This window comes from Pinus tabuliformis, chromosome 4_1, assembly GCF_031772625.1.
Source record: "Pinus tabuliformis cultivar Carrire ecotype Pingquan chromosome 4_1, CPIR1, whole genome shotgun sequence".
Lineage (NCBI taxonomy): Eukaryota > Viridiplantae > Streptophyta > Pinopsida > Pinales > Pinaceae > Pinus > Pinus tabuliformis.
Genome location: NC_142303.1, coordinates 820669309 through 820741397, shown reverse-complemented (window position 1 = coordinate 820741397; position 72089 = coordinate 820669309).

The following is a 72089-nucleotide window of genomic DNA, read 5'->3' as shown; positions in this document are numbered from 1 at the left end:
CTTATTTCCATTCTGTTTGTAAGCATAGTTCAATATTTTTCTATTAATGAAATGATTTTTTTTTTTTTGTGTTGCATCTCTATGTTTATGACTATATTTGTAAGTTGTCGCATTCCTATTTAAGTTCGGATCATAATCGACCTACATGGCATCTACCACCTCACCCTGGTTCATGGGTCCCACTGGGTCTTGGTCCTTCATGCAAAACAACAATTTCGCATTATAATGGATTTGTGGTCGAACTCTGATCTTCCACATAATACAATGCTCCACATTTCTATCTCCTCAAAATATACATATCTTTATCTAGTAAGAAAAATATATATTTGTTCTGTGAGCTCTATTATTAGTGGCCATATCCAAGCATCCAACATGTAATGCTTGATAATGGGGGTGTAGCGAAATGTGAATTATCACGATAGGTAATGGGAATGGCTTCTAACTTGTCCCTTTCATCTACTCTATGCTTTTCATCAATATCATGCCCCTCTACAAAGAGGCATTACAAACATCATCAGGGAACAAAGGTTCGTGGTGATGTCGTCTCATTCATGTAGACTCCACACTAGTGCCACATATCACTTTCGGGCCACATGGAGCAATATACCAATTCCCACCTGTCATGTGGATTTGGCTAACTCAGCAACCTTACCATTTCCCACTGCCACATATCACCACTATAGATGTGTCATATCAACATCCTATCCACATCACCTATTTGCATAGCCTATCGACTCTTATGGTATTTACAACCTCATCTTGGTCTATGGGTTCCATTGGGCCTGACCCCTTCATGTAATTCATCAAATACCATTGTATCAGGCTTTTAAGGAATATCCAAGTGCATACAAAATTTGGACTTTGGAAAGCTTCCCGAACTGCCATGTTCCTGGGCTACTACAACTTAACAACTGCATTCAACCTTGGCCCACCATCCAGATCTCTCCATAATTTATGAATTCCATCTTTAACCCAATCTTGCTCACAAACACTTTGCATTGAGTGCAACCTCTCAAATTTACCTAGATCCCAAATACATCCTCCATTTTCAAGGTTATATGGCCTCACACCAAATTATCGCCAAATGGGCTCCACTTCAAATATCACCTTTTCATATGAATCCACCATGATTTGCTATCTAGAATTTCTCTAAATTAGAAAAAGCACAAATAGCCTAGATGTTCATATATCTAGTTTCATCCCCTAGATGACCATACATTTGGCTCTCCACATCCTAGATACAGATTAGTGTTGGGACATTAAAATGGTATCCGACCTAGATTATGCAGATTAGGAATAAGTGAATTTAGGCTTCTTTGATCCATATCATATGTGTTAAGAAATATTTCGGTGATAATCACATCAGAGATAATTTGTCGACGCGTTTCAAACCATCCAGTGTGGTTCATCGTCGGGACTAGATGGAGAATCAGATCATGGCATCAGATTAAATAAGTAGGGCGATGTAGAGATAATTACTTCTAACGACTAGAATCTAACGACTAATTTTGAATAAGGAAAATTTATTTATTAATAAAGAACATTATAATAAACATAAAACAAAAAAGAATTAAAAATATGTTTATAAAGATTAAAAGTAAATAAAGGAAAGAAAAGGGACCAACCTATTATATGTCAAACAAAAGTTGGTCAAAATTAAATAATAAAGAGTCAAAGGAATCAATGAGGTAGGAATTAACAACTAATCAACGGGGGAGTAAATCAATGTCTATTAAAAAGAAAATTCCAAAAAAAATACAAGATTCATAATAGGGGATGAGACTAAATCAATGGAATAAAATGAACAAAAGTCTTAATATATATATATATATATATATATATATATATAAAAAGGAATAAATAAAGGATATAAAGAACATAAATAAAACGATTAACCAATTTATATATTTATTATTTAATTTAATTTATTTATTTATTTTGAAATATAAAAGATAAATAAATTTATGAACTTCTCTTATATATAAACCCTCTCTTTAAATATAAAATAAATTAGTGAACACACACACACAAGTAATAAAACTAAATGACTAAAACCAAGCCAATTAGAGAGGAAAAAGGAACACAATAGAAGGTTATAAAGGAAGGAAGTTCAAAGAAAATAAGAAATAATAGTAATTAGATAAGAAGAATAAAATAAATAAATAAATTTTAAAATTAAATATATATATATAAGAAGTAAGGGCAGGGACCCGACAATTATTAATATTCCAGCCACTGTCCCTATTTAGATTATTAGGTTTCCTTTTTATCTCAATGGTCTCCCTAAGCTTTAGATGATAGAAATGATCAACCCTTGCAATGACTCGAGCCTCTTCAATGAAAATGTGATGTTTGTCTTTTCTGCATGTTTAGCCAAAGATGAGGAGTAGGTCCTACCATGTCGTATGTCGGTTGTGCGCTCATGGATCCTTTAATTTATCAAGTGACCAATTTCACCAAGGTAGGGTGTCCCACAAGAACATGGGATTATATAAACACCTTTCATATTCGTAGGGTCCATAGGGTCTTTAATAGATCTTAAGGAGCTTAAGATGGTGTTAAGGGGCCTAAATGTAGAGGGGACCTTATGTTTCCTTAGGATCCTAGAAATTGTGCTCGTGATTGCTTGGATAAAAGGAAGATGAACCCCTGAAATTCGATATTTGGGTTATTTCTTAATCAACATAACTTTTATAGCTCTAAGGAAATATTTTATTCCCTGACACTTACTATATCCATTATTATTGAAAACATTAAGGGATTCTTCCATAAATCCTCCAAACTTGGCATTGCTCGAAGCACTAAACGTTCACGAATAGAGTCTAAATCTAAAGATAGATCTTGCTAAAGGACTCTATCATACTAAAGAAAGGTAATTTTTTCCCACAAATCTATCATAAAAGGATCATAAACAAGTTTTAGCAAAAACTCTCATAAATAGCTTTCTTGAGGAAATATCATAGAGCATGCATGCATCCTCTAAGCAACTCTATATAATATAGAATAGTTGTAATGCTTCATTAATTCCTCCTCAGAAGAGAAAGATTATAACCTTAAACAAGACTAATATCCATGCCATTTGTTGTCACCTACTACACCTTGTTCAAATTTTTCCAAATGATGTCAAATGAGTGCAAAAAGGTCAAAAGGAGAGAAAACATCAAAGGTTGAAAATTCGAGGAGGATGCAAAACCAACACTTAAGTTTCAAAGCCAAGAGAAGAAGCCCAGATCTAAAGAGAAACATATCAAAGAAGGAAGGAATATCAGAGGGAAGTTCTTCAGAGGGTTGAAAACCTCGTAACTTCAACTTATCCTTTCCTAAAAATTTTCGATGAGGAGGAGCTTCGAAATTAGGTTGGCCCTTGGTCGCAAGGACTTCACAGGACCAAGGGTGCAGGTCAAGGGGCTGAGCATTGAGTGCTTAGAGCCCATCATAAGTAGAGCATATCTTAAATCCTTATTAATTCCACTTTGATAAAGTTTCGATGAAAAGGGGGCTTCTGATATAGTTTGACACTTGGTTTTCAGCAATCCACAAGACTTGAAGGTAAGGGGAGATTTAACACCCTAGAGCTAGGAGCTCATTGGAGGCATAGATTATCATAACTCTGTTTTAATTCCCCTTTGGAAAAGTTCTGATGGAGGGGGTTTTCGATATGCATTGGCACCTAGTCATAGACATTCCAAAGGACCAAGGGCACAGGGAAAGGGGCTGAGCATTGAGAGCTTGGAGCCCATCAGAAGAAGAGCATATTTTAACTCCTTCTTAATTCCACTTTGATAAATTTATGATGAAAAGGGGCATTTTGATACAGTTCGTCACTTGGTCTTGAGCAATCCACAAGACTTGGATCGAAGGGGAGATTTAGCACCCGAAATCTAGGAGCTCATCAGAGGCAGAGAATATCATAACACTTTTTTAATTCCCCTTTGGAAAATTTCTGTTGAAGGGGGATTCAATATGTGGAGGTGCTTGGTCATGAACATCTAAAGGACCGAGGGTGAAGTAAGAATTATAAATTGAGATGGACCATTGACGGAAGCCAAAAGCCTCAAGTATCCAAGAACCAAGCCTTTGGTCACCACCCTTGATCCCATGGAGAAAAGATATAAAGGGGCTAAACAAAAGGAGCTTGGATGTATCAGGATCTTATGATTTCGGAAGGATATTTCAAATGATGTTATAATGGAGAAAATATCCTATATGTCAGATCCTATGCCTTAATATTTCGGTCATAGGCAGTGGTTCTATGGTGTATAAGAAATGAGGAGGTAAGCGTAAAAGGGCCAAGGACATCAAAACTCTACGTTTTCATAATGTCTTTAGAAATAAGCTACGATGAGTTGCAACTCCAAAGTGGCACTATGGTAATGCTACGAGGTATATTGGGATCTAATAATATAACAAAAAAGTGTTAAAATAAGGATGGGTCATTAGTATTGATTCTGGAACACCACTAAGGCCACCATAGTTGATCGCTCCCAGCTCCATAAAGTGGGAAATTCAAGCATCTAAGGCAAAAATGACTAGTGAACTAGTTGAGTAACTGAAGAGGAACACCATGGCAGAGACATTGCCTAATCAAAGGCCATCACAGGAATGGCATGGAGATATTTTTCTTGACCATCATTCAGTTTTTTCCATTTCTGTTATTCTGTAATTTTCTATATTTTAAAGAAAGGAATCAAATCCATTATAATGATTTGGTCAGTAGAACCTTTGCACTCCTCGATAGTTGGAGCCGAATGAGATATTTTGTAACTTTTTTCAAGCTTCCCCTCTCCTTATAAAAAGAGTGAAGAAATAATTTATAAATGTTCCCAATTTCTGCATTCAAGGGCCCGAATTCTGTTTGGAAAATGTTGAGTTCTAATGCAGAGAACACAGTTCCACTTTGGTTCACTTTTCTTGTTCATGAAGTGTTTAGGCTTATACAGTTATTAAATGTGATGGATTGGTGATTTGAACTCCATCTTCGAAGATCAATGAAGAAATTATGTTGATTCCAATTAGATTAATGTGCAATATGTTTTCCCTTTTGTATATCATTTCATATGTGTTTTCCTCCTCTGTAATTGTGTAATGAAGATGTTGGTTTCACTCTCACTGATGGTTGTATGCATGCTGCTAAGTAGTAAAAATTACCTATGTAAATGAAAAATTTACTTATGTTAGTTTATAGCCTGCAGTACCAGGGTGAGCACATATTTACTAATTGTTGTTTGGTGAGAAATATGTCCATGAGGCATAGAGCATGAGACCTTAATTCAGGCTCCGCTCTTTCTGCATTTTCATCTCCTCACTCTTACATATTTCTACTGGAACTCATTGCCAGGATTCTTTATTTTATCCAACCCTCTGCATTGAATTATTTCCTTCCTTTACTTCTCTTCATTTATACTACAAAAACAATATTAAGCTGCATAGTGTTGTGTGTCCGCCACCAGACTCATGTGTCCGCTACCAGACTCATGACATTCCCCTTTGAGATAAGCCATATATACTAGTTCATATTTAGAACTGCGTGTCTTTTTGAATTTACTTTGGTAAAGGCCATTGAACCAATCTCTAAATTATCTTATTTGAGTTTATGTGACATATGGAGTCCAGTAGAAAGCCCTCAGATAATATTCAAAAGAACTCGTATGGATGCCCTAGACACTGACCCTTTCCTTCAACTTGGGGGTTGTCTCTAGGAGGCTTCTACATCTTCTGTAGCAATTTGTTATGGGAGATAGAAAAATCTACAACATCTTCTGGTGTCATTTCCAAGGATGAATTTGAAAAACTTTCCCTGGATAATGACTATTTTTCATTGGTTTTAATAGGTGAGAAAATGAAGTGCAAGGTTGTATCCGTCACCTTGTTGAATCCACATAAAGAAAATTTTTATTGACTCCACTAGGGATCCCTTACCCTCTTCGATATTAGCCAACAGAAGACCCCTCCTTTATTTGACCCAGAAACAATAATATCAAGGAGGGCCTAGAAGGAGAAAACACCAGTCACTCAAAGTGCCGGTATCTTTTTCCCAGAGATACCATCAACCAGCTCGCAGAAGGCCATAATAAACCATCATGAACCCTCTTCCAAAGTCCTAAAATATACAAAAGAGCATTATTCATTTTTTGGCCCATTTTTCTCAAGAGATCAAGACAAAGAAGCTCCTCCTAGTCCTCCCTCATCCACCTCTCTCATTTTTCCAGAACCTGAAGAGGTTAAAGATATACTTGAAGATAGCCCAACACCCAGTGTTAATAGCTTTCCAGTTTGGCCTCAAAAAACCACAACTCAACCAGTTCTTCTGCGGAGGCCTGTGATAAATCTCTTACCACCCCCTTCTTTGCTAAATATGGTCGTCCCTGGTTTTCTTCTTAATAGGTATTCTCCTCTTGGTTTACCTTAACCCATGAATTTCATGCCTCAAGATTATCTCAAAAACCTACCGAGATTTACCAGGGAGGATGAAATCTCAACCCAAAAACATATAGACACTTTCTACCTCTTTGCAAAAAATCAAAATGTGGAGCACCTAGATGTGATTTTGATGCTCTTTCTCTAATCACTAGATGGGAGGCCATAAAGTGGTTCAAATGATTACCCAATGCTTCAATTACTACATGGGGGAAAATGGAGAATCTGTGCATGCAGAAATGGGGCGAGAGAAGAGACTATTGATACATCCTCATAAAGTTTAATGAAATGAAGAAGAAACATAATGAGGATGTTTATGAATTCATCAAAAGTTTTAACAAAATATATAATAGTTTTCTTGCTGAAATAAAACCCACACAAGTTGCTGCTAAGGTGGTTTTTGCTGGGTTTTTGAGTTTGAACTTGGTTTTACTCTCAGGGAGAGAAAATCCTGCAACCTTGATCTAATTCAAATTGATGCACTTGAAGTGGAAGCTAACTTCACCTCCACTGGTGAATTGTTGGGCATGGAATCCCCCCACAACATGTTTTGGGGCTCAAAGCCCAAGTTTTGAGTGATATTATTGTAAAGCTCCGCGAATTGTGGGTGAGAAATGTATGATAGAGTCATAGGGTTTTCTGCCCTAAGTTTGAATGTAATGTCAGCCTACCCATGGTCTGCGAACCATGGGATTGTATAAATAGAGTGAGGCTCTAAAGTTGTAGAGGAATAATCATCAGATCAGAATCTAATGGATAGAATGAGATAGTGGAGCATAGAAGAAGAGTCTAAGTGTGGTTTAGGTCATAGTCATAGGAAGAGGATCTGCAGCTAAGTGCGCAGAGGCCTAGTAGAGTCCGCAGCTGAGTGCGCGGACCCCTGTAGCTAAGTGCGCAGGGTAGAGTTGATTCTGTAACCGAAGAAGAGATTAATAAAGAAAGGTTTTGTTACCAATCCTGTGCATCTATTATGAGTTATTACATGTTTGATCTCAATTGCAATTATACTGTTTATTTATTGTGCACACTTGTATGAATCGTGAATATTGTTAAGTATAAGTGAAAGCATACAAATAAGCTAAGGTAATCAACTAATATTGGATGATTAGTAAGGACTTGGGTAATAACATTGTTCAGCCCCCGAGTAGGGCTACACGAAGGCAGTATCACAGGTTGCGAGGTATGGGTAAGTGCGCGTAGAAATGTGTGCAACCGCGGACCACTTGAACTCCTCAGACATCCCCAGGGTGCGGAAACCTGGTTCTAGCACCCTCCCATACTACTTCGGGTGAGACCTCATTCCACGCTCCACGGACTATTGTTGAGAGGGCTAGTAGTACCAGGATTTGTTTGGCTAAATCACCTTCAAACCTGGGTCAGGCCCCAACAATCCAACAAATGGTTTTGTTGTCGAGATCGGGATCTGCATAAGGGATGTCTGATGTCGTGTTACTGGAATCTGACGAAGAAATAAATTGAAGGGTGGTTAGAAAGAAAAATTCACGAGCTCACGGCACAGGAAAATAGGAATCTGTGAGTATCGAGGAACAATGGTTAGAGTGCTACTTATATATGGAAATCCATGAAATTTTCTTTGCATCCTTCCCGTCTAAGTTGTATGAGTGGATCACGAAGTTAGCAGACAGTCAAGGAAGGTGTAGGCTCGACAAACTGATTGTGTGGACTACAGAATTAGTGTGCATACTAGAAGCATCGGAAGATAAGATCACACGTGTTGTGGACCATTGGCTCGATCAAATCATAGGAGGGTTTATCATCAAGTTCACAGTAGACATGATAGTCAGCTACAGTGAGGCAGAACAATGCTTCCTCAAAGGACCGTGAGGTAAGTACATTAAATCTTTGAACACTTGGATTAAAATGCTATTGTGTGAAAAGAGGGTTATGTGAATAAATTGATGTTTGGGGCTACGCGAAGTGGGAGGATCTATAAAAACGAAGGTAGCGCAGAGATAGAAAATAACCCCTTGATTTCACCTCGGCGGGAAAGTGAGGAAGAGCTTGCGAAAGTTTCTCCGAGGAGCACGATCAGTCTGATAAGGAAGTGAATTCCACGCATACCACCTCCACCTATACCACCACCTCTCGCCATCTTCACTTCCATCTCCGCCCACACCACCTCCACCACCACCACAGTTCAATATGGTGAGTGCGATAAAATTGTTGGTATTCAGAGGAGTACAGAACGAAGATCCGGACCAATTTTGGTTCGTGGTAAAGGCCGTATTGGAAGCACAAGGAGTCACGGATGACAATATAAAGAAGGCAATGCTAGTAAGTGTGTTGCAGGATCGTGCACTAACATGGTACATTAAGCATTCTAATGACCAACCAAACATGGGGATCACAGATATCCACGTTGTGCTGAATAGGGAGTTTAGAAGGCCAAAGTCAAAGACACAATCAATTATCAGGTTTAAGGAAATCGCGATGCTTCCAGGCAAGACCCCATGGGATCTGGATTAGAGACTAAAGAGTATGATTCGCGAAGCCAACATGACCTTGACGGATGGACAACACTGCGCATGGTTTGTAGCATCACTAACGCCATATTTAAGGATGATGCAGTCACAGCAGAAGTTATCCACCCAGGCCGAAGCTTTGGAAATCGCAATGAGACTGCATGAGACCCCAATACAAGTTCCTGTCCTGGGAGTCCAAAAAATCCACGCGCAATTGCAAAATTTGTGTCTGGAAATGCAGAGTTTGAAACAGGACAAGACAACTCACCCAGAAGCGCGCGAGGAAGTATGGTGCATAAAACGCAAAGGCCAGGGGCATGACGAGGAGCATTGTCCAGTCTTCGCAAACTACTTAGCGGCAGGAGGGCCAATGATATTGAGACCAGAGGCATAAGCAGGGCCGAGCGCGGTGCCTACATTATGGCGTGTGATTTTTCAAATAGGAGAAAGCACGCTAGAGATAATTATCACCTATTACAGAAGTATATGCAGACGTCCTAACAATTGTTTTGTAATTTCTGCAGGTCGGTAGGCCATGATGAGCGCACCTATAGAAGTTACGAGCTGATGATGGACCAGACTCCTGCCTACAAAGTGCAGACCGAAATGAGAGCCCTCGATCCAAATCCAGGAATGGCGTGTGTTGGATTTCAGGGGCGCGGACAAGGTCGAGGTGGAATGGGACCAGGGAGGGGTCGCAAACAGTTGATTTGTTACAATTGCGAAGGGCTAGGTCATTATGCTCGTGATTGTACAAATCTGATGAGAGCATCATGTTTATATTGTACTCAGTTTGATCATGAGATGGAGGACTCCCCTACACTGATAGTGAGGCTACGCGATAAAGGGATACTCCAGCCACCCCTGACTCAGCATTTGCAAATGACGAGTTCTGAGCCATGCGAAGAGGACCCAAATGTAAACATCGTGCTTCGAAGTGGTATCACGACAGGAGATGACAAAGGTAAGTAGCCTGAAGAAAGTGTGTGGGTTCGCAAGGCTCCTACAAAAGAACCTAAATTTGATTTGGAGCGCGCGAAGGAGACATTCATGGAAGTTAAGAAGAGCTTCACGGAGGCCTCCACTTCAGGTTGTAAGGATCAACTAGAGCCGGAGATGGATCCTTCAATTCTCACTACCTTTCTGGAGGTATGCATGAAGCTGTTGCAAGACAGCAAGGCAGTGAAGGGACTGCAGGAGCTTATCACTAGGTGCGCTGGGTTGGGAGAACCGTGCATAGTCTGGAGGCTCGGAAAGCACACATTGTGAACATGAAGGGAAATGAGATTGACTGCGCAAATCAGGGAGTATGAAATGGATCAAGTAATTCTGGATCTAGGATTGGACGTGAATGTGCTGCTAAAGTAGACATGGGAGCGCATGGGTAGGCTTGCGTTGCAACAGTCCCCTATTCAATTGCGAATGGCGAACCAGCAGAAGATCCTACCGATGGGAAGATTGCAGAGAATAATGGTAGACATCGAAGGTGTGTGTGCGCTTGCAGATTTCGAAGTGATAGCTATTGTCGATGACAGCAATCCCTATCGTGCACTACTAGGAATAGAATGGGCTACTGATATGAACAGAGTGATAAACCTAAAGAAGCACAAAATGATTTTTGAGAAAAAGGCAATGTGCATAGTGGTACCTTTAGACCCTGTGGAACGAGTGTGCTACATAGAGCCAGTGCACGACGACGAGAGTGACGATGAGCTAGACTATATCTACAAGATAACCACTTGGTAACATGATTGTGTTAATCCTACAGCGGATGGCTAGATTTCGTGGGAGCGCGAAAGCTCTTGCACATCAAATTCGGATGAGGAAACAAAATGATGGTAGAACCAGTTGCATGAGGTAACCATGCTCAATTGCAACATGATGGTAAGATCACTCCACTGCATGACAACAAAGTTAAGGGATCTGCCTATGTATGACATATTGACAGCGGTGGATGAATTCCTGAACAAATTTGAAAGCGCAGTACTAGAACAGTAGTGGTTCGATGCTCTGAAATGGGCACTACGCACTACACCCGCAAGGTGGTGGGGTACGCATCAGAGCAGCTTTGAGGACTGGCACGAATGCAGAAAGATGATGCACTTACAATTTGGGAAGCCTCGATGTGGATGGAAGCTAAGCATGATGGATGAAACAGCCTGCGCACCCACCTTTTTAGATGGGTATAGGTGTATGGTACGTAGCCGGCACGAACACACACTGCTATCACGATAGGAAATAGGAACAACAAGCAGAAGCAGGTAAGGCAAGTGCGTGAATGATGAAGTATGATAAGACCTATCATGCCAAAAATCATACATGGGGAAGCCTTTGATAAGGTGTGTGAAGTGTTGAACAGGGTCCACCATGTGAGACGCACTGACTGGGACCTGCGTGTACCAGCGGTTGTGTGGGCTTATAGGACTATGTGCAAAACTCTGACCACGCAAGCACTTCCGAAGCAGAAGTATGAAGCAGCAACTCTAATCCCTGTGGAGCATGCGAAGCTGAGTCTGCCCATAACAACACTCGTAGATACGATGGTTTGCGCAAATTGGAACAAAGAAATCACACAACTATGAGAAACAGAACATATAATACTTGAGGAAGAAATTTAATGGGGAAACTTTAGACTCATGAACTTGAAAAAGACCGGGTACGGCTAAGGGAGAAAAGCGCTTCAATGGACGCGGGGGTCAAAAAGCTGGAAAATGAAATAAAGGATACATTTCTCGTCGAAAAAACGAGCATGGTAAGGCAAGGTGCATACGATCGTAATGACAAATTGGAAAACTATCATCGTGAACTGGTTAGTCCGCTGCCTTAGCTTGGACCACATATCACCAAACATAGTGACCAGGGTAGCACATTGCAAATAGTAGAGTGCGCGATGTCGATCACCACAATGAATGATGAGAAGTCTCCACGAACCATGGTGGAGGACAAGATGGAGTCCCGCACGAGTGGTACGACCACCTGACTAGCCATAGGGAGAACAGTCTTAGCGCTCCAGGCAGCTGAAAGGGAGTGCGGGACTATAAAATATTCTACTTGGGAGTTGTGTGATATTGGAAATGTGCGCAGAATCAAAACATCATAGGGTTTGCGACTACGCATGGAGGGTTGCGCTGCCGTGCAGGTTGGCTGGGAAGTGATTGTTGGTGTCATTATTCATGATGGGATGTTCGATTCGAGGCCAAATGGAGCGGTCGGCGGGCATTTAAAACGCAAGTTATGGGCGAGATTTGGACAATCTGCTGCCAAGAAAGAATTAATGGCCCGAAATTGGGGGGAATGGTCGAATTCAAATTCGAAAGACACTATAAAACTTAAAGGGTTGGCTAGCGAACAACACTTGGTCATTTGAGAACTGAGCACTTGAGCAGAGCATAGAGAATTGAGAACCAAGTGATAATTGAGCCCCTAAGTTCGCGAGAGATAGAATACAGCCTAGAGATGATGATGGCCATTAAGGATGGGTTGGGAATTGAAGAAGTACCTGCTGGCAAGGCCACGCAGACCCAAATGGTGGAGGATGTTCCAGAAGGTGTTGGGGTGGTGATAGAAATCCCCAAATCACCGCGAACACTGTGTCCCAAGAAGGATAAATAGACAATAGGTCTAGTATGCATGTCCCCGAGGAATCTGCGGCACTGCAAACTGTCCATGGTAGAGAAGGGGAAAGCGGTCACAATAGAAACAGATGAGAAAGAAGAAGGATTTCAGGCTCTGGTCGCCGCAACAGAAGAAGAAGAAGACGTGGAGGAGGATATCGAACCGTTGCACTCTATAACAAAACTACCTGTGTATGTCCCTCCGCAGAAAGGGAAAACCAAAGTACCGAAGGATCTGGACGAAACGAAGAGGTTACTCTAGACCCCGCTCCTCTTCAATGGCATTGTATTTGAGGGCATGCACCTAGGCCGCGTACCAACCATGAAATTTGAAGATTGGGACCTTGCTAATTGTGAGAAGTTCCCGCACCTAGAGACCACAAATCTGATGAAGTATAATATTGAGGGGGTAGTGATAACATTAGAGCCGCAAAAATGGATGCGCGGTGTGGAAAAGGTTGGGTTACTGCACTTATTATGGATACCATATTTCCACTGTGCGCCCATCACCATTTTTGTCATTAGGCAGTTTCTTTGCCTGGTTGATGATGGGTATCTATGGCTGGAGGAGCCTATTCCCGTCATGGCAGACCTCATTCATCGGATTTCTCAGCTCCCCTGTAAAGGAAAGGACCCCATGACTATAGTAAAAAAAGGTAGCAATTTGGCTCTTGCAGAAGCCATGAAGGCGAAATATACACTAGAGAAGAAGTAGAGGGGCTATGTCATCTCCAGCATTAAGGACAAAGGGGTGTGCGTAGCGACCCAACTCCTGGCTGAAAAAATTATGAGAAAGTGTTGCGCTGATGAGGTACCAGCACCGGTGGTCACGCTGGCTGAGCAATGCGCGAAGGGGTTCCAATTCAACCAGTCTGAATTCCCATGCGAGGAGTTCTTGACAAACTGTCGCGAAGCCCAGGAGTAGGGTAAAACCTTCCACTACGTGTGCTTTCTATTATCCATATTGCTAGTAGTGGGAGAACTACTGGAGGACAGTCAATTCCCCAAAATTAATAGAGAATTACCAGAGGCTGTGAAGTATTCTTCGCTCTGGGCCACCAAGGACGCAAAATAGATTCTCGACACCAAAATTTGTTGGGTGCTCATGGAGGCAAGCATCCGGATGTGGATCAATTGGAGGTCGTGCCTGTCACCTACAGTGCACAATAGCCTGTAGAGTTTTGCAAACTTCAAAGCTGATATGCACAACATATATACCAAGGCGTGAAAGGATCCGATGAATTAGTGGACAAAGCTACCATTTTTAGCCATTGACGACGTGATTTTTATTGTCTTGGAGACATGGCCTCCAGAATGGTGTGCCCTAGACCTAGCAGAACTAGAAAAGGCAGTAGCACAGAAGAAAAAGGTTGATGCCAAGCTGCCGATTGGCAGAGAAAAGGTGGAAAGAAAAAGTAATAGTTGAGGGTAGGGCAGTGCAAGAAGTGACACAGAAAGTCGCAGAGTAGAAAAACACTGCAGAAGAAGAAGCAGGAGTGCAGACAGCAGAGGAAGCAACAACACAGGTAGACAAGGGCCAAGCAATGTCTTCAGGGTAGGAGGCAGAGGAAACAAAAACAACAAAAGGGAGCGTGGACCCAGGGGCTGCGTCCACACAGTTAAAGCGCTAGCGCATCACAGAGAGATCAGGCCAAAGGAAGAAGGTCAAGGCCTCGAAGTTGGCCATTGACCTAATCACCTTAACCGAAGGTGATCTTCATGACATCGGTGAAACAGTCCGCGATGTCAGAAGTGAAGCACTTCAGGAGTTCATGCAAGAGCATCAAACTATGTTGGGGGCCCTCAGGGTGCAGCTGTAGGAGTTACAGGTGCGGCCCCCTCAGGAAGGTACCCTGTCAACACACGTCACAGCAGGAACTTCAGCAACAGAACAGATGTTGTGCACAAGGATGGCAAATACAATAGTGTTGCCAGAGGGAGATCTAGTGTCATCCAATGCGATGGATCGGTTGTCGATTAGCATGATGAAAGGCCTTGGCCTTAATATGGCTGCCCTTCAACAGGAAACGATGTATCAATTACAGGATGGGATAACAATAGAGCTGCAGGCCAGAGAGAGCTGTGTGATCCAAGTTCTTAGCGAGAAGAAAATAAACATAGAACAACTCATCTTGCAGCGCGACGAATTGGTGTCGCAGAATCAATAGTTGGTGCATATGGTAGATGATGCTTGCCGACGCATCTGAGAGATGGCCAACATAGCAGATCTACTGGTAGAAGTGCAGATCCATAGTTTGGCAACTAGAGTCTGTGAGGCTAGAGAAGAGACGACAAAGGTTCAGCTGGCACTGAATCTTCAAATTGCCGAGCTGTGGCTGAAGGTGCAACCTTCCACTCCCTTGAAAGTCTGAGAACAGCACGCCAGCACTTTCAAAGCAGGGTTGGAAGAAATTGGAGGTGCAGTTCGTGACTGTACCAACATGTTGGAAAAGGCACTTGAGATCATCACGACTTTGTAGGAGGACCCCAACATCCAGCACCTGGAGATAGAGGCATGCAAACTCCAGCAACAATATGATAGTATCAGAGGAACTGCATAAACAGTAGTCCTCACTCAGTGACTTGCGAGGATGCAACAAGCCAAGGAATTAAAGGAGAAGGTGGACACCACGCACCATAAGGAAGCAGTTCTCAAAACGTGCATTTAGCCATGGATCAACGGGGCCTTCACAATCACAATGAATATTGAAAGGAAGCTCGAGCACATTCAGGGGATGCATGCGCAGATACAGGGTAGCACGTAGGACACAGAGGTCTCAGAAGAACAGATGCAGCAGGTTCAACAAGAAGTAGCTCAGTGCACTGCAGACATCAGGACTGTTTGAGACCAATTGGAGGGACTCCGTGCCAAGATCGTCGCGCCAACAGAGTGACTCGAGGGTGAGTCACGATGTTTGTGTTGGGGGCCTGTTGGGCATGGAATCCCCCCACAGCATGTTTTGGGGCTCAAAGCCCAAGTTTTGAGTGATATTATTGTAAAGCTCCATGAATTGCAGGTGCGAAATGTATGTTAGAGTCATAGGGTTGTCTGCCCTAAGTTTGAATGTAATGTCAACCTACCCATGCTCCGAAGACTATGGGATTGTATAAATAGAGCGAGGCTCTAAAGTTGTAGAGGAATAATTATTAGATCAGAATCTAATGGATAGAATGAGATAGCGAATAATAGAAGAAGTGTCTAAGTGTGGTTTGGGTCATAGTCATAGGAAGAGGCTCTGCAGCTGAGTGCCCAGAGCCCTAGTAGAGTCCATAGCTGAGTGTGCGGACCCCTGTAGTTGAGTCCACAGGGTAGAGTTGAGTCTGTAACTGGAGAAGAGATTAATAAAGAAAGGTTTTGTTACCAATCCTGTGCATCTATTCTGAGTTATTACATGTTTGATCTCAATTGCAATTATACTGTTTATTTATTGTGCACACTTGTATGAATCGTGAATATTGTTAAGTATAACTGAAAGCATACAAATAAGCTAAGTTAATCAACTAATATTGGATGATTAGTAAGGACTTTGGTAATAACATTTTTCGGCCCCTGAGTAGGGCTGTGTGAAGGCAATATCACAGGCTGCGAGGTATGGGTAAGTGCGTGTAGTGACATAGGCAACTGCAAACCACTTGAACTCCTTAGACATCCGGAGGGTGCAGAAACCTGGTTCTAGCACCCTCCCATACTACTTCAGGTGAGACCTCAGTTCGTGCTCCGTAGATTGTTTCCAAAAGGGCCAGTAGTACCAGGATTTGTTTGGCTAAATCACCTCCGAACTTGGGTCAAGCCTCAACAAGCCAACATAAATCAAGAGGAAAAATTAACTATGTTGACAGGAGGGGAGGAAAAGAGGAAGTTAGCTCCTCAAATCAGGGGAAGGAAAACCAAGAGTAGAAGCTAGAGGAAATGAATAAATTAATAAATTAATAACAAACATGTCTAATAATATTGTGAAGTTGGAGCTAGAAAATAAGAATCCTCCCAAACAAAATCCACAAGCTCTTAACCAAGGATTCAATCCTTAGTAAAGGAGACCCCCCTTGCAAATTCTGTAGAGGGAGAGAAAAGAGAAACAAGACCACATTCATCCCCCATTATACCTAGAGGATGAACCAAAAGAACAGATACAAGAAACGAGTGAGGTTCAAGAAAAATCTATTCTCTTCTTTTTTAAATGAGGAATGCGAAGGTGAAATACATGAGAAAGAAGGGGATGATTTAGATGCCTCACTGGATGATGGTGACATTGATGATTATTGTAGGAATTCTGAGGACTTCATGAAACTGTATATACACATGAAATATGATATCAAGTATTTGAGAAAGAGATCTAGGATGCAGGACCAAAATGAAGATCCCTCTCCCCAAAATTCTCCTAAATTAATAGAAAAGGGAAAGAAGTCTTTAGAATCAGTCTTACCCAAAAAGAATGAGTCCTTAGATCTGATCTATCATAAATTTGAAGATTTTAAAGCAAAAAAATCACCCTCATTACCCAAACCAGTCTACGATAAGTAAAAGAGCCTGTTGAGGTTGTCATAGCTGAGAAAAATCTTTCCATATTTAATCTCCAAAAAGAACGTGAGAAGGTAAAAGTATCTATCCCTTTATTTGAATTATTAAAACAACCAACTTATAAATCTCAGATTTCATAATTTATGTGTCCATCCACCATGACCCCCTACATGATAGTTTGAATCTCCAAGAATAAATTCCTATGGTTTTATTTGGACCCCACGTTGAAGAATAAGATCCTTCCACTGCCCCTTTTTATGTTACCTTGGTAGTACATGACCTTCTGATACATAATTGCATGATAGACTCAGGTGCTTCTCATAATTTGATGTCGCTGTCAGTAATGAATAATTTGGGGATGAAAATAATGCATCCATACAAGGATCTTTACTCATTTGACTCCAAAAGAGTGAAATGATTGGGGTTGATCTCGGATTTGGTGGTGAAATTGTCAAAAATTCGTGTGAAGATTGTAGTGATGGATATTGTGCTTGCAAACATCCCTTCAAGCTTTTCTATGCTTTTATCAAGGTCATGGGGGTCCAATATTGGAGGGCCCATTAAATTGGATTTGACTTATGCTGCCATTCTTGTATTCAATGGACAAGAACGCAGGCTGTACATAGAATCAAGATTTGTGAAGACTGTCACAAATGTCGACTGTTCAAAAAATGCACCCATATATGGGAAAGAGACAAACCTCTCTTGCTTGTTAATAGAAGAGGATGATTTGATCTTAGAAGAGACACAAGTTGAATGTTTTGCATAGAGAGATCAGGAACCCCTGAAATGTGATAAAGTATGGAAATTGTATTTTGATGGGCCTTGTTCCAGGGAAGGTAATGGAGCAGGACTATTGTTGGTGTCTCCCGTAGTTAGCCTATTCCATCTTTATTTCAAACTGGGGTATGAAGCAACAAATAATGTTGTTGAATATGAAGCTCTATTGTTGGGACTATATGGAGCCATAAATATGAATATTAAGTGCCTAAATGTATTTGGGGACTCAGAGTTGGTGATCAGGTAGATGAAGAATCAACTCTAGGCTAAACATCCACACTTGAGGACTTATTAGAATGAGGTATGGGATCTAATTGAAAACTTTTTATTGGCTTTTAATATTCAATTTATACCCCAAGAGGGAAATAGGATGGTTTATTCTTTGGTAATAGCTGCAAGTAACTTCAAGCTTCCCCAAAATCCATTCCCGAGGTATGAAGTTGAAGTCTGGTATATACCTTCAATACCAGACAACATCAAATATTGGCAAGTGTTTGAGGATGAAGAACAAATTAAACTCTTCATAGAGGTGCCAGGGGAGCTCTCCAATTTGGTGATCGGCCAAGAGGATGAGGAGGTGATAGAGGAAAATTTGAAAAATTGGGAAGAAACCATTGGTGGGAAAAAAATATTACATTTGAAAGGTAACACTATCCCCAAGGTATTGGTCCCACTAGAAAGGATTTTTAATCTGAATAATGTGGCAGCCAAGTCATCCAAGCAAGAATTTGATGAGCAAGTGGAAGATCATAACATTGGCATAGACCAAGACCCAAGGATGATAAAGATGGAAAACGAAATCCCTGGTGAGTACAAGCAGAAATGCCTTGACCTGTTTAAGAATTACATGGATGTATTTTCTTGGTCTTATGAGGATTTGAAAAATTTTGATACTACCATCATCCAACACAAGATGTCTTTAAAGGGAGGGGTGAATCCTTAAAAACAAAAGCTTAGACAAATTAATCTTTTAATAATTCCATATATTGAAAAAGAGGTGAGGAAGTTATTACAAGCTAAAATCATTGTACCTCTGAGGTACTCAAATTGGGTTGCCAACTTGGTCCTAGTCAGAAAGAAGAATGGGAAAATCAGGTTGTGTATTCATTTCAGGAACCTAAACAAGGCCTCCTTGAAAGATAACTATCCCCTACCCAGGATGGACGACATTCTACAGAAGGTGGTATGGTCAACAAGGATGTCTATGATAGATGGCTTCTCTGGGTATAACCAATTTTTTGTACACCCAAAAGATGAAAAAAAGACTGCCTTTACCACACCCTCAAGGACATTCATGTATGCAAGAATGCCCTTTGGTATGATTAATGCTGGAGAAACGTTTCAGAGGGCAATGGAAATTTCTTTTGTGGGAGAAAAAGATAAGTTTGTGGTAATCTATTTAGGTGATAGCACTATTTTTTCAAAGATAGATGAATAACATCTTGAGCACCTAAGGCTTACATTTGAGAAATAGAGAAATTATGGGATATTTTTGAATCCCAAAGAGTCTTACTTTTCTCTAAGTAATGGAAAGCTACTTGGACACATAGTGGCAAAGGATGGAGTGATGATTTACTCTAAAAAATTGGAGGCCATTCAGAACATCTCATTACCCCAGAATAGGAAAGAGATTAAAGTGTTCTTGGGCAGAATAAATTTCCTAAGGAGATTCATGCCAAACTATGCTGAGATAGGGAAGGAGATCACTGAGATGTTGAAGAAGAACAAGGAGGTAAAATTAACCCCAAAATCTTGAGAATAATTCCTCATGATTAGAAAGGCCTTAGCTGAAGCACCTGTGTTAGTTAGCCCAGACTATCTAACACTCTTTCTTACATTTTCTTTTGCCTCCCCTGATACAGTGGCAATTGTTCTGTTGCAAAATATTTAGGGGTATGAGCTTCCTGTGGAATTTTTCAGCCAAGTGCTAAGGATGCGAAGTTGAAGTAAACATATTGGAGAGACAAGCTTATTCCCTAGTCAAAGCCTTGAAAGCTTTCCGAGTGTTTGTGTTGCAGTCAAGAATAACAACCTATGTCCCCACGACCTTTGTGAAATATATTTTTGTGAAAGGAGACAGTGAAGGAAAGAGGGGCAGATGGATTACCAAGATCCAATCATATGACTTGGAAATCAATCCCAATAAGTTGATAAAGGGACAGGGACTGGCCAAGATGATGTCTGAATCTAATTGCCAAGTATTGGGAATTAATTTGCTATTAGAGGGAGAAAAGAAAAACACAGGTGAAGAGGAGCAAGGAAGGGTCTAGAGCCCAACTCAGAAATCCAAATGAAGTTTACCATATTGCAATGGTACAAACACATAGTTCATTACCTATTGTTCCTAAAATGCCCAATAAATTTTGACGAGGCTAAATTCTGTGCCCTAAGGTTTCAGGCCAAAAAAATTGTCATTTCAAGTGGTTAGTTGTACTAGAAGGACCCTGCAGGTTTTTTTCTCCTGTGCCTGGTCGAAGAAGAGATTTACAAAGTAATGGATGAATTTCATGGCTGTGCTTGTGGGGGGCACTACAGTTGGAAAGACACAATAGATAAGATGCTCAAGGAAGGCCTTTATTGGCCCAAAATGTTTAGTAAGTCTTATCTTATGTCACAGCCTATGAAAAGTGCCAAATGTTTGCTAAAAAACAAAGATTGGCTCCTTTTCCTTTAATCCCTGTCTTTGTGGAAGATCCCTTTAGACAATGGGAGTTGGAATTTATTGTAGAAGTGCATCCACCATCCAGTGGTCAACACAAATGGATTCTCACTACAACTGACTATTTCACTAAGTGGGTGGAGGTTATCCTAGCCAAGAATGAAATTGATGCATTTGTCATAAAATTCATGGAAGAGAACATTTTGGCCAGATTTGGGTGCCCAAGGAAGATAATCACATATAATTCCCAAGTGTTCAAATCTGCCAAGTTTTTGAGCTTCTGCCAGAAATACAACATCCTTGTGGGTCACTCTACTACCTATTACCCACAAGGGAATGGATTGGATGAATCCTCCAACAAAGCTCCTGTGAGAATCTTGAAAAAGACCATATCATAGAATCAGAGAAATTTGGATTCACAACTGAAGTTTTCCTTATGGGAAAACAAAGTCCCGACTAAGAGGTCGACTGGTAAGTCTCCATTTGAATTAGTGTATGGGAGGCTACCATTTTTCCCATGCAACTAGGAATGCCAGTGGAAAAACTGCTACAACATGTTGAGGAGGAACCTAATTCTCTAACTAGGAGAATCAATCAACTTGTGGAACTTCAAGAAACTAGGGGAGAAGTAACTTAGAACTTGGTAAAATACCAAGAGAAGATGAAATATATTTTTTACAGAGGGGATAAGGATAGGCTGCAACAGCTTGGAGATATAGTTCTTAGGTGGGATGTAAGAAGAGAAGACAAAGGGAAACACGGAAAATTTGATCCCTTATGGTTTGGACCCTTCAAGATTGCTGAGGCAATAGGAAGAAATACTTTCTTGCTGAAAACCTTAAAGGGTGAAATGCTTGAGCTACCTATAAATGGGAAATTCCTCAAGCTTTACTTCCAGCACTAAGAGGTTCGTTTCTCACCCATTGTACGTATCGGTGATCTAGTGTAAAATATCATTAATATTTTTAGTTGTTTATATTTATGTTTTTTCTTTTATATACTTGAATAAAATGACTCCATGCCCATTGGATAAAAGGCTACTAGTCTGCAGGTTCTTTTCACCTTGCCAACAAGGCACTGTCCACAATTAGAGCCAATGTTGTCACCTAAAGCGCCTTGTTCAAATTTTTCAAAATGATGTAAAATGAGTGCAAAAAGGTCAAAAGGAGAGAAAATATCAGAGGCCGAAAATTCGAGGAGGATGCCAAAACCAACACTTAAGTTTTAAAGCCAAGAGGAGAAGCCTAGATCTAAAGAGAAACATACCAGACCAGAAAGGCATATTAAAGGGAATTTCTTCGAAGGGCTGAAAACCTCATAACTTCAACTTAAATCCTCTCCCAAAAATTCTCGATGAGGAGGAGCTCCGAAATCAACCTGGCCCTTGCTCACAAGGACTTCATAGGACCAAGGGTGTAGGGCAAGGGGCTGAGCATTGAGATCCTGAAGCCGATCGAAAGAAGAGCATATCGTAACTCATCCTTAATTCCATTTTGATAAAGTTCCCATGAAAAGGGGGCTTCCAATACATTTTGACTCTTGGTCTTGAGCAATCCACAAGACTTTGAGCTAAGGGAAGATTTAACACCTGAGAACTAGGAGCTCATCAGAGGTAGAGATTATTGTAACTCTATTTTAATTCCCCTTTGGAAAAGTTCCATTGGATGGGGTTTCTACTATGTGTTGGTACCTGGTCAAAAATGTTCCAAAGGGTGCAGGGCAAGGGGCTGAGCTTTGAGAGCTTGGAGCCCTTTGGAAGCAAAGCATATCGTAACTCCTTAATTCCACTTTGATAAAGTTTCGACGAAAAGGGGGCTTCTGATATAGTTCAACACTTGGTCTTGAACAATCCATAGGACTTGGAGCCAAGGGGATATTTAACAGCCAAGAGCTAGGAGCTCATTGGAGGCAAAGACTATCGTAACTCTCTTTAATTCCCCTTTGGAAAAGTTCCTGTGAAGGGGACTTCGATAAGTGGAGGTGCTTGGTCATGAACATCAAAGGACCGAGGGTGAAGCATGAATTATGAAGGGAGATAATCCCCTTGACAGAAGCTTGAAGCCTTAAGCATCCAATCACCAAGCCTTTGGTCACTGCCCCTGATCCCATGGAGGAAAAATATAAAGTGGCTAAACGAAAGGAGCTCGAAGGCTTCAGAAAATTATGATTTCAAAAGGATATGTCAAATGATGTTATGATGGAGAAAATATCTGATATGTCAAGTCTTATGCCTTAAGATTTCAGCCATAGGTAGTGGTTCTATGGTGTATAGCAAATGAGGATCTAAGCACAGAAGGACCAAGGACATCGGAACTCTGTGTTTCATAATGTCTTTAAAAATAAAGTTTCGATGAGTTGCAGCTCCGAAGTGGCATTATGGTAATGTTATGAGGTATGTTGGGCTCTGATAGTATAAAACATAAGTGTTAAAATATGGATAAGTTGGCAAATGTATTCTACAACACCACTAAGGTCACCACAACTGATCTCTCCCAGCTCCAGAAAGTGGGGAATTCAGGCAGTTAAGGCAAAAAGGACAAGTGAACTAGCCGAGTAACTGAAGAGGAACACCATGGTAGGGACATGGCCTAATAAGAGGTCATCATAGGAATGACATTGAGATATTTTTCTTTACCATCATTTAGTTTTTTCCATTTCTGTTATTCTGTAATTTTCTATATTTTAAAGAAGGGAATCAAATCTTTTGCAATGATTTTGGAAGCAGAACATTCATACCCCAAGACAACTAATCGATCAAACAACTCGAGCTCGACTGAGATATTTTGTAATTATTTTCAAGCTTCCCTCGTCCTTATAAAAAGAGGGAATAAACACTTTAGAAAGGTTCCCAATTTTTTCATTCAAGGGCCCAAATTCTGTTTGGCAAATCCTGAGATTTGATTGTAGAGAAATCAATTCCACTTTGGCTCAGTTTTCTTGTTCATGAAGTGCTCAGGCTTATACAATTGTTAAATGTGATGGATTGGTGATTTGGACTCCATCTTCGAAGATCAAAGAATAAATTATGTTCATTCCAATCAGAGTAATGTGTAGTATGTTTTCCCTTCTATATATAATTTCATATGTGTTTTCCTCCTCTGAAATTGTGTAATGAAGATGTTGGTTTCACTCTCACTCATGGTTGTATGTATGCTACTAAATAGTAAAAAGCACCTGTGTAAATGATAGATTTACAAGTGTTAGTTTATAGCCTGCAATACCTATGTGAGCACATATTTACTAATTTTTGTTTGGTGAAAAAAGTGTCCATGAGGCATAGAGCATGATACCTTAATTCACGCTCAAGTTCTTCTGCATTTTCATCTCCTCACTCTTACATAATTCTGTTGGAACTCGTTCCCTAGGATTCTATGCTTTATCTAGCCCTTTGCATTGAATTATTTCCTTCCTTTCCTCCTCTTCATTTATAATACAAAAACAATATTAAGATGCATATTGTTGTGTGTCGTTCACCAGAATCATGACATTCCCTACGATACCCCTTAATTCAACTTCCTTTCCTTCCCAAAAAAGTTTCAAGAAAACTTCTTGAAAGTTAAAAGCTATCGTACCCAAAGATTGTAGCCATTGGACTCCTAGTACAACATCAACACCACCCATTGGAATGGAAAGCATTGAAATATTCAATACATATTCTCCCATGGATATCTTGATATTATGGTACTTTCCAGAGTAAGTCCAGTCACAACACATATATGCTAAACTACTTAATTGATAATCCTAGCAACATGGTTATAATAGGAAATAATATAAAACTCCTAAACACATATGAAAAATGATACATATGATTTAAGACCACCATCCATAGACACATAAAAAACCTGCAAGTAAATTAATAAGGCTATAACCACATAGCTTAGGAATCTCATATTCAACATAGTTACACAAGTTAGCTAGTCAACCATGGCTATATAATTAATTAGACATTCTTACCTAGATATTACAAGATTACTTAGTATTCATCCATGACATAAATATATACAACAATAAAAATGTATTTGATTAGCTTGAATGGTTTGGAACTAAAGGAGGGACTTCCACTCTCCACCCAACCATAGGCTAGCTACACTGCAACCTTTCTTAGAGCTGACCACCCCTGAGCTAGATCTAGGGTCTAAGGTAAATTCTTGCACTGAGAAAGAGTTCACACTAATGGGTTGAAAATAATCTCAAGAGATGGAGTCCATGGTTCCATTGCTTCACCGGCTCTATAACCAACACCCAGTGACCCATTCACTCATTGAAGACTACACATGAAACACAAGATTAGATAAAGAATTTAATGGCTATAAGACATAACCACACAGATGGTTAACTAGGTCACAAAGAACATGATATCAGTTCATTGGTAAGAATTAAAAAATATGGGAATAAAAGCTAACCAAATCCAACCACTCCCAATCACTGCGTTTCTAGAGCACCCTTATGCTCCCTTTCTTGTTACCTTTTGACAACCAAAGTCTAAAATTTATCTTTGATTGATTCTCTCCTCCCCATCTATAGGTGAGAGCCCTAGGAATGGGCATGACCCTTTGTACCAACCAACCCAATCATGTCCCTTCATTTTTTAGGAGGCATTTTGGTTAGTTACACCACCTCCTTCTTCTTCGAGTGAAGGTGTTTCTCCACTTATTTACTTGTAACACTTGTCAATGAGAAAATAATCACTTCAATTTAGGCTCGATAAAGTTACATAAATTTGTTAGACAACTAACTCCCCTAAGTGTATAGGAAATATTGACATTTATTCAGCTGGTATGGGTCATGGATTTTCAAGTAAGACAAACGGGAAAAAGGGCTTCCAGAATTAAAGCAGTTTTAGGTAAAGTAGGTGAGTAAGAAAATTTTCCTCAGGCCAAGGATCTATAAGGTTGTCCAAGTTTCAGTTCCATTAATTAATTAATAATTATTATATGTTTAATTATATATCTATCCAGTTGTGGCCCTTCCACGCTGGTGTTACATTCACATTACAATAAGTAGGGGTAGAACAGGGGGATGTTACGACCATAATGATTCCTAATATGAGTGTCATGACCAAATCATGCCATAGTAACTCATGGATACATCATACACATTATAGAAATCTTTAAACATTGAAGGATTCTTGCTTTTTTCATAACCCAGTAGCTATTAATGACAAACTTGTCTTCATATATCAAAAAAATTCCATACAATTTTCACATATACTAGGAAACACCGATTCTTCAATTAGATGTTCCCTACCAAAAAAATCAACATTATATGATAGAATCACTTATCTCAAGCTTAGAAATTATTGGTCCAATACTCATGGACTCATGAAGAAAATTGCAGTCCCAACATTTTCTTATGATACATCCCACATTTTCATGCATTCTCTCAATGCATTACCAAACGTATTAATCATTTAATCTTCGTTCAACATGGTGGATCATGCATGCACACATTATTAAGATTTTAATATTTTTGTGTTGACAATTTTCTACCTAAACAATACCCCTTCTACATGCATTAGTTTGAAAAGTAAAATATATCAAATTTGGCTTTAAGGAATTATTTCCTAATTCCTTTACCTTTTTACCTTTTCTTTCTACTTTCCCTACTTACTTGGCTACCATCAAATGCATTATCAACTAAGATATTTCCAAGCAGTTCAGTTGGCTTCTAGCATACTTGATTTTGCAACATTCAACAACCTTTGAAATGATCTCAACCTCACATATTAGTTACTACTCTATCATTTCATCTTCTTACACACAAGTTTCGATGAATAATAAAAAAGGGCATTTTCACTATGTATCCAATTTACGCATTCAAACAATTTCTTCAATCATGGACCCAAACAAGTGCATATAAATCTTTCCTTGCATGAGCCATACTTGTAGATATTGCACACTATTCATACACATTTTTATTTTTATTTTTTTTAGCCTCTCTTGTTTTCCATCATCCAAATAACAAATCTCATAAGCATAATCACACTACTTTCTTTCATGTGGTAGTTAACAACAAGATATCAATCTTACACACTTGTCATATGAACATTCCATGTGACATGGAATTCATTAGGTAACCTTACTGTATTACCCAAAACATAGCAAGTATCAATTTCTATTTTCTTACCATTCACACATTCATATTATTTTCATAAATAAAATATATTATCCAAGCACAATTTTCAGTTAAGGGAACTCCATTCTCATGTCATTTTCATAGCTAGGACTTCACTGTCCATCTAGTTCATATCGACCCATTGGCCCTTCAAGCCCTCCTTGAATTATCCTTTGTCCACATCTTCCCTCTAATGCAGCTTTGCAAGGTTGGCTTCCAAGCTCATTAGAAATTTACACCAAAGGCTTGGTTGAACACTTAAAATATGGATCCCACTATCCATGTGGTTTATTAACTTCCCTATGACAACAAGCACCAAGGTGGTTTATCAACTATACCTATAACAATCACCAATTTCATTTATTAGTTGTTTCTTAGTTGTAATCACCATAGTGAGTCACTTTTTCCTTTGAGTTCATTGACAAGGATTCACCCAAGGTTCAGATGCGGTATTTCTCAACCTAAGGAGTTGAAATCCACTATCTAGGTGGTTTATTAATTTCTTTTTTATAAGAAGCACCACAAGGGTATGATGTCCACTATCCAAGTGGTTTATCAACTACTTGACAAGAACCATAATGACCAGAATTCCCTGTCCATGTGGTTGATCAATTGTATATAAAGCGCCAAATTGATTAAGTATTTCACTAAACCTTCCACCGATGACATATGCTTAGAAAACATAGTCTAGTAGCTTCACACACAAACACCTTTCCATACACTCCTTCCTTTGGGGCCCCAACCTTCTACAAGGAAACCCAAGGAGAAGTGCACTCATAATACTATCACAACATGCATATCAACATGCATAGGTGCCACTTGTATGATTCTCTCATCAACATGCATAGGAAAAATCAAATTATTTCCTATCCTTGAGCCCATCTAAGTTTAGTGTTGAACCTTAGTTCTGATTGATCCATAAACTACCATGGATATTGCACTAGACAATTAGTGACAACAAATTTGATAAATGATACTTAAAATTTTGAAATCTACAGTATGAGGGTTTATTCTCTTTATATTTATGTATATGTAAATTAACATTTATTGTGAAGACATGAAAATTATAATTTATGAAAAAAATAAAGAACAATGAAATAGAAACTCACAAACCATGATTTGACACAAGATATAACCTGGGAAACCCTTTCGAGAGAAAACCTAACTAGAAGGCGAGGTTGTTCTTCTCTCTTTATCTAAATAGGAAATGGTTTCATGTACAAAGAGGTAAGGCCTATGGATAAAGGGATACTACAATGGATAAATACACTCTATTTTCTCTCTCCCTATCCACCTCAACTGCTCTACTCATATATGGAGAAAAATTCACTCGAAAAGAATGGAACCCCTTTTTGTCCTAGTGGCCTATTTATAACATGACAACCTAATGGCCTACTAGTGGTTAGTTTTGACTACCTCAACACATAAATAGAGTTACAATAAGGACTATTATAGAGTCTCCTTTATCATGATCACCTGGATAACCCAATTTTCAATAAATAATGGAGGTTGATGTGACATCCTCTTGAATTATGGTGGTGAAAATAGAAAGGTCAAGTTCCAAGTGGCATAATTTTTGCATACAGACTCTAACTGAGGCGATTCTTCTAAAGTTTGAAAGGTATTTATGTGTAAAATGAAAAAAATGTGTTGCACTAAAGTGGAAATTTTTTACCCCAGTAACACCCTCCTCCCACATCCATCCAAGTAACCACGCTAACCAGGCTAAACATGAGACGAGAGGCTACTATGATTAGATTCGACCTCCTAGGTGAACTTAGGGAAGTGGAAACGACAAAACACCACATGCAGTCATCCAATACCATCAACAGAACCCTCAGGAGAAAAGTCAACCACTCAGACAGCCTAGCCCTGTGTCCCACTATTGTTTTGGACCTCTTAGGCCATAGTCACTCTCATGCTATGGGAAAGAGGGTGACTAGAGACCTAAAGTCGCTCTCATAGGGCTGCCTTCCAGCGACTGTGGACCAAACTTGCCACTTCTGTGCTAGTAATCCCAAGAATTAATCCACTTTTTCAGGCCCAGAGCCTAGGCCACTGCCCAGAATGGAATGAAAACTCAGAATCAAGTAAAGTACAGGGAAACAATGCTGCAAAAGTAAATTGTTGATAAAGATCTTAACCACACCCCTACTAGCCATGACAAGAATTTCATCAAACATATTGTCAACATGCAACCTACATTTGTAAACAACATAATTAAGTGTAGGGATCTCATACTTATCTGAGAATCACCATGAACCATTGTTTCCTCATGTCATTTGATGCCTTATCACTTACTAGGTCATAGACACATTATCCATTCATATACAAGTAAAAACAGGCTAAGAGCCAAACATAACTGCTACAATAAAATGTACATATAACCAACATAATAGGAACATAAATACCATAAACATATCAGCCATCAAAATCCATATATACACCAGTACATTTACACATGAAGATCAATGGAAATGAATTTCTCATTAATGAATACAATGAACCAATGAGAGATGGGACTACCACGTTCCACCCGATCATATATTGGCTAAGCCAAGTCTCTCTTCAGCCAATAACCCTCGTGCCATATTCCAAGGATGAATGTGCGACTCCCAGAACACATCAAAAACACCAATCAATGTGGATTCCACTAGAGTTCTTTGGCTACACCGTGAGGAATTTTAGTGCCTCCTAGACTCTCAGGCTTTGTTGTGCATCGGTTGTCCAATCCAAGGATCACTAGGCCCTACACCAAGACATACTCTCTAGGCTTTACCATGCATTCTATCCCATAATCACTAGTCCCAACAGAGAGAAAATCCACCTCTTGGCTTTATCATATATCCCGCCATTCACCGACAAGGATTCCTAGGCCCACCGAGGCACACAATCTAGCTTTACCACAACCCACAGTTAGGTTCAGGGGTTACTAGGCTAGTGGCTTCATGCATCCTCATTCCGATTCAGGGACCACTACACCATGTCTTTGTCAATTTGGAGATCCACCCCATTTATCTTCGAATCCAATTTGGTCATCCCACATAAACTAAATGAGAGAACCCATCTCATCAAAGCTATCAGGAAATGGCAAGGCTAGGTTGAAAATATTGTCGCACTTGGAAAAAACCATGCCATGGTAGAAAAGAAACACATGCAATCCCATGCATGCCAAATCTAGGAAGGAAAATACACATGCAAGTCGATACCTGCAATGAAGCCTGTTGTAGTTGCTTGATCCCGCCTTTCCCTACTTGATCTTTGCTTCCTCTTGCCTTCTCTTCCTTTCTTGCTCCTATGCCAAAGTGCTCCAAGAAAACTCTAAGTGCGCAAGAGTATGAGAGAGAGAGAATAATGAAAGAGCTCCAAAGCTAAACTGTCAAAAGATTACCAACTGATCCTCATAAGCCCTTTTATGAATGAGGCCTCTATTTTCTTCATTTTCCATTATTTTCCTTCATTTTCCTCCTCACATGCAACTTGTGACCTTCCACCTCCTTTTTCTCATGATTTCAATTATTTTAATGAATAATTGTGCCAAAATTTACATTTTGCCTTTTCAAAGCCTTATCCATTGCCTTTGCCAATTTCCTTAGCCATAAACAACCAAATGAACATCCCCTAGGATGTCTTTCCCAACATTCAGCTTGGAATAAGTGTCCCATTCATCCGTGGTCATTGTTTTTAACTTTTATTTCATGAAATTTTCACCAAGGTTGTTACAACCCCCCAAAAATTTCATTTAATTTCTCAAAATCTTGCTAGAAGGTTTCAGACCCCAATTTTCCAAACTGGGTCTTGCTGGTAAAATTGATATAGTGAGTTGATTCATCCAATTTTCCCACTTTGAAAGCATTAAGATGAATGACAAACAATATAATGAGATAGATCATTATTACCACATTGTATCATAGTATAAGAGCTCCCATTTTATCTATTCTTGATCCCATCAAGTACCAGTGTTGAGACTTAATTCTAATACCACTTTGTCACATACCTAGTTTCCTCAATGACTTACAGAGGTTATGGGGTACCCAACATTTTCCTTTTCCTTTCACTATCTTGATAATAATCTTTGATAACATGTTGTCATACCTAGTGCCTTAATGATTAATTAAGGATACATGGTATCAATTTTTTTCATTCTTCACAAGCTTAACAATCAACATTGATACAACTTTGCCACATACCCCTACTAAATTTGTTCTAACTATATTTTCCAAAACCTGATTTTCATGTTTCATACATTTTGTCAAACAATTTACATGTAAACCTTTCTTCAAATACTTTGTATTTAACTAATTAAGTAGTCTTTTTCATGTAGATATTTTTTTCAAACATTTTGTATGAAGTCAAATAAGAAATATTGCTCTAATTCCACTCATAACATACTAACTAAAATATGCCACTCAACAATGCAACTTTTGATTTCTATCTTTGAAATATTTTATCAAATTATTTATATGAAAATTGTAATAAAACATGTTTAACACATTTCTTCAATTGATTTGCATGCAAATAAACATAGATCAAATTCAACTGTACTATCATACAACAATACTATCCCCATCTAGAAAACAACATTTTCATTGAGACATTTCATCAAACACTTTATATAAAATGAATCATTAAACCATTTAGGAATTTCTTCAAACAATTTGCATGAAAACTAATATAGCAACTTTCTTAGGTCACATCTCCTAAATTATAACAATCCAAGTTCTAAAGCTGAAGTAGATGATCAGTGGGATTTCCCATCATTATGGTCCAAGTTTTAGATTCCAAAATCTCCCAGAAGAAAAGTTATTGTAGAAATGCCAAGATGACCTATTTGATGCATGATGTTAGGAGTATCCAGGAAGATGTTAGGAATATCCAGGAAGCTATAGTTGCTATGATAATATATCCTAAAATATTGTGACCCAAAATAAATAAAAGTTAGACAAGATAATTAACTGTATTTCCCCGCAATATGGTCCAAGTTTTATCTTTTGAAACCTTCGATATGAAAATTTATAGTAGAAATTCCAACATGGCCTGTTTAAAGATTCATTGAGGAATCCCAACTTTCTCTAATCATATTTCCTAAAATATTGCATCCCAAGATTTGAAAATTGGACTAGTGGATGAGTAGAATTTCCCTTTATTATGGTCTAAGTTTGAGCTTTTGGAACCTACCATAAGAAAATTTATAGTAGAAATGCCAACATGGCCTATTTAAAGAAGAATTTAGGAAGCCTATCTTCCTTAACCAATGTTGTTACAAAATTTAATACATATAAAAAGATACAATGGAATAGTATAATAGCAACAACCATAATAACTTTGTTGAAGGGTAAATGCAATAGATATAAACTTGTAGAAAAGATAAATTAAATAATCAAGTATAAGAAGTACTTATCTTGAGTCATATCTTTTGTAATCTACAACTAAAGAATGGTGAGCCACTCTCCACCCAACCATAGTATTAGCTATGTTACAACTTTTCTTATAGTTGGCCACCCTTGAGCCAAATATTGATGCCTTGGTGGAAAAACTAAACTTAGGGATTTAGAAAATAGTTTTTAGACCATATTTAACACAAAAAATGAAGGCCACTCTCTTTCATACAAAGGAAATAATCTCAGTGTTCAACCTTTCCTTCCTTGACTAGGCCCATAAACATTCAAAACTAATAATGTAGGTCTACACAACACACGTGATTCCTTCTATGATCTCTCCAGTCCCCCATCCCTCCCCTCATTAGTGCTCTATGCGCCACACACAACCATGACCCTTCCTAATCCTCAGAGCCATCTAACCCAAATAAAAAGTGCCAAAATACATTCATTTTCTGTCACGTAAGTTATCACTCGTAGCTCTTAACCAACCATAAGGTATGAACCTATCTTGGTTCTTCCACTAATCCTTTTTCCAATTAAGTTTTTCTAGAGAGAGAGAGAGAGAGAGAGAGAGAGAGAGAGAGAGAGAGAGAGGGAAATACTAAAAGCTTACAAACTAAGAAGAAGAACCTCTTGATTGCTCCTCCCTTTTATTTTTATATTCACACCTTGACCATTCATCTTCTCAACCTTTAAGCTTCTTAAGAAGGATAGCTGTCACATCGAAGGGAAATATTCACTTAAGGTATAGTTTTTCTCTTAAGTTTAGTTTCCCCCCTCCCCAATGCATCATAATCTGTTGGTTGTCCCCTTTGTTTAGATCTAGCATTTTTATAATAAAAATAAACATTACATCATATAATAGAGTTTGAAATCATAGCATCAATGTTGGCACCCCAACATTATATGTTATCAATTACATTACAAAATTTGGTGTAATGAAAGGGGTGCAACACAAACATTTAACCGAACCACCCGAGCTACGAAACCTGGACACAAATTCTTCTTCTTATGAAAGGGACACCAATAGTGATGCACCTTTCATTACACACTTTACTTTCTTATGTGGACAAGCCTATGTGACATACACCATAGTCTATGTGGCTTCTTGATATTATTATAGTAGTTGACAAATTAAAGTGCATTGATTTATTGTAGTCTTTGTGCCTATTCTTCCCTCTTGCTGAGGCTTCTCTCCTTCCCATGATTTTTCACCTAACTTTCATGGTGGAGCATTCACTCCACCTTGAAATAAAACATCTCATCCATTTTTGTTGCATTCTCTTACTTAATTAGTGGTGTCGTCCTTTATTTGTCATTGCATTATTTTTCATAGTTAGTGGTTTGAACTTGAATTTGTTTTTGGTAATCCAAATGGATATAAATGAGATGAATGGTTGTAAGGCTAAGTACCTAAGTGAAAATTGAACAATTAATGAAAGTAAAAACAAACAAACAAACAAAAAATGATAAAATAAATAAATAATAATAAATATTAATAAATAAATAAAATTAAATAAAAGAAAATAAAATAAAAGAAAATGGAAAAAGAAAGAAGTAAATGTAAATGGAAAGGGTAGGAAAAACAAAGAATTGAATAAAATAGAAAAATAAAATAGTATAGGAGAAAAAATAAAGAAAGAGGGGAATAGGAAATGAAAGGTCAATTCCTTGGATTTCCCGTTACTAGATAACACTCTTATATCATCTTAATTCTTCATGAACTCACTAGGATATTTTATGGTAAAGGGGAGATATTATAAAGCATGTTAGCTCCCTATACTACTAGTGTAACCCCTTATTGTTATTAGTGAAACCCCTTTATTGTATTATTGTGACCATATAGTCCCCATGTTGTTATTATTGTGCCCCATAGAATCCCACTATTGTTATTGTTGTGCCCCTACAATATTGTTCTTATGTAGGCTCTGATTGTATTGGAATCCCTTAGACTCCTATATATAGAAAGGAGGTCTTGTCATGTCAGATCAGGCAGTAACTCCTCAAAAAACAATTCGTTTATATTCATTTAGGTTGGTCTTTATTATATACAATAGGGAGGACTGTTCATTTCATCTCCTAGTGACTATTCATATTCTCTATTATTTATTTCTATCAATTTTAGTTAGTCACCCAATCCTGATGATTAGGTGTCAACATTCCCCCCCTTAATCTGAAGGGATGTTGGTGAGTCCAAGCATCGTTCTGAATCTCTCAAGCTTTTCTCTTCCAAGCACTTTGGTGAAGATGTCTGCAATTTGCTCATTAGTGGAACAATGGTGGAGATGGATTGTTTTTGTCTCAACATGATGTTGAATCAGATGATATTTAGTATTGATGTGCTTCGTTTGATCATGGAACTTTTGGTTCTTGGCCAACTTTATTATCGAGGTATTGCCAATCACGAGTGGAGTCGATTGTACTTGTTTTACCAGTGAATCTTCAATAATTTTCCTGAGCCACACAATTTATTTTGTTGCCTCAGCTGCTGCCACATATTCTACTTCTGTTGTGGAATCTACTGGAACTGATTGTTTGTGTGATCTCCAGGAGACAGCTCCTGATCCAAGACTCATAGCATAATCTGAAGTAGATAACCCAGTTTCTTTGTCTCCATCGAAGTGTGAATCAGAGTATCCAATCAATCAAAAGTCGTCCACCTGTGTATACTTGATTCCAAAGTCTTGAGTCCCCTTTAAGTACATTAGAACTCTTTTTGTCGCAGACCAATGTCCCTCACAAGGCTTTTGCATTAACCTGGAGAGGATTCCAACATCAAATGAAATGTCTGGTCTGGTAGTAGTTAGGTAGTTGAGACTTCCTACAAGCTGTCTATACTTTGTTGCATCCTCAAATTCTTTTCCTTCAATGGATGTGAGCTTTAAGTTTTGTTCCATTGGAGTAGTAAGAAGATTGCATTCTATCATGCAAAAGCTATTCAACAGATCTCCAATGTACTTCTTTTGAGAAAGAAATATGGACTTCAGATGTTGAGTTACTTCAATACCAAGATAGTAATGAACATAGCCCAAATCAATCATTTCAAAACCTTTCCCCAATTCCTTCTTTATGTATGTAATGTAGCTTTCATTGTTCCCTGTCATCAAAATATCATCTACATATACCACAAGATATACAACTGCTTTTCCAACTTTCTTGACAAATAAAGTTGCATCATCAAGATCATAATGTTTGAAATTGAGTTTCAGAAGATGCTGAGTTAGTTTTTCATACCAGGCTCGTGGTGCTTGTTTGAGGCCATATAAGGATTTCACAAGTTTGCATACTTTATTTTCATGTCCTTTCATAGCAAATCCTTCAGGCTGGGACATAAAAACATTCTCTTTTAGATCTCCTTTCAAGAAAGCAGTTTTTACATCTATTTGATGGACATTCCAACCGTTCTGAGCTGCTAAGGCAAAGAGTTTCCGGATGGTAGCCCATTTTACTGTGGGGTAAAAAGTCTCCTCATAATCGACCCCTTCCTTCTGTGAAAACCTTTTGCCGCAAGCCTGAATTTTTGCTTGTCAAGTGAGCCATCTGCTTTATACTTGTTCTTATAGACCCACTTGCAGCCAATTGGTTTGGTTCCTAATGGAAGATCAACCAACTTCCAAGTGCCATTCTTTATCAGACCATCATACTCATTTTTCATCACTTCTTTCCATTCATCATGAGAAGCAACTTCTTTGAAGGAAGTTGGTTCGAAATCTGTAGAAAAATTCAATTCACAATGATAAGAAACATCCATATCAACAGGTGAATTAGAGTCATCTACATCACCTCCATTTTGTCGGTTTGAATTTCTAGTTCCTGTCTTTCCAACCTCATCAGGATGAACACTTTCAAGTGTCTTTGTCAGCCACTTTGGGGGACCTTTCTCAGATGGTCTAGGTTGCTCCGTTGATTGAGTTGGGACTGAATCAAGATTGAGTCTCCCAATTCTATCAATCACATCACTTAAAGCATCATCCGTTGTTCGAGTTTCATGTGGGGGAGAGAGTTCTTCAGAAGAAGATTCCACATGTTGATCTAGTATAGGAATCCCCCCTTCAAGATGTGGAATCTAATTATCAAATTCTTGAAATGATTTTGCATTTTCAAATCTATCCAAGCGATCAAGTTGCCACTCAACAACATTGTCAGTTTTGGATGATTCAAGAAATATTACATCTCTAGATACAACAAACTTTTTATTGACTTCATCATAGAGACGGTATGCTTTGGAGATGTTTGAATACCCCAGGAAGATACACTTATGACTTCTTGCACCAAGTTTATTTCTATGTACCTTTAGTATCAAGGCATAACAGGTGGAACCAAAGACCCTGAGATGATTTACCAAAGGAATGGGCCCATACCACATTTCATAGGGAGTCTTGTTTCTGATAGCATTATATGGACATCTATTCTTTATATATGCAGCACATAGAACAACATCATCCCAAAACATTAATTTTATGTTTTTGAAGAAGAGCATGGATTGTACCATATTTAAGATTGTCATAATCATTCTTTCAGCTACACCATTCTATTGGGGATTATAAGGCACAGTCGTTTGATGTTTGATCCCATGTTGGCGAAGATAGTTTTCAAATTCATTTGATGTGCATTCTTTTCCATTATCAGTGCGAATAGACCTGATATGAGATTGTGCATCATTTTCAATCCATTTATGAAAGTTCTTGAATGTTTGAAAAGCATCAGATTTGTTCTTCAATAAATAAACCCAACACATTCTGGTGTAGTCATCAATAAATGTCATCATATATTTATTTCCATTTGTAGAAGGAACAGGCATTGGACCACATAAATTTGAATGAATGAGTTCAAGTTTTCTATGTGCTCTTGAATGTGAATCATGAAAAGACTGTTTGCTATGCTTTCCTAGAATGCAAGCATCACATTGCTTAAATTTCCTAGGAATTGTAGGCAAACCAGCAACACCATTTTTCTTCAACAAGCAGAGGTTGTCATAGTTCAAATGTCCAAATCTAGCATGCCATAATAAACTTGATGGAAGTGTACCTTCTTCATAATGAGAATTGTATGAGAAATGTTGTGCACGAGCAGAGGTACCTTGCAGCTTGAGAATCCTTTCTTCTTCTATTCCCCTCATGACAAGTGAGTGGTCAGATGCTTTTCTCACCTCAAGCTTGCCATCAAACATATGAATGGAGTGACCTTGTTGGCGGATGTGGACCAAGGACAGCAAGTTTCTCTTCAGCTGTGGGAGATATAGAACATGATGCAGAAGAAAGTCTGGAAGAGCAGGTAATTTAAGCCTAATTGTGCTAAGCCCTGATGGCTTGATTTTTGATTGGTTTGAAAAGTATACTACTCCATCAACATTGTCAGTAAATTCTTCAAAAAAAGCTTTTCTATGAGTCATGTGGCAAGTTTCTCCTGAATCAAGCAACCAATAATTTTTCCAAGAAGCAAGTGAAGCATTAAATAAATCTTCATTTGCTTCAATATTACATTGTGCCACAACATAATGAGCGGATTCAGGTGCTTTACCTTTGTCTGTATCATTAGTTTTACCTTTGGGTTGATTTCTTTGCTACTCAATATTGTCTCAAGGTAACTTGCATGTATAGGCATCATGTGATCCATTTCTTTTGTAGCGTATGCAGTGCAAATCTAAATTTTCTCCTTGAGAGTGTCTGCCCCCCCTGCCTCTGAAATATCTTCCTCTTCCTCTTCGACCACCTCTTCCTCGGGAAGAATCTTGAGAAAGATTCTTTTCTTTATGAGCAAGGCACACAGCCTCTTCAGAAGATTCAAGCGTTGTCTTCTTTCCAAAAGCTTTCTCTCTTTCAAAAAAAAATTTCACAAGAGAGTCAAAGGAAATATCTTTGAGATTTCCATTTGCTTGAAATGATTCAAGATAATTGGAGTAAGTAGGATAAAGTGCCTTGAGAAAAGTGATAAGAGGAATATCCAATTCAACATTAGTGGCTTTGATATCATGCATTATAGATTTTACTTCGGATGCAAGAGCAAGAGGATCATTATTTTTCAATTCAAGAGTGAAGATTTTAATCATGAGTTGAACAACTTCAAGTGCAGAATGTGAGTCATAGAGTTCTTTCAGCTTTGGTAAGGCTTCAAAAGTAGTTGAAAATGGTGAAATATGGTGACTCACCTCTTCACTTATAGATGCTGCAATTAATTCATAGGCTTTGTTGTTCTTATTTTCCCAAATGGAGAGCTCTTTGTCTGAGGTAGGTTGTTCTGGCTCTTTGTCTCTGTCTCCAATACACACTCCTTTCCACAACTCATTGAAAATGAGGGTGTGTTTTATCATCCGGGATCACTCAGGATAGTTCTCCTTACCAATGATAAATATTCCCACAATAGATATGATTGAATGCATACTGTAAAAAAAACTTCCGTTGCTAAAAAAAATGACTCTAATAGAGGTATTAGAGAAGATATCAAAATTCGTTTGAATACCCACTGCGTTTCATTATAATACTCTATTTCAATATAGTACTGTAATACCATGTAATAAAAACGTTGTCGTAAAAACCATGTGAGAGAACTAGTGGTATGTGTAATATTACACCACAGTTATATTAAAAAATGATTCGTAGCATGGTAATATTCTGGACTAATCATTAAAAAAATTCAATGTATTTGAGTTTACCAAATGAATCCCTTCAAAAAATTTCGCTGCTTCACATGAGTGCACAGAGTTCAGAGTGGTGCACCATTTCAACATTGTAGGCCATATGAGTTTATCTCCACAGCTATTATGAGACCAACAACACTATACTATCCTCTGTCCACATCCATTTTTTTTTAATACATCGGTGTATTTTTGGAATGAGACAACGTAGTGTAGTATTCCAACAGCGTAGTAGTATTGGAGCAAAGAATAATGGAACGCATATATATATACCAGAACAGAAAGCATGTTTTACATATATATACCAGAACAGAAAGTAGTATTCTAGGACAATAGGTGTGATGTCACTGGAGGATGGCAGTATATGGGCGATCACAGTTAGCAGAACTGTGTGCTCAAAGCAGAATATCAATGGAACACGTATACAATGGAACACATATACCAATGGAACGCATATACCATATCAATGGAATGCATATATTGTATATTAATGGAGCAGAACTAATGGAGTAGAATTGTATATTAGTGGAATGCATGTATCAGTGGAATGCTGGTCATCAGCGTTTGCGTGGAGACTGAGATAATGAGACAGCGTTGTATGGTGTATTCAACAACGTAAGAAACATAGAACCTGGAGAACTAAGGTTTCAGTGTTTGGTAAGCTTTCACCTAAAGTGACTATTCGAGGGGACAAAGCATGAATATGGTTACCCAAGCCTAACCATCTTTTGGTGAGTGTTACGTAAAAACAAACTCATCGGAGTAGAGAATAATACCATGTCAGAGAATAATGGTAAATCTCAGACAGAGAAGCCTGGCAATGGAGCGTTGTTATACCAGCGTGGAGAGAGCAACAAAAGCTCAAGCGTTACTGAGATTATCAGGTAGAGGGTAGACCCTGATTACCAAGCAGGAGGGAGTTACAATGGTAGTTAGAGGCCAGAAATGGCGTTGGCTCTGATACCATGTCAGACCAGGCAATAAATCCTCAAAAAAAATTTGTTGATATTCATTTAGGTTGGTCTTTATTATATACAATAGGGAGGACTATTCATTTCATCTCGCGGTGACTATTCATATTCTCTGTTATTTATTTATATCAATTTCAATTATTCACCCAATCCAAGAATTGTTCATTTTCATAATGTAAAGGGGGTTTCCCTCTCGAAGAGGCTAATTTTAAAGTCGTTAATCTATCTTTTCTATCTTTTTGTGAGCTGGTTTCATAACATTTGGTATTGGAGCCTTTGGATTCTAGGGTTTCCCTGCTCCTAATAGGTCATCATGGAATTTTTGCTATAATTTGTTTTCTACGAAGTTTCAGAAGCTAAAAAAACCCATTTGAGCCAAAATCGTTCTAAACCTTGGGTCCAAATTTCAGATCTTGTCTTGCTATATTTTCGGAGATATTATCTGAGAAAGTTAGGGTTTTTGCAAGCTCCACAATTCCATCTCAACCAGGTTATCATGAAATTTTCGTTATACTTTGTTTTCTATGAGGTTTCAAACACTGAAATTAAAACCCATTTCAGTCGAAATCTTAGTGAATCATGGGCCTGATTTTAAGATCTTTTTTCACTACATTTTCAGAGATATGGTCCAAGCCATTTAGAGTTTTTGCAGACTCCCAAATTACATCCCAAATAGGGTACCTTGGGAAAATCATCATAAATTTGTCTTTGAGCATCAGATTGAGATTTCATAAAAAGTTACAAAAAAAAGATGGCATGTAGTTTTCTGTGTATTAGTTTCAGGTCCTAAGGTTGAAACAGTGACACGTGGAACTTTGTACAAGTTCCATCTACTTAATAAGTCTATAATCAGGCCATCGTGGGAGATTTGGCATAAATCTTCCTTGGAGAATCCAATCTTGATCAGGATTGTGGGGTTGGAAAGAGGACTTAGAGAGCTACCACAGGATAGACTTTCATACTTTGGAGATCCGAAATTATAGAGATATAACAGATTCAATATCAAGCTCCTATAAAGTGAAAAAATGTGTGTAGTTTTTTTAAAATTTTGCATAAGTTTGGTTTGAAAAAATTAGTTTGAAAGAATTCCAAGGGCATAGTGAAGCATAATTATCATTAATTTATGCCCCGAAGAAAGAAAATGGAAACACCTAGTAAGCAACCTAAAATCTCTAGCATCACTCATGAAGAAGAGGAAGACATGCAACATGATATATCAAATTTATGAGACCAAGTGCAATAAAATTCACTCTCACAAAAAGTACCAAAAGCTAAGATGGATGGTTTAAATAAAGGCGTGGAAGCTAAGATGGATGGCATGGAAGCTAAGATGGATGGTTTAAAGAAAGGCCTGGAAGCTAAGATGGATTGCATGAAATCTAAGATGGATGGTTTAAAGAAAGGCGTGGAAGCTAAGATGGATGATGTGGAAGCTAAGATGGATGGTATAGAAGAAAAACTTAAAGGGTAGTAAATTTTTAACAAATGATGAAAGGGTAGGAAAGGAAATTCATGACGAGAACAAAATAAATGTTAATCATTATTTCATAGAATCTAACATTGGATTGAAGACCCACCATGTTCCAAAGATCAATATGAGGCAGTTTGATGGCAAGGATTCTGTAACATGGATACTATAGATGGAGCAATATTTCAATCTCCATAATGTGCAAAACACACAAAAGGTACACATTGCAACTTTATATTTGGAACCAAATCAGTTTGTATGGTATCAATGGCTTTTCTCTCGTAAACAAATTGTCACTTGGGCAATTTTTACGGAAGAAATGATAGTACATTATGAGGATACAAAAGAAACACCTTTTTTAGCCAATTGATAAATCTCAAACAAAAGGGTTCAATAATGGAGCACATTGAGGACTTCCAAAAATCGAATATAAGGGTAAAATATATTCGAGAGGAGCATATGATTGAAGTGTTCATAGGGACTTTAAAGGATAACATCCAACATGAGGTTCGCCTTTGGGAACCTGATTCACTGGAGAAGGCATTCGGGTTGGAAAGAAAAATGGAAAGAAAAATTATGGCAACAAGGAAGCCTACCACTCGCAACTATAAAGGTGGAAGTGTTGTTTCCCCAAGCCTTCCACAACCTACAAGGTTGAAACCACAACAATTGGAAGAAAAAAGAGCAAAAGGGCTTTGTTACAGTTGTGATAACAAATACACTAAAGTTCATAAGTGTGCTGAGAACAAATTATTTTACATAGATTGTGAAGAGGAGGAAGAAAAGGAAAAATAAATGTTAAAAGAAGAGGATATACACCAGGAACAAACCCTAGAGAAAGAAGAAATGAATCCGACCATATCTTGTTATGCATTGGCCATAATTACCACTCCTCAAACTATCAAGATAGAAGGACATATCAAGAAGAAAAAGTTAATAATGTTCATTGATTCAGGCAGTACCCATAATTTTATTCATTGTAAGATAGCCAAGGAATTGAATTTCTTCCTATAACCAACACCAGAGTGTCAAGTGATGGTTGCAAGTGGAGGAACCGTAAATTTCTCTGGAAAGTGCCATAATATCAAGCTATCCATGGGAGAATATGTATTGAATAGCCCAATGATTTCCATTCCAATGAGTGGTGCTACTGTTGTACTAGGAGTCCAATGGGTACAATAACTTTTAATTTTCAAGAAATTTTCATGATTTTTTGTTAGAAGGAAAGGAAGTTGAATTAAGGGGTATCACAGGGAAACCGAGAAAGATAATAATCTCTAATGGAAGCCAAAGTTTCTAAAGAAAGAAAAATGAGGCATAATTGCGTAATTATTTTCCCTCGAGGTTCCCGCATCGAAATCATCTATTTATCCAAGTCTACAAAAAGCCTTGGACAATCATTCCAAGGTATTTGAGACTCCCAAAGTCCTCCCACCTATTTGTGATCATGATCATGCTATTCATTTGATTCCAGGAAGTGCTCCTACAAACATCAGACCTTACAGATATCCCTATTCCCAAAAGAGTGAAATTGAACGTATGGTTGTAGAAATGCTATAGGTTGGTATAATTCATTTAAAAAGGAAAATTAAGGAAGCTATAAAAATTGAGAAAAGAAAAAATAACATGAACAAAGATGATGGCCTAAAAATTAGCAATACCTAGAAGCCTTTATTAAACCAATCCAATTAACCCTTTCTAATATCAACCTCTTTCAAAATTTAATAAGTTACACCTTTTCTATTTAAAAAAAAAAAAAAAAAAAAAAAAAAAATCATCAATATGCCATATAAATAAATAATTCATTAGATTATATTATAAATATTTTCCTTTCTAAACACACAATCTAATAATTATTAAACATATATTATACTCATTAATTCATTATAACATACTTTGTATGATAATTAAAATTAATTACATTCAGTAAAAAACAAAATAATAATAATAATAATAAGTTAACATAAAATAAAATAAAATAATTCTTAAATTATTAATTAACCCTAATTATTATAACATACTTTTTATGATAATTAAAAAAAATAAAAATCATTATTAATAATAACTACACATGTTTATATTGTAAATTAATTAACAAAATTGACATATTAATATTAAGCCGACTAAGCTCTACAAAAAGATTATTCACCTAAACACATATAAATCATTAGCTCTTTTATATGATATCTTCTCAAGATAAGAAGTGTTCCCCTGATGATGGACTCACTTTGTAATCTGAAATGTTGGGTTATCAAAACTCTTTAACAGGTCATTCCACACTCTTTCAATAATTTAACCTATTTAAAGTTCTTTCTCTACTCCAGTAGTATTGGTGCACAATAAGGATGGATCATGGTGCATGTGTCTGGATTATAGGGAGATCAACAAGCTCACTATTAAAGATAAATTTACCATTCCTGTCATTGATGAATTATTGGATGAATTGCATGGATCAGTTTACTTCACCAAGTTGAATCTTCATTTAGGATATGATCAAATCAGAATGAAGACTGAAGAAATTTCGAAAACAACATTCAGAACTCATGAGGGTCATTATGAATTTTTGGTCATGCCTTTTGGCCTTACCAATGAACCTTCTACATTTGAAGGTTTGATGAATTCCATTTTCAAACCCTTCCTTAGAAATTAATTGTGTTAGTATTTTTTGATGATATACTAATCTATAACAAGTCTTGGAAGGATGATGTTCAACATGTTGACAGGGTGCTCAAACTATTGGAGGAGAAACAATTATATGCAAAAGGCTCCAAATGTTTCTTTGGAGTACAAGAGGTGGAATATTTTGGTACTCAATTAGCTCATAACTCATCTTATCATCCTCAATTTGATGGGAAAATGGAGATAGTGAACAAATTTTTAGAAGGATATCTTCATTGTTGTGCATCTGATAAGCATACACAATGGGTCAAGTGGTTGCCTCTCGCTGAATGGTGGTATAACACTTCCTTCAATACTGCAGCAAAAATGTCCCATTTATGGCACTTTATGGATATCATCCACTGTCCATCACATCATCTTTAAAGCAAAATTCTAAGGTTCAAGCAGTGGAAGATCACATCGAGCATCAACAAAAAGTTCTCAAACTCTTAAAGGATAACCTCACTTTAGCGCAGAATGGAATGAAACAACATGCAAATCAACATTGCAACAAAAGAAGTTTTGATGTAGGTGACTGGGTATTTCTACGACTACAACCATACAATCAGATGTCCCTCAAGCAAGCTACGAAGGATAATAAATTATCACCAAAGTATTATGATTCGTACAAGGTGTTACAAAAGATTGGTACTATGGCATATAAATTGGAGCTTCCTGCATCTTCCTGAATGCACCCAGTTTTCCATGGTCATGCTTAAAGAAGGTTATAGGTGGGAAGATCTCAGTTCAAACAATATTGCAAGAACTTGACTAGGAAGGAAAAATCATATTGAAACCTAAAGCAAGCACAAAGCAAGAAATCGACAGCTACACAATAATTCAATTTCAGAGTATCTCATCAAGTGGAAGAACTTACCCACTAAAGATTCCACATGGGAGGATGAGAATTTTATATAGAATCATCCAAAACTACTCAAGCGTTGAGGACAACACTTTTGAAGGAAAGGGGCATGTTAGGTCCCTATACTACTAGTGTAACCCCTTATTGTTATTAGTGCAACCCCATTATTGTATTATTGTGCCCATATAGTCCCCATGTTGTTATTATTGTGAGCCATAGAAGCCCACTATTGTTATTGTTGTGCCCCTAAAATATTATTGTTATGTAGGCTTTGATTGTATTGGGACCCCTTAGAATCCTATATATAGAAAGGGGTTCTTGTCATTTGTATCATCCAAGAATTATTCATTTGTGTAATGTAAGGGAGGTTGCCCCATTGAAGAGGCTGATTTTGAAGTCGTTAATCTATCTTTTCTATCTTTTTGTGAGTTGGTTTCATAACAACGCATGGAAATATATGTATATGGAATGGCCATAGAGAAATGAATTACAACGTACTAGATATTGTCAAAATAAGAGAATTGTGCAACTTTTTTATGTTGGTTTTCTATTTTGGGTTTCCAGTGTAAATTTTCCATGGTGTCTCCAAATAGTTATGACATAGTTGTATAGATATGAAACAATAGTGAATGTGAGAACACAAAGTAAAGAGGGAAACAAAGGATTCCAATGGTTTTTAGAGTAACATGGGTTGCTTTTGAGGTCATGGAACCTCTTTGGAAAACATGGAAACCCCAAATTATCGAAATTGTTGTAGACCAATGGATGTAGTGAATCCATGTAAGAATTATCCTACAATGGTGAATGAAGATCTGATGGTGTAAAATATCTTGTAATACCTATGGACCAACTGTGATATTTATAGCGTATGGACAAATAAAAGGATTACAGAGGTGCTAAAATGAGGTTGGATATTGCTACAAAATTTTGAAACCAAAACATGTTTCAATCCCTGGTTCCCATGGAATGGTAACTTGCTCTGATTTTGATGATATGGATCTTAGGGGCTAATATATAGAAGGATTGAATGTCAAGAGAGGAAAGAAAAAATACAGATATTCCATGAAACTAATCACAAGAACATTGATAAAAACGCAAGAACTGAATATATCACAAAATATGAAGAGAGAGAGAGAGAGAGAGAGAGAGAGAGAAAGTTCCATAAGAATAAATGTTACATGAAATGAGGCCAGTTTTGAGACATGTCCTTATTGACCTTCACTTTCTTCCTATTGCCTTATTATAAGGTATCTTGTTGATGGAGTCAGCTTTAATAAAGTTTTACTCTGTAAGTTACATATCTATCTAGTTCCCCTTTACATAAAAATACTATAATCCCCCCTAAGATTCACATGAAGGCAACACATGGTTCTTGGTAACAGTTGGCACTCTCATGGTTTTTCTTATATGAGAAAAGAGGAGGGGTTTGGTATATTGCACAAGGGAAAAATTCTAATTGATTCATTAGAGGAAATTTTAGCCTAAAAGTGCCCATGGAATTTTCATGTAATTTCCATGTCATAGTATGTAAACCAATCAAAATCCTTTAAATTTAAAAAGAGGTACATGTCAATGCTTTGGAGGGAAAAGGAGAAAAACTATTTTTTTTTAATTGCATGTTTGACTTATCTCCTTATAGGTTTACTCAAATTTAAAGTATAGACACTCGTTGGATGCAGAATTAAATTCCACATCCAACGAGTACCCATTATGCATACTTGTGAGAAGACCCACATTGATAAAAAAAAATGAAAATACATTAAAATACATGTTGAGCACACTTTTTCAATGTATCTTCATTTTTGTTTATCAATGTGGCTCTTCTCAAAAGTATGCATAATGGGTATTTGTTGGATGTGGAATTTAATTCTTCATCCAATGAGTGTCTACAATTGAAATTTAAGTAAACCTGTAAAGAGATCAGCCAAAAATACAATTAAAAAAAGTAGTTTTCTTCTTTTCCCTTCAAAATTAATAACTCTTATTTTATTATTTTTCCTTAGGAGGCCATTTTTACGCTGAAATTTCCTCTAATTTTGGACTAGTTAAAGTAGTGGATATGTTAATGTTAAGCTGAAAGTGGTAGTAGCCATAATACTTTCAATTAATTTGGAAGATCATAACATCATATTACATGTGATTGTAAACACTTGTAAATTTGGACATTTATTATGGGAAGTTAAGCTTTGATAAAGTCCAAGTTGAAGTTGGTTCTAGCTCATTGTTGTAGCAATTGGATCTATGAGTCTAAGACTATAATAGAGTGTTTCGTGTAAACTGTACATGAAGGTAGAAGCACCAAGTTACAATTTTGAAGTAGATCTAAAAATACAAGTTGCATTTCCATGGGAATGCTATTACAATGTTAGAGTGGGCTTCTTTTGGGCATAAATCCATCAAACGTAATTCCTTTGAAACTATTTTTAACACAAGCATTGTTGTGGAAAGAATAGGCTTATGCATTCCCTATTGCTATAATTTTCCTTGAAATTACCAAGTACATACATGCAACTAGTATAACATATTTGAGTGTCCAAGCTAAATAATCAAACATGCAGAAATTGTGAAAACATGGTTTGACTAGCTTCCCTTTATGAGTGTGGTCATTGTCATGAAATCCCATGATATGAACATGATCTATGATTGTTTTCCTTTTATATCTTCATTGGTATTATCTAAACCTAATAAATTTGGAATAACTTAATTTTCACTCAAAATCTTGTTTATTATTGCCATAGTTCATTGGTTGTTATGTGCAAGCTACATTGAGAATACAAACCTTGTAGCCATTCTAAGAAAAACAAAAAAATTGCAAGATAGAGAAAAAAATATGATAAATTAGTTAAACAAAGTATCCATGATGGTGAAGTTAGTGAATTATATGTCTATTATAGACATTTTTGGGCACTCCAACCCCAATCATACATGTCCATAAACTAAGGGCTCCTAAGTCCCTAAAAGTGTTGCTTCACACCCTAAAGGAACAAGGTCAGCTAATTACGTCATGTCCCAGAAGTTCTCCACAGAAAACTGCTCAAAACTAGTCAAAACTAGACCATACAGACTGCCCAGTGCAGAGGGTGCGATGCATCTCACCTGCTCAGTGTAAAGGGTGCGATGCATACTGGAAATCCCTTCTGTAGGGTGCGATAGGCGAGAGTAGACAAATGGCAGAGATAGTTTGCAAGGTGGATCGTCATGGAATCTTCCAGAAACTTCTCCTGTGACACTTGCCTCTCTGAATTCGCCTAGGGATGAGTAAGAGATCATCAATCTCCAAGTGGAATCAAGAACTATCAGAGAGAGGACACTAATAAAAATCCCAGAAGCTGACTCACCCCTTGCAATCATCTATATATGGATCCCCCATCACAGAGATCTAGAGGCTGGAATTTTGTATCTTGTAAGGAAGTGCTGTTGGTTTCTTGGTGGAATATCATAGTGTTGGGTGATCTAAGATTTTCATGAGGTGAAGAAGGGATTTCATGTTGGGAGGATGATGCTGGGTCAGATCAATGGGTTGTAATCCTCTCTTCTAATCTTGATATTAATAAAGCTATTCAAGTTTTCCTCCATATTCTTGTATGTTTGATGATATATGCATTTGTGTGGTCAATATATATCTGGTCCTATATTGTTTATGATTGTAGATCTCTGTTCTTCGATAGTATTATGCTGCTTTGATCCCACAGGTGCTCTTTGAAGCTGGGTAGACGAAGGAAAAGTGACAAGGATCTGTCAGAAGGGAGAGGAACCAAGCAAGGAACCAAGTGCAAGACTGAGGTTGGTGTCCTTTGTTCCCCTCTTATCTACTTCTCATAAAGGAAAGCGAAAGTAGTTTTAGTTTGTTTGTTTCTAAGATAGCTACCAGTCTTAGTGGGACTAGCAGCTCCGAGTGGACACTAGATTTCCCGATAACAAAATGGCGACTCCGCTGGGGAGTGAATAGATTGTTTGCTTGTCTATATTTGTTTGCTTTATAAACTTACAGACGGAGCCTGAAGTTAAGCCAGCTAGCCTTCGAACTGCATTTGCTATGCAAGTGCAAAGTAGATCAATGCTGCTTCAGTCTATCTCCGGGTTTTGTTTATAAACTGAACAATCGATTTGCAAACATCCTAATTGCCCTAGTGGTGGCTCTAGTAACCTCATTAGATCAACCCCTGTGATTTCTATTTACTAACTATCATTAGCTCGGCCTAAATCCCTGAACTAAGCTGCAAACTATGACCAAAAACCAAGTTGAAGTCTCGTCCCTGGACCATCGCACTTTCTCCTCTTGGGAATCTGGATGCATCACACCTCCCGTGTGCAGTAGGTGTGCTACATCGTACTTTCCCTGTGTTGCTGGTGCGCTGATCAGACAAGACCTCTTCTACTCTCAAATTTTGGTTTTGTGTTCACTCTCTTCAGCTTTATTCATGAGTTTTCCTATCTGTGATCAGTATACCACTGTGGAAACTCCCTTCCTTTGCATGATTCTGCCTCCATAGTACAAAGAATTGTGAATTTTTTTATGTATTGTGCGCCATTTACAGTTCTCTTTTACAAAAAGTAGCATAATCAAACTATCGTCTTTTGATTTGGAAGTGTCGCAAGTGTTGATTTCAGTCAAAGAAAATAATTCTATTGTTCTTGATGGTTGATTATACAGTTACTCTTGTATTTGATTTGAATTAGTAGTTTTTCAAGTGTCGAAAGCAGTTTTCAATTCAAAATAGCAAAGTGTCGTCATTATCTTCCTTTCATTTTTTGAAGAGAAATTTGTTAGTACTGTCGCTTTGAAAAGATAATTCAGATTTGTACTTAGCATTCTTCTTGTCATTCACACATTAAGAAAGCTGAAAACAAATACATGCATGTGCATTTGCATTTAGACTGCTTGTTGGTTTGATTTAGGACAATGCATCTAGTGTGTGCTCTCTGCAATATCATCTCTCTTTCTTTAGTAGCTAGGATTTTCATTGCAAAAAGAAGATTAAATGATTGTTTATCATCTTAGATTGCATTTTAGGAATTGTATATTTACATCACGCGGTGAACCTGAAAGGAAAATTTCTTAAGAAAGATCAAATGTAAAATAAATTCAATGAGCATAAAAACGCTTTGAAACCTAAGGCACAACATCTAGAAGTCTAGGCGAGAGACGTATTCCGACGTTGTAAAGCCTGGTAACTATCGCTTTCATTGTTGGTTGGGTGATTCCTCCTCTTTGAGACGACAAGTGCCAGTACGAACTTGTGCTCCCATGTACCTTCGAGTACATATTGGGAGACGACAATAGGCTATATCCTTTATCCATAGGAAGCCGTGTCTACCGCCCTATCGATCACAATGCACTGAACACAGCATTCGGGAAGATTGACTGTCGTACCGTAAAAAGTATTCTGCAATTTTGCGATTGGTTTGGTAATCCCTCTATCTAGATTTCCAGAGTAGTCTCTTTCATTCCTTTTCAGACTCCTTAAAGGAAAAATTCCATCTGAGCACTGGTCACTTCAGGCTCATTAAAAATCAAAGGCGACTAGAGTCATCTTTTGTTTTTTCTCGACTCTTAAAAATTGAAAAAACAAGTTGTGTCAAAGTGTCTAAAATTCATTTAATTCGGAATAATTTTCCCCCCTCTATTTTTAGTTGATCGAGTAATCCACAATCGTGGAAGAAATTCAATCAAAACCCCGTCGTTCGCGGAGGCTTACGATTCAACTGTCTTTGTCTCCGGAAACAAAATTATTCCTGATAAAGCAAACTTGTTTAACCAGTTCAAAGTCCCCTAGTCTAGTTGGAACAAGTGTTCTGACACCCTCAGAGACTCCAGTTACTCCAAACATTTCTGGTATCCCTGCCTCTACAGAAGAAGTTCCGCAGCCACTAGGGGGCAGTAGAACTGATCCTAGTGTGAAGGTAAACACTTCTATTCCTGAACCGGATCCATCTGCAGCTGATTCAGAAGGTGTTATTCCCCAAACATCTGTCACTGTATAATCTATACCTTCTTCGACACCAGAAATATTTTACGGACCTGACGGTCTACCTCTTCCACCTGGATTGATTGCTATAGAAGAGATTGTGGAGGATCCCCCATCTAGTACTCCATTGCATTTTGGAGTTGGGATCACCCTATATCCTTCTTCGTCAGAAATTAGTCTACCGTTATCGGAAGTTCCTGTAGAATCGCTAGGAAATCTTTTGGATAGACTAGATATGTCTGAACAACCGTCGACATCTAGGGCTATGTCATCTGATGCAGCAGCAGTAGAAATTCCTGCTGTCACTCCAACAATGTTCCCCAGCATACCATCTGTCGCAACTAGTTCTCAAGCACTGGGTGGGATTCATCCAGGGGCTGTTTCGATAGTATGGTCTGTTCCCATTTGTTCGTCCCGAATAATATCTGGAATATCTTATGTTGAATCTCAACAAATTGATCCTTCGCAGTGTCAATTTGGCCAGTCTGGTCCTCAAAGGCAAATCATTCCCTTAAGCACTGGATTACCGTCGTATGGGGGGCAATATGCCCTTTCATTGTCTCCTCCGGGAGAACAAACATACGAGAGTTCACAACAGAATTCAGGTTATGCTGGAATTACCTCTAGCGGTTGGGTGCCAATACTGCCTCAACAACCAAGAGTTGTATACTGAATGCAACAAAGTCTGCCTATGTCAAATATCCCCACTACACCGACTATTGTGACGGTGTCGCAAGTACAAGCATTGCCTGTTGTATGCCAACCTCAAGTCTCTCAAGTCGCAAGTCAACAGCCTCATTTCTCTACAACGCCACCACAATCATCGATTAGTGGCTCCTTAACTGGAGTGACCCAGGCTCAAACGGGTACCATTACCCCTCATCTTGGTCAAACAACCAATATTGGACAACAGAAAATGGTCTCACAACCATGGCTGGTGCAATATCAACAACCGCAATTCCAACAAGTTTACCAAGGATCTAAGCACCAAATCTTTGCAAGTAATGGGTAGCCGTATATTCAAAATGATCAACATCAACCATTTCATAATGGTTATGCCCATCAACCTTACCAAAGTTATCAGCATCAAATGCACTATGCTAGTATGCAAAGACCCACTGCTCAGGCAATCCCATCTTATCCTGGGTATGCTTTGCCGAACCTGAATCAACAATTGCCCTTCGTGTCATCTTTAGAGTTACCAGATCTAAATCAGCTGACAAACGATCCAATCGGTTACGCCTCTTGGTGGCCAACGATTCCTCATAAACTTCTGTCAGATATTCCTAAATTTAATGGAAATCCAGGTGAAAACTTGTCGAATCATGTGATGACCTTTCATCTGTGGTGTTCATCTAACACTCTAAATGATGATTCGATTAGACTTCGCCTTTTTCAACGAATGTTAACTGGTCCAGCAGCAAAATGGTATATCAAATTGCCTAGAGCTTCATTTGATAACTTCAGTGCCCTAGCCATAGCCTTTTTAACCCATTTTCAGTTACCCATAATGTACGAAACGAGAACAGAGCTTTTTACAAATTTCAAGCAAATGACGGCCACTCACATATCCGATCATATTCATGAGTGGCGACGACGTCGTAGAATGGTAAAAACATATGTTCTTGATTAGTTGTTGGCTGAATGGTTTATTAAGTCATTGTTACCTTCTGTTATGGAAGATGTGGCAAAGGGAGGAGTCGTCACTGAAGAGCAAGTCATTTCTCGTGTGCAATATTTAGATTTGATCTATACTCAGTCTGGCACACTCTACGATAAAATTCTTGATGCTCCTAGACTGGAATTTTCCATTCCTCCCCCTCCTAAATCAAACAAAGACTCTCATGTCGAGGATGGCATGATAGGAACGACCAGCACGAAAACCGTAAAGGCTAAGTCAAAGAAGGCCTGTACGGTTTCAGGTCAAAATGCAAATGAAGAACTTCTCGCCTCAGAAGTAAATGTCATGTCAACTGACAAAGGAAAAGAAACCAAGCAACTAGGAGGCAAGAAGAAAAAGAAAGGGAAGAAGAAGAAACAGGAGGAGTCGTCCCTTGAAAAATCTTCTGCAAATCCTTCTGGAGATAGGAAACGAAATCGTCCATGCCTTATATGTGATGAGGATCATTGGATAAGAGAGTGTCCATATAAAGCTGAGCTTAGAAAATTCTTCAAGAATTCAAAAACCTCGGCGGTATTGACTGACCCGTTTCCAAATCCAGGAACAAATCTGGTTTCTAGTGACAATGCTTCCCCGTCCCAAGTGCTAATGTTGTTAGTTTCAAAGCAGCAAAGTGATGCTTTGATATCGACAAGGAATAAAGATTACAGGAATCCACAGCTGTCGGACAACTCGGCTAATGATCAACCTAGTAGTTCGACAACAACTTTGACCGAAGTTGTGCCACCCATCATTCCTGAACTAACGATAAAGCCACCAAAGGGAGTAGTACACAAATCAACATTTAATCCTCATGCCAGAGTAGCACAACATTATAATATAGTGGAGGATCTGGCCCAATCATCGTCCGCTATGTCGACACTTGAGGTACTGCAAAATTGCCCCTCCCAAAGACAGGCTTTATTATCAACAATAGGTGGGATTGACCCAATGGATTCCAATCTTGTGGTCTTTAATCACAAAGGATATGACCCTCAGTTACCAGCTCAACTAGCTTTCCTTATTCAAGTGAAAGCCCTCAACAAAACTGTTCATCGAACAATTATTGATGAGGGGGCATCTACATGTATTATGTCGATCAATTGCTGGAAAAATTTAGGCTCACCACCCTTGTCACGATCCTCAACGACATTAAAAGCATTTGATGGATGGTCATACACTCCATACGGGATTTTAAGTAACTTGCAAATTGAAATGGGGGGCAAAACAATAGAAATTGATGTTGAGGTTATCGATGGAAACCTCGATTACAACATCCTACTGGGAAGGCCCTGGATTTATGCTATGGTTGCAATTGTGTCAACATACTTCAAAAAGATTGCATTTCCCTTCCAAGGAGGGATTACGATCATCGACCAACAAAGCTTCCTCCCCAATAGTTCACAAGTTACGGGAAGCATTCCAATGATCCATGGAAGCTCTCAATCGCTTCAAAATGTCGAAGTAGGCCTACTAAAAGACCCTACATTAATGGGGACTTTTGCCCTACCGCCTCCAAACAATCTGGTAGAAGTGGCCACAGTGGGAACTTGCAATATGATGACTTTTACATTCAGAATATTCCTGAACATTTTGACAGCATGGATCATCGCCATTATAGAAATATTGTAGCAATCAATTTTCTTGGCCTGGGGAGAAAACCCAAATAAATGCTCATCAAGCATTTAGATAGATAGGTCTAAGGAATATGGCACCTCTTCAGATCCTTGGTCGCATGTACATTCTACAGATGAAGGAATCATTCAGTCAAAGATGATAGGAGAGGCACCATGGGAAGATTACCACCATTGTTCCCATATTCCGGATTACCACGAAGATTATTCCGGCAACCTTAATCATCCTTCAGTTTTTTATTTTCTATAAAATAAATATGGTGGATTATGAGGATAGTTCTTTTCCTGTATCAACCTCGTTAAAAAATGAAACAACTCCCTTTCCAAATCGAGTCTTGGATTATGATCTCGTAAAATCAAAATCGAGACTTTCAAAGATCTCGAAGGTAAACCTTCATTCCAACCACCATGTTGAATGAAATGAGGCTTGGGGGGCATGCACCTCGATTTGCATTATTATGTTGGGGGCATGCAAACTTATCACGAGCAGTGTTACCGCAGGGTTCAAGCTCATTAAAAAATAAACTTGCCACAAGCAGTTTTTATGTGAAGTTCAAGCTCATTAAAAATTAAACCTAAGCAATGAGAAAATGTTTCCCCCAGAGTTTAATCTCATTAAAAAATGAACCAATTTCTGGTAAATAACCATTTTGAATGCATTATCATCAGCTTTTGAGCCTTGGTCGTGTTCTCATCATCACCTCTACTCTGTTTTAGCCGATCATTCACCTCCATTTGATTGTTTACCTCTTTCGAGGAACAGCTACAAAGAGTGATCCTGTTAGCCATCCTTGTGACACTACTGTGATTGGAAAATTCCAAACATTACCTGGAATCAGCTGCTACCCGAAATTATCACTCGTTCCTGAAAAAACGAGTCTCCTTTAAGCTCTTTTCGTCTGACTTGTAAAATATGAAAAGATTGTTGAGAAGTTGGCCTCTCCAGCTCGTTAAAGCTACCAAGAGTGCTATCCCTCCTTTAGATTTTAATCTTTTTGGACCTGAGGGATTATTACACAAAAAGATCGAGCGCTTGTTTTGTTCGACTCATTAAAATTATCGAAAATTCATCCCTTTCATATTATTTTATACTTTTTCGGACTTAAGGGATTATATGACGAAAAAGGATTATTGGAGTTTCCTTTACGTCCCTTTTAGACTCTCTAAAATTGAAAAGGACTGAGTTATCTTTGTCGTTAAACTCGTTAAAACCAATAGCGACAAACTTGTCCATATAGACAAGAACGAGTTTCACTGTCGTTAGGCTTGTTAAAACATAGTGACAGGTTTGCCCAAAGGGAAAATTATAGAACAATAATATGTTATCCTCCTCAAGCTTGATAAAAATAAAGAGGTACTGGTCAGCAATGACTGGGGAAAAATTGGGAAGAAAACTTGAAGAAACTTTATTGGTAGCAAGTCGCTCTTGAACATGACACTTTCACTCTGTGTCCGAGTCGGGTTGGGTTATTCTGTTCACCGGTCATATCACCATTGGTCCATTTCACCATCCATATTTAGGGTTAACGCTACCAATCCATGTCAGTGTCACCGGTATGTTCAAGAGAAGTCACTCAGAGAATTCACCTATGTCTCATCTGCTGCAATACATTCACGCTCCATTCTTTCATGACCGCCACCTTGAACCCTGTATCATCAGATCATTTTCACCTCCAAAATTATTTACTCCATTCCATGTCGTAGATGTGGAATTCATTAAGACCCTCCTACGATGGGTCGCTTCTTGTCGACATCAGCTCATTATCCAAGAAGTCGACTTAGGAACAACCCTTTCAGTACTTTGAAGCTTGCATGCCTCAATGGCAAGTTTCTCACTTTCGACGACAGGTTTACATCAATGGCCTTCGACCGAAACATTTTTCGTGGTGTTCGACGCCAAGTCCTTTTTTCACACCACGCAAATTATACTGTAGTACCTTGAAGTCATCATCATTATCGGTGATTCCTCTCGTGCCTGTTAACAGCTCACATCATTGGCTGGTAATCAGGGGATGTCTTTCCATGTTCGGCTCCAGAACATCTTTCACATGGATCGACTTGTACTCTGAGTGAATATTGGACAAGTTTGAAGACCCCGGATCTAGTTCCATCCATCTGGGCTGGGATATATTCAGGAAAATAAAGACATCAAATTTACATCATTGCTGCACAGATGATCATCCGAATCAAAGGATGATGGCTCTATCAGAATCATCAGTTTGCCACGCAGACGGTTGTCTGTCTTATGTACATGAAAATGAATTTATAAAGCTGAGCATGGGAATGCCCGCCTCAGCTATATCATGAAAAATATTATGAAGATAATGTATTGTATTGTATCTTATTACAGGTCGCCTTCCAGCTCGAAAAAACTTCGGATCCTCATGATAAAGCATTTCACCTGACATCAAAAGATTAACGACCTCATGCTTTAGGGGGCAACTGTTATAGACATTTTTGGGCACTGCAACCCCAATCATACATGTCCATAAACTAAGGGCTCCTAAGTCCCTAAAAGTGTTGCTTCACACCCTAAAGGAACAAGGTCAGTTGATTACATCATCTCCCAGAAGTTCTCCACAGAAAACTGCTCAGAACTGGTCAAAACTGGACCATACAGACTGCCCAGTGCAGAGGGTACGATGCATCTCACCTGCTCAGTGTAAAGGGTGCGATTCATACTGGAAAGCCCTTCTGTAGGGTGCGATGGGCGAGAGTAGACAAATGGCAGAGACAGTTTGCAAGGTGGATCGTCATGGAATCTTCCAGAAACTTCTCCTGTGACACTTGCCTCTCTGAATTCGCCTAGGGATGAGTAAGAGATCATCAATCTCCAAGTGGAATCAAGAACTATCAGAGAGAGGACACTAATCAAAATCCCAGAAGTTGACTCACCCCCCTGCAATCATCTATATATGGATCCCTCATCACAGAGATCTAGAGGCTGGAATTTTGTATCTTGTAAGGAAGTGTTGTTGGTTTCTTGGTGGAATATCATAGTGTTGGGTGATCTAAGCTTTTCATGAGGTGAAGAAGGGCTTTCATGTTGGGAGGATGACGCTGGGTTAGATCAATGGGTTGTAATCCTCTCTTCTAATCTTGATATTAATAAAGCTATTCAAGTTTTCCTCCACATTCTTGTATGTTTGATGATATATGCATTTCTGTGGTCAATATATATCTGGTCCTATATTGTTTATGATTGTAGATCTTTGTTCTTCGATAGTATTACGCTGCTTTGATCCCACAGGTGCTCTTTGAAGCTGGGTAGACGAAGGAAAAGCGGCAAGGATCTGTCAGAAGGGAGAGGAACGAAGCAAGGAACCAAGCGCAAGACTGAGGTTGGTGTCCTTTGTTCCCCTCTTATCTACTTCTCATAAAGGAAAGTGAAAGTAGTTTTAGTTTGTTTGTTTCTAAGATAGCTACCAGTCTTAGTGGGACTAGCAGCTCCGAGTGAACACTAGATTTCCCAATAACAATGTCCCTCACTTACAAATCAATTACATTCCCCTACTTGGTTAGTGGTTTGATATTATGCTTTCCATTGCAATTTTTTTGCATGGTTAGCTGTTCAACCACTTGGTTTTCACCATGATTCTTGACCATACTATGAATTTTCCTCTTCATGCAATTTTTTCATGTAATATGATTTACTACATGTAAGATGCATATTTCATGAATTTTGGCTCTCTAACTTCTTGTTCTTTCTCTCCATTGGCAGTTGTAATAGGTTCTATCACTATTCTAGAATGAAACATTAGAGGTTTTGATTAGGTATTTGTAAAGAGAGTCATTGTTGAGGATAGACATGTACTCTATAGTAGGGTACCATTTGTACTAGCTTATGAGAATTTGTGTTTATCAACACATTACACTATTCATGGAATTTTTAAGGCACTTATGTGGCCATTGTTGTTTGTTGTGGGTAAATTTTATAAGTATGTATATCCATAATCTATTGGCCGTTTAGTTGTTTGATTGGGAAATCTATTTGTTTATCTAACAAGGGTTTGATTCTTTACAATTTATTTATTCAAGCTAGCATTTATTATCCATGACAATTTTAAAATCTTGGAGGATATAATTTCTATTATCCTTGCTTGAATATTACAACCAAATATTTCTTTGGATATTTATTGTCGCTCTTTCTTGATAAGAATCTATAACTATTTTTTGTGGTCATTTAATCCCTATTTCTATGAGAATTAAAGGTGCTTGGCCTCAAAATGCATTTGATTTTGTTTGGAGTTGAAATTCAACATATGCAAGCTTCAAGGATAATTTTAGGGGCGAATGTTCGCCCTTTGGCGAAATTAAGGGGTTTTAAATTTTTAGTGGGCGAATATTTTGTATCATAGTACATTTTTACAAATCACCTCAAATAGCCCACCTTATTTTAAGGGAGAGGGTAAAAAAGGTAAATTTAGCCCTTGAAATTAGGACTTACAACCTTCCATTCGCCCATTTTCAAGAATAGGTTTTATTTAAGTGAATCCTATGGGCCAAATACCATATTTATAAAAGAGGTATGGTAAATTAATAAAAATATAAATAAATGAGAGGTATGGTAAATAAATAAAACATTTTTTATATTTACTCCATAAGTCACCTTATATACATGTAAGGGTGTAAACAAATAAAAATATAAGTAAAGTGGAGGTATGGTAAATAAATAAAACGTCTTTTTATACTTACTCAAAAGGTATGGTAAATAAATAAAAATATAAATAAACTAGACGTATCGTAAATAAATAAAACCTCTTTTTATATTTAGTCCATAACCCTCATTCTATTTATGAAGGCTCAAGAAAGAGGTTTTATTTAAGTGAATCCTATGGGCCAAATACCATATTTGTAAAAGAGGTATGGTAAATTAATAAAAAATATAAATAAACGAGAGGGGTATGGTAAACAAATAAAACATTTTTTTATATTTACTCCATAAGTCACCTTATATTTACGAACACTCAAAAAATGGGTTATATTTAGGTGAAACTTATTAATATCATGCAAAAAACCATTATTAACCCTAATATTAGAATTAATAAAAATAAAAATGGCACATGGTATTGACCCATGGTATTCACCAAAATGGCACATGGTAAACCATTATTAACCCTAATATTAGAATTAATAAAAATAAAAATGGCACATGGTATTGACCCATGGTATTCACCAAAATGGCACATGGTATTGACCCATGGTATTCACCTGGAATGTAGCGTATTTAAATGGAGGAATTAAATGAGCATGTAGCCTATGCTAAGATTCACTAGGACTTTACAAAGTTTTATTATTTAGTGAAAGACTCGCCAAGATCTTACAAGATTTTATAATTGAGTAAAATATTCTAATAAAAATAAAAATGGCACATGGTATTGACCCATGGTATTCACCAAAATGGCACATGGTATTGACCCATGGTATTCACCTGGAATGTAGCCTATTTAAATGGGGGAATTAAACCAGCATGTAGCCTATGCTAAGATTCACTAGGACTTTACAAAGTTTTATTATTTAGTGAAAGACTCACCAAGATCTTACAAGATTTTATAATTGAGTAAAATATTCGCCATGCCTAGTGAGAGATTCGCCAAAAAATTATATATACATATTATATTATTGATAAAATCGCCTTCCATTTTTCCTATATACCATGGAGATTCGCCCATTTATTATATTTATAAATTTAGGGGGGGTTCTTAAAATTTTCCCTGGCAAGCTTGTACTTAGTTTTTAGATTGGTTCTCTCCTTTAGTTATCCCTAAGGTGATTGGCCTCAAAATGCATTTGATTTTTTTTGGAGTTGAACTTCAACATATGCAAGTTTGTACTTAGTTTTTAGATTGTTTTTCTCCCTTAGTTATCCCTAAGAAATAGTTGGCATTAACATTTTTCATTTTGTTTGGTATACAAGCTTTTCTTTTTCATGTGAACTTTGTTTTAGTTTTTAGTTGGGTGAATGACCACCATTGTAGGTCAAATTTTATTTCATGGTTTTTTACCATTACACTTGTAAAAACATCTCCTTTGAGTTTCATTGGCTCTATTATCTATAAAGTAGTGTTTTAACTCAAAACCTACTAATACTACAATCTCTAGTTTTTGTTTCATTGTTTGTTGGTTCCATACATGATCTCTTGAATATTTATGGCCTAGCTCTAGAATCCTCAAGCTTAGTACTTTATTTGTTTATGAGTTTGACTACATGAACTTTGGTGTTGGGATCATTTCATATTGACAATTTAGTCCAACCATGATTGCATGAGATACTTTACTAGACATATGGTAGCTCAAAGCATCCTCAGTTAGAATAAATGTGCATCCCTTAACCTATAGTTGTTAGCCCTATAAAGTCTATGATAAAAGCCATTAATTCTTTAATACATATTTAATACATACTCTATACTTCCTAGAATATATTTAGGAAATATTAAAAAAAAATCATTCTTTCACCATTTTTTATTTCCATTATTACATGAGCGTTTGAATATTTATGGCATAGCTCAAGAAATTATCAAACTTGAATATTTGTTTGCTTGGTGAATTTTATTTCATGAAATATTTTACTAGATACATGATAACTCAAAACTCAAAGCATCCTCAACTAGAATTTAATATGATATTTGAAAATAAATACATACACTAAGGGTGTATGGTTGTTGTTCAACAACCTTACAAAATGTAAAATAAAGGAAATATTAATTCTTTACTGCATGTTCCTTGCAATATACTCAAAAATACAATACTAAAAGCTAAGCTTTCTTTCATTGTTTGTTGGTTCCCTACTTTACATTCACACTTGAATATTTATGTCATAGCACTAGAATCCTCAACCTTGGCTCTATGTTTCGTTGTGAACTTGATTGCATGAGCTTTGATGTTGGGCTCATTTTCATTATAAAATTTAGTCGGCCGTATATCCTTCCCTAACCAACTTGACTCAAGTTTTATCTTGGAACTCTTAGTTGTTGGCTTGATGTAAATCCATACTCCTCACTTAAAACCATACTACCATACTATAATAAATACGCGGATAACATAATTATCTCTATAATATTTTTAAATCTCGAAACCAAATCCTTCCCAAGTTTATCTTATATTTGGATTTTCTATTTATCCTTGATTGACTATTTACAAATATATTGGTAGTAAAAATTGATTTGTTTGATTACTTATTCCTATTGAATGGTTTGAGTAATTTAAGTTGTAGGCATGATTTATATTGTAATTGGGTTCAAGGAATTTTAAGTGTATAAAGTTTGATTTCAAAAGAATATTATTAGTCTAATACACCATCCAATAGTTATTATAAAAAGTATTTGAACAAATTTTTAGTTTCAAATAAAAAAATGATATATTTAATTTAAACATTATTTATTTCACTACTTGTTAACGACATTGGAATTAAATAGTTTTGTTTGGTTACTAGTGTGACACCCCAATCTGTACCATTGAACAATTCAAGCACTTCATTACCACGTGTTTACATAATTAACAAGGCTGCATAGCTAGCATTCCATGCCACTTAGTTTAACTATTGAATTTTGAAAGATATGAACCAAGTATTTGTGACATATATGTGGATATTGAGCTCCAGTTTAAAATTTATTTTTCCTTGGTTGATTATGTGTAAAAATAATAAAGGCTTTTTTTTTATTATTCATATTATTTAATACTTACTGAAATAATTGGAGCCGGCGCATATTATTTCATGTTCTTCATCATTAATGGAAATTTATATATGCTTAGCATGTTCTCCCATGTGCAACTTCATTATTTATTTGCAAATATAATTGGAAATTTGTATTTGATGACTTTTTGTTAAAAAGAAGCACATCAATGTCTTTTTTTAATACTATACTCATAATTGTTTTATAATTTGATGTTTATTGAAAAGTTATGAGCTAAAATTTACTTGAAATTTAATTAAAATAAATGTTATATAGTAGCTAGTACTCGTCGCTTAGTTTAAATATAGTTCACTAGAATTCACCAAAATCTAGCAATACAATTTCAAGATTTGTTGTTTTTTAAAATATATTTTTGAATGCATAAATCGATTCAACACCCTGAAAACCCCAGGTCACTCCAATTATGTATATTAAACAATTTAAACTCAAGCTTTTAAAAAAAATTGTCGGATTTTGATTAAAATTAACCATCGTGAAACAAAACCATTTTGTCTATAAGTTAGACTATGCCTTTACTAATTGATAAATTGAGATATTTTGTTAATTGTAATGCTTCATTGTGACAATGGAGAGTCTAATCCTACTCAATGAAAAAAATAGTCTTATAAGTCCCTCACATAATATAAAAATATATTTCCATGGACATTTTCAATAGCTATAGTTGTTTTTCAAAAATATATTATTTTCTATACCTTATTAAATTGTTTTACAAAATTAAATGATTATAAGAATATTGTAGTTAAAGAAAACAATTTTTATTTTTATTTATTTAAAAAAAAAATTATAAATTCTAATAGTTTAGTCTCTAAAACTTAACTATGTCATTGAAATTTGCCCACGGGGCTTTGGATTGACGGTGAATGGGTGCCTTGTTAAGGCACTCCTTGCGATAGGTCACCGGTTCAAATCCCCCGTGGGTACTTAGGTTAGTCTTAACTTAGAAAAAAAAAAAACTATGTCATTGAAATTAGATTATTATTAATCCTCTAATTAAATTACTTGATTTTATACTTACTATTATATTATAATATAATTAATTTGTATTTATTATTATCTTAGAATTGAAAAACATAATTAAATTATTATTAACTATATTAAATTTATTTATATATTAAAAATATAATTTAATAATTGAAAAATATATTTTTATTAAAACAAAAATACAAACATAAAACAACAATCAAACTACATTGAAATAATAAACAAAATTATAAAAAATAAATATACTTAGAATATTATTGAAATTTGAAAATGTCACATAGAGATTAGACGTATTCGACGTATTCCAAAATGTAGTAAAATACTAAAATTCTTTTGCACATGATTACTTTTGGTTCGAAATACATAAAGCTTCCAAAATAATATCACAGAGATATAGTTTGAAAGTATTAATCTAAAATGTAATTCTTGAAAATTACTTTCTAGATATTTTCAAAAAATTATCTTTAAGAGTCAAGTCTTGTCTTAGTGCGACTATTATTAACTAATGAAAACTACTTTCGTATTTTCATAATTTTTTTTAATAATATTTATAAATGTTTTATTAAATAATAATTGTTATTTAAATTTATGTATGATTCACGAAACCTAATTTATTGATAATACATTATTACCCTGCTGCAACAAAGAATAATAAGTATGATATAAAAAAATAACATTGAGCAAAAGTTATGAAAATCCATGTATGGTCATCTATATGTATGAATCCCTGAATCCTTTGCCAGAGATAGTACAGTAACGGGTATTGTCACTGTCATGTACTCTTAAGGTAGTGAATAATGTATAGACTTGGAAATATTGTTTGCCATCAAAGAAGCTCACGGCAAAACAACGTTTGAAAAATGACCATGTCATTTTTATTACAAATACCAATCCACTTTATCACACATACCAATCCACTGACTCACAGCGAATGTATCTATTTGAAGTCTTGTTTGGTTAGTGGGCCTCGTGGTTTATTTTGCAGTTGTCTATAACGCGACTTTTTGAAAGTCTTTTCGGCCGGTTTTTCCAGTCAAAATCCGGCAGGAATTTATTGGAATCGCAAGTTTGATAGCTAGTTTCTGCACAATGAAAGCGTCCCAGGGGTTTTCCAGGGTGCTGAATCCAAATATGCAGTTAAAAAACCATTTTAACTGCAACAAATCAAGATTTAACCTGAATTTCTTCCGCCGGATTCCGTCACCGGAATCTCCAAAAAGTCGTATTATAGACAACTCCGTTTATTTTTTGTGTTGTGGTGGTTAGCCATTTGGTAATAATTACATGACAACAAATATGCATGTGGTGGGTGAATGACACACTCAACTTTCTATTCCACGTCAACAAACAACACTTATGGGACCCACAAACTGTCACGAAACAAGCAGGGAAGAAACAAATAAATCGTTTTTTAGTTCTTCAATGGCAGGTGTCGGAGGGTCCAAGTTAGGCAACACTCGTCTGTACTATATAAATATTAAAGGAACATAGGCATTTCGTTCAGAACAATCAGGAAAAATACGGAGGACAATCACGTGAAATCTGCTAGTATGATTTAATGTGCTGCAAAGTACAGAAATATAATGATGGCAAAACAAGAGCTCAAGAAAATTACCCAATCAAAATTTGAAAAAATAGCTTTAAAAAATTAAAAAAAATAAATTAATTTTTTTCTAATGTTTACATTAGAAAACATATTTTATTTTTTTTATCAATTTAAATTTAATATCAAATAATACACTCTGAATACTTTATTACCTTGCTACGCCAGAGAATAATAAATACTTATTACACTGTTTGTTTAGTTATGTAACATCTTCCGGTTTATTTAATTTCTTTCGCATCGTGCATTAACACTCGTTACTCTGGGATCGCCGCATTCACACCCCTCACCCATTCGTTCACACCCGTGTGATAGTCACATATACACTAGCAAGTTTAGGTTATGTTTTATTTGTTTCATTTATTTGTTTAGGTTTATTATTTATCTTATTTGTTTGCGTGTTTAGGTCTTATTTGATTTATGTTTTATTTGTTTTGTTTACCCTAATTTTTTTTTATGTTTTAATAATTAGAACGGATCCCAAATGGCACGCCCTCTGGAGCAGAGGCGCTTGGCCCAAAATAACTTTGTTCTTTTCGCTGGTGCTGCGTAACAGAGCGCTTACTTGGAACAATTTACAAAGACGGGGTTTCATCGAGCCCTCTCGATGTGCCCTCTGCGAGAATGATCAGGAAACGCTCAACCACATTCTCAACACATGCCCCACCGCCTGCGCTCTATGGGATGATATGGCCTTTGTATTCAGGCAATCCGACAGAAACAGAGACTCGATCTACCTTACCCTGAGCAATTGGCGATCCTCCATATCCCCCAATAATCTGGTCAACAGGGCATGGAACCTCATTCCGGGAGCCGTGGTATGGATTATTTGGAAAGAGCGCAATGCTCGAATCTTCAAGAACTCAATGATGACAGTGGACAGGCTAATAGGAAAAACAAGGCAGCTAATAATAGAAACGATCCACGCCATGGACATAATGCCGCAAGAGGGGAATACATCACCGAATGACCAAAGGATAGTCCAAATCCTCAATCTCAAAGCCCGGACCACTCCCACAGGTAGGAACCAGGCCACCGCTGCGATGAAGCAGGACAAATGGGGTACGCCTCCATTTCCATCGTTCAAACTAAACTTCGATGGGGTGTCAAAGCAAAACCTGGGAAAAGCCAGGTACGGTGGAGCAATCAGGGACCACACAGGGAATATCCAGCTTATCTACCATGGCAATCTGGGCACAAATACCAACAACACTGCAGAGCTGATCGCTCTCATCAAAGGCATCACCCTGGCTGACTGCTACAAATTTCTACCTCTGGTGGTGGAAGGAGACTCGGAGATTGTCATCAAGACGATGAGAAAACTTCAAAACAGCACTCAAGTGGACAAGCTTACACCCAGTTGGAGGCTCTCAGCAATCCTGAAGGATCTGCAAGCCCATCTCAACAACATTCAAGGCATCACCTTTCAAGCAGTCAGAAGAACTACAAATAAGCTGGCCGACGCCATAGCCAATGCTGGCATTCAGTCCAATCTTGAAGATTATCACATCCTCTGGCAAGACTTGGAGGAGGGGGAACTCAGAGAGAAATGCCACACCATAAACAAGGTAGACCACCAAGCATAGCGAATGCTAGGCTCCCATGATTCTTCCATATTTGCATCTACTGATAATTCTACAAGCTGTCAACGACCCACTCCAGAAAAAAAAGAGAGAGAGCAAAGACTAGACCAACTCAGTTGTACAAAGGCAGACACAGGGAGGTCCCATCGACTCCCACTCTGCATCATGTATTTTACTGTATTCTATTAATATAAAGTCCCGCTGAACCTTTACAAAAAAAAAAACCTTTATTATTTTAAGTTTAAAATATTTAGGTTAATTATTTTAGATTTTATTAATTCATATTTTGGATGTATTAATTTAGGTTTATTATTTTTTATTTAAAGTAATTGGTTTTTTTTAGGTAATTTTCGGTTACGATTATTTCAAGATTTTTAAAATATTATATTTTCTCAAGTTAGGTTTATAAAAAAATAAGGTTAAATAAAATTAACATATTGAGTGAGCTTGTATGAATTTTTGGTGTTATCTCTTAAAGTTGAATGATTAATAAGATTTGAATTTAAACCAGACTATGTCATTATACATTCAAATAAATTGATGCATATGGCTTATCAACCACTTATTAATGTGATTGTGCTAGTATATCTATTTGCGACGATTTGAGTAATGATATATAGATTAAACTCATACGATCTTGTAACAAAAATTTGTAATGTATATAATATATAAATATGTGTTTAAAATGCGGTTAGAAAGTCTCAATTTTGATTTTTCCCTTAATTAAAATTGAGAAAATTTGAATTTCCACATCAGCTGACAACTTGGAAGAGTTAACTGAGGTGACATAACACTTGTCACTCAGTTAAGAACAATCCTTTCGAGTTAATGAGTTGCAGTTAAGTTTACCTGAGTTGATTCCTATAAAATAGGAGAATGGCTCAGTTAATCGAGTTAGGGATATGAAGTTTAGTTGTGCGCAATGGGTTCCTAAATTTTAGGAGCCTAGGTTGAGTTAAATTCACTTGTAGCAATTTAATTCAGTTAAATTAAGTTATGATAAGTTAAACTAGTTCTAACTTATGGAGGAACTAGTGGAAGGTCAAGTTGTGGAAGTGGAACTTCAACCACACTCAGTGATCATCCACATAACTAATCAATCAACATAAATTAACTCGTTCATGTAGAGAATTTGAGTTACCAAGTTGAGATGGATATTTCAAAGAAGTGTACTATTAGTTGTAGCATATTCCAATGTGTCTAGGTGGTGTATGGAGTCTGAGGAAGGACTTGGAAAAATTGTGCAATCTAGATGAGCGAATTTCCTAATTAGTAGGAACCTAATTCCGAGAGGAACAATGCAAGGAATTAGGAGATGGGAAGGCTTGAGAATTGGCTAAGTGTCGGCCAGAGTCAGTTAGGCAGGGGAGAGGGATAGACTATACACTTGCAAGGTGTGCTAAGGCTTGAAAAAGCATTGTATTTGTTATCTATTCTCTGAACAATGCAATATAGATAGTAAGGGGTTTTGAGCAGTTGCTTTCCCCTAGCTAAATCTTTGTGCATTTGTGATGTTTCCTTTTTCATCTTTATGATTCTTATTCTAGATGTTGAATTAACTTTTGCAGACCAGTAGAGTAGCTTCAAGTCTTGTGATTTAGTAAATTTCATGAGCAGTATTGAATCTACACATTAATTTCTACATGTTAACAAAGATGGAATCAATGTAGAGAAAAGATTTTGAAGTTGTCATTGTAGGAGTTTTGAATTTGCATATCAATGTTGCATGTTTTCTTCAGGACCGAGAAGATGGATTTCAATGGACTAAGGCTCGAGTATGCCCTTGAGGGAAGCTCAAATTAAGTTTCATGGAAAGAACACATAGAGGTAGTACTAGAGGATAGTGGGTTGAAGGAATTTGTTGATAATGATATTCTGAAACCAACAAAATCTGATGCTAAGGATCTAGCAAAATGGAAGAAGTGTGTTTCTAGGGTGAGGAGAATAATATTTGAGGGAGTACGAGACCATATTGTCTAAAATCTCCACTGGAAAGAGGCTTTGTATGCAATGTGGCAAGCACTAATAGATTTGTTCCAGAATAGTAGTGACCATAGGAAGCTGACGCTCAAGGAAAAGCTTCAAAATATCAAGATGCAGAGGAATGAGACCATTATGTAGTACCTAATTAGGTTCACACAAGGTCATGATGAACTTGGTCAAGTTGGTGTTATTGTCACAGAGGGTGATTTGTTGATCGTAGCTCTTCTAGGTCTTCCCAAGAGTTGGCACAACTACCAAGATTCAGTGAATGGGAGGGAGAAACTACCAAATTGGGAGCACCTATGGTCTAACTTTGTGCAGGAGGAAATAAGGTAGAATACCAAATATGGGACCTCATAAAAAGAAGAGGAAGAGGACTTTTCATTAGTCAACAAAATAAGGAAGGCCAAGGGGAAGAAGTCCCAAGGTGAGGCTAATTCTAGCCAAGAGGGAAAGAAGAAAGACTTGTCCAAAATCAAGTGCTTTCACTGTCATGAATTTAGGCACTATGCCACGAAGTGTCCACACAAGAAGGAAAGCAAGAAGGAGCCCATGATAGCAGTAGTGGGTGAAGCATTGGCTTCATAGTTCGAGCTCGATTTCACTCTCATCACATGCATGCAAAGAACAGTGATGTGGAGCATGTGGTACTTGGACAATGGTGCCTCATTCCACATGACGGGGAATAGAGAATTCTTCAGCGACTTGGAGGAGAAAGATCTCCAGATGAACATTGAGTTTGGAAACGAAAGAAGGTACAATGTGACCAAGATTGGTATTGTCACCTTTCAGAGGGAGTCGGGCTCCCCTCTCAGACTCAAGGATGTGATTTTTGTTCCGGGTCTAAAGAAGAATCTTGTCTTCGTTGCAGTTTTGGAAGACCGTGGTTATGATGTGATCTTCAACAAAGGAAAGGCATTCCTGAGACACATAACCACGGGAAAGGTGAAGCAGATCGGGGTTCAAGTCAAGAACATGTATGTAATTGAGGTAGAAGATTCATGAAAAGCCTTGAGGAGCAAGGAAGAGACTAGGGATATGGTGGTTGAGAGGGAGCATGTTAGACCTCTCAACATGCATCCTTAGAAGAAGCCTAAGGAAATTGTGGAGCAACCAAAAATGGAGACACAAAAAGGAGGAAGAGTGGAGACATCCACTCAAGCAGAGACCTCCAACAGAGGGAGATTTCGAGCCAAGTGGGTAGAGGGAAGACATGAACCTATACCCCCAAGAGTGAGGTGGAGTGATGTAGATCCTTAGTCCAAGAGTTGCAAAAATTTGGGCAGGCTCCGTTGAGGTGTTCTCCTCATGGATCGTTACCTTGCTACGGGGGCCCACAATATTTAGTAGCAGGAGGATCAGTGTCAGTCAGATACTGAGGAGTACAAAAGAGCATTGAAAGCAAAGCAAGAGGCTTAGTAGTAGAGTCAGCAGCAACATAGTTTTCCCAGTAGATAGTTGCAAACACAATTGATTTATTTTGTTTTTTTGGATACTTCTCAGTTGCAGATGTTGTAGTAGCAACAACAATGGTGAGAGTTTTTTCATGCAGTACATTCCATAGGTGTAGGATAAGGGTGGTTGATAATCGCTTTCTAGCTGAGAGGAGGCGTTGAAATGAAAAAAGAAAGTCTCAATTTTGATTTTTTCCTTAGTTAAAATTGAAAAAAAATAAATTTCCACACCACATAAAAATTGGAAGAGTTAAATGAGGTGACATAGCACTTGTCACTTAGTTAAGAACAATAAATTCAAGTTAATGAGTTGAAGTCTAGTTTACTTGAGTTGATTCCTAAAAGTTAGGAGTCTAGCTCAGTTAATTTGAGTTAGGGATGTGAAATTCAGTTGTGTGCAGTGGGTTCCTAAATTTTAGGAGCCTAGGTTGAGTTAATTTCAGTTTTAGCAATTTAATTCATTTAAATTAAATTATGGTAAGTTAAACTAGTTCTAACTGATGGGGAAACTAGTGGAAGGTCAAGCTGTGGAAGTGGAACTTCAACCACACTTAGTGGTCATCCTGACAATTAATCAATCAACCTAAATTATCTCATGCATGTAGAGAATTTGAGTTACCCAGTTGAGATGGAGATTTTGAGGCACTGTACTATTAGTGGTAGCATATTCCAATGTGTACAGATGGTGCATGCAGTCAGAGGAATGGCCTAGAAGAATTGCCTAATCCAGATGAAGGAATTTCCTAATTAATAGGGGCCTAATTCCTAGAGGAACAATGCAAGGAATTAGGAGTTGGGAAGGTTTGATTAGTTGGCTAAGCGTTGTCTAGATTCAGTCAGTCAGGCATAGGGATAGGCTATACATTTGTAGGGTGTGCTCAGTGTTGAGCAAGCATTGTATTTCTCCTCTATTCTCTGATCAATGCAATATAGATAGTAAGGACTTTTGAGTAGTTGCTTTACGCTAGATAAATCTATGTTCATGTGTGATGTTTCCTTTTGTATGTCTATGATTCTTGTTCTAGATGGTTGAATTAACTTCCACATATCAGTAGAGTAGCTTCAAGTCTTGTGATTTAGTAAATTTCATGAGCAATATTGAATCTACATATAAATGTCAACATTATGATCATCAATCACAAAGTTTTCTTCCATTTCACTTATTGGTCCAAGTAACATAGCTATTTTCATATGTGTTTTGTGTAAGTAATATTTATATTTGATATTGGTTTGCATAATATAATTATTGCATTTGTAGTTATTATGTAATTAAATTAGTAACAAATATTTTATCTTAATAATAGTTATTAGAAGACCAATCTAGTAAATTTTTGGGCCTTTATAAAAGAGAATGAGTGGAAGCCCAAGCAAAATATTTCTTGAAGTATTGATATGACTCAAATATGTATATGGACACTTTGATAGTATTGGTTTGATTATATAGTTTATTGTGGAAGAGAAATTTTCTTGTATGTATTTAAATTAGTATTATATTTAGCACAACCACATTAGTAAATGTGATTGATATATGTGGATCAATATCATTTCCCCCTTTAAAATTAATGGCTCTAATGCAACCATTTGCTTTAAAACATAATCATTTTATACCATGTATTCACATGCCATTTGTTATTCGATAATTGGCATGGTAGTTTCTTAATTCTATTAGGTAAATGTGAAAAGGTAAACATGTATTCACATGATACCATGATACCATTTGTTACTTGATAATTTGCATGGTAATTCATAAGTATATTAGGTAGATTTGAAGAACAAGTTAATATTTTAAATTTAATCCATTAATGGAGGAGACTGGAAGAATATGTGTAACATATTTAATTTATGAACATAAAATAAAGATTTAAGTTAAAAGAAAAAAACAGATTTGGATTGAAAGAAAAATTAATCTAATGTTCAATAGGAAGACAACTATTGACATAATTAATTTTAGGCCATAAAACTAGTATATATGTCTTATAACAAAATATGCCACAAAATATCACTATTTGAGTAATATAGTTATTTTGTTTGAATAATATTTACATTTTCTATTATTTAAGTAATTTTTGTTTTATTGCTAGTTTGGGTAATGCATTAATGCTCATTAGTGAAATTTGCATTTAATTTTAGACTTGGTCCATAAAGGTATTTGCAATTTCAGCTATTTGTTTGAGTGATATAGTTATTTGGTTTGAGTAATAGTTGTTATTAGTCCTTGCCAAGGTAGGAATCTAACAATCGATTTGCCTTTGACTAATTAGATGAGCTTTGACCAATATATTATCTAATATATATATATATATATAAACATTATTAAAAAAACAATTTGTAATCAGCTTATTGGTTCATATTTTGAAGGTCTTATTTCCATATTCACGGAATGTGTGATGGATCATAATGAAATAATCATTCTTTTCGCTGAATTCTATGCCACTACTGAGATTCGTGCAACTGCATTTTCCCTTTTGTTAATGTAACTATTTTCAGAGAATTGTTTTCAGTTCTTTGTAACTAAGGAATTACTCACAACATGATACTTCTTTAGCTAGCGTGTTTTAGGGACATTACTACTTGCATATATATGTGTGTGTGTGTGTGTGTGTGCGTGTATTAATTATTGATACGAAAACACACATTATAATTCACAATTTTGCACAATATTGTGTAGGTTGTAGCCTTGGAGAAATATTTTGATCCACTTTCCCTGACCACCTTAATAATTTTTTTAGGGACAATATACGCGATAGTTCTAGGCCTAACCATCGTGCATGATATTTCCAAATGGATGTTATGATGGGTTATAAACCTTGTATCTATAGTCTAAGCATTGTAAGTTTGGTTTTTCATCTTATTTAGATGAGGGAAATTTCTATATTACATAATTTTTTGAATTGAAGATTGAGAGATTGGGTGGATATGAAGGTAGTTAACCAATGGTGTACAATGTTAACATATGTTGATGGGCTCA